The 72,089-nt window shown below is 42.6% G+C and overlaps 5 non-coding genes across 5 annotated transcripts; 2 read left to right on the plus strand and 3 right to left on the minus strand.

The window, feature by feature from the left end:
* Window positions 1–29,269: 29,269 nt before the first annotated feature.
* Window positions 29,270–29,341, minus strand: TRNAE-UUC (transfer RNA glutamic acid (anticodon UUC)). Its single transcript has one exon. It is a non-coding gene; the product is annotated as a tRNA-Glu (tRNA).
* Window positions 29,342–33,901: 4,560 nt separating this feature from the next.
* On the plus strand, window positions 33,902–33,974 carry TRNAV-CAC (transfer RNA valine (anticodon CAC)). The gene has a single exon. It is a non-coding gene; the product is annotated as a tRNA-Val (tRNA).
* Window positions 33,975–35,185: 1,211 nt separating this feature from the next.
* TRNAN-GUU (transfer RNA asparagine (anticodon GUU)) lies at window positions 35,186–35,259 on the minus strand. The gene has a single exon. It is a non-coding gene; the product is annotated as a tRNA-Asn (tRNA).
* A 9,158-nt stretch (window positions 35,260–44,417) lies between these two features.
* TRNAV-CAC (transfer RNA valine (anticodon CAC)) lies at window positions 44,418–44,490 on the minus strand. The gene has a single exon. It is a non-coding gene; the product is annotated as a tRNA-Val (tRNA).
* Window positions 44,491–49,053: 4,563 nt separating this feature from the next.
* Window positions 49,054–49,125, plus strand: TRNAE-UUC (transfer RNA glutamic acid (anticodon UUC)). The gene has a single exon. It is a non-coding gene; the product is annotated as a tRNA-Glu (tRNA).
* Window positions 49,126–72,089: the final 22,964 nt, after the last annotated feature.

Consider the following 72,089-nt stretch of genomic DNA (forward strand, 5'->3'; position numbering starts at 1 on the left):
GGAGCTCCTTTCCAGCTAATCCCCATTCCCCACCCCCATCCCGATTTAATTAATCACTCTTCTGAGGTCTCTCACCACAGATTACTTTTGCCTGTTCTTGAAATGCACATGATTGAATGCACATTTTTTGTATCTGACTCTTGTCTGTTTTTGTCTTTTTTCACTCAACATTATGTTTTCAAGAGGTAGCTATGCTGTTGCATTTATCACTTCTTAAATGTGGTATTGTTGAAGAATGTTATTCCAATGTGTGAATACACCACAGTTAATTCACATTGGGGTTATTTCTAGTTTTGGCTATTGTGAAAAGGCCGCTAGAAGGTTGCTTGTCTGAGTCTTTGTGAGGATGTGTGCATCTATTTCCCTTCAAGTACTGGAGTTGCTGGATCAAGGGATAGGTGCATGTATAACTCCGATAGAAGCTGCCAAACTGTCCCCTACAATGGTTTCTCACCAGCAAAGTCGGTTGGAGTTGTTCCATATTCTTATCAACACTTGGTGTTCTCTGTCTTTTAAATTTACCATTCTGATGGGCTTGTAAGGGTACCTTTTCATGGTTTAAATTTGTGTTTCCCTAATAAGTAATGACGTAGAGCTTGTTTTCTTAAGCTTTTTGGCTGTTTATAAATCCTCCTTTGTGAAGAAAGCTTATTCGATATTTTGTGCACTGTTATTTGGCTCGACTTTTTATTACTGATCTCTGAAAGTTCCGTGTACAAGATTTGAGTCATTTTGCAGATAATCATGTTGTAAATATTTTCCCCCAGTCTGTGGCTTGCCTTTTCACTTTCTTAGGTGGTTTTTCACGAACAAAGGCTTTTAATTTCAATGACATCTAATGTATCTTTAAAAGAAACTTTTAATATATATTTATATATATATTATTGTTTTCTCTAAGAAATCCTTTTACCTCAGGATGGTGACCGCATTTTCCTGAATTTACTTCAAGGAGCTTTACCATTTGTGTTTTACTTTTTCAATCTTTGGCATCTCAGATTCCTCTCCTGATCACAGTAAGCTTGTCAACTACCAATTCGATGGCCTCCCAGAAATCTTCCCCATGTTGCAAAAACATCCACAGTAGTTACCTACTTTGCTCTCTGACAGCTACAGCGGCCATGCATCCCTCCATCTCTCTGACATTCTGTTTCTCCTTTTCTGTAGCTGAGAAACCCAGAAAAAAATGAAAGAGAATGAGGGAGACCTAGTCTAGTCTGTGCTCAAGAACTCAGACTCTGGGTTAGGAATCTGATTCACCCTTGTATGGTCTGAATATGTGTCTTAAACTTCATGTGCCTCACAGTTTCATCCTTTCATTTTAAGTTTAAAGGAACAAACAAAAAGGAAAAACAAACAACAACAACAACAACAAAACACAGGTGGGTAAGAATGTGCCCTTTCCTCTAGCAGTTGTTGTTCTTGGTGCAGTGCTTACACCACATTGCCTTCACAACAGAAGTTCAAGGGCTCCCACTCTAGGAAAGGCCCGGACTGGCCTGCCCACTGGAAACCAGGATGCCTTGCTTGGCCTTGTTCTGCTTTGGTTCAAACTGGAGACCAGGATACAACTGGACTAGATCACCCATCCCCCTCCCCCAGCGACTGAGGGCCCAGTTCCAGAAGGCGCTGACTTCACCTTAGCTTTAGATCAGGAAATTTCATAACACGTTTTTTTCCCCATCCTTCCTTCCTTGATCTGTTTCCTGCCCCCTTCCCCCACTCCCCACCCCCACCCTGAGGAAAGGACTCACAGCTACTCTGTCCCAGTGTCCCTTTGGTGTTCTTTTGGACAGGGCAAAGGGGCCAGTTTTCCTTCCCCTACAGGAGCAGAAAGAGCATAGAAAGAGCAGCGGGCCCCAGGGAACCACAACTCACTGAACAAGTCTTTGTGCATCACACACGTGTACTTGACAGGGTTTGAACAAACTGAATACAGCAGGATCTCAAGTTTCTTTGCAGGTTTAACCAGAAGGGTGTGGCGGTTCCATATCACCAAGACAAGCCCCACAGAAGAGGCTTTTTTTCAGTGACACACACAGACAATAAACAGGTGTGAGGGCAGACCAAACCCAGGGTCCCAATATTAAGGTAACAAACACTAAGGTCTGAGCTAGCTGAGGGTCTGGAGTTATATAGTTCTCCCCTTTATCAGGAGAGTCCTTTGCTCAGTTCAGGGATAGAAATGACAAGGTTGTGTAGACCTCCTTCCAAGCTTCACTGGCAAGAAAACACGAATTCATGACTAACTAGATGTGGAGTCTGAGGAAGAGATTGCTGTCAAGAAAAACTCTAAATTTGTGTTTTGAGAGTTGGAAGGATGGAGTTGCCATCAACTAACACAGAAACACTACCTCTGCAGAAGATTTTAGGGGGACATTCGCAGTTCATTTCAGGCCTGAGGTCTTGGTCTAAAGAGATTTCCAACTAAGGTATTTACCTTCCTACATATATGTCCCTCCCAGCCCCCGCCATTTTTTTCTTTTTCTTTTGAGCTAAAGGAAGGGCAGTGCTAGGCCCTTCTCAACCTAGGCTCCTCTCCTTCCACCTTCCCCTCCCTCCCACCCACAACCTCAACCAGGGCCCTGGATCCTGCAATCACCTCCCCACATGCTGCTGCCTAGCAAAGGCATAGTCCAGAAGAGCCACCTCCCTCCACAACTTTTGGACTTGGCAGGCCTTTTGGAGAAAGCAGAGAGGGAATGACTTTCAGACACAATCCCTGCAGGCTAGGTCCTCGCCTAGAAAGGTGAGAGAACTCAGACATCTCAGAGCTTAATGCAAGGGGCCAGACGATTCAGAGAAAGAATTTAACTTAAGGGTCTCTGGCGGACTACTGGTTAGGATTTGGCATATTCATCCTGAGGTCTGGATTTGATTCCCTCAGGGTCAGGGAAATCTTTAGGCAATGTCTCTCTTCTAACAAGACCCTTCCTCTTTACTCCCGTAGTGCTACAAGGTCCAAGTGTAGAAGAGCCACACACAGAGTGCCAAAACTCTGGTGAAGGAGGAGACATAATGGCTGACTGTTGGTCACTTCTCAAACCCAGGGATAGACACCACGCCACTCAGGCTTCCAGCAGCAGACAGTATTAGGTGAGCTCCCTCTTTTCTTCTTCAGGGCACATGGTTTTTGCCTTTTCTCCTTTTACACAAGGGAGGAGTGTCTTTAGAGAGCTAGTAAATATGTTGCCCAAGGGTATATAGTCGTGCAGAAATTCCATCTGCAGGAGCTTCTCGCCCAATGGCTATCAAAATACCAAACCAAACCCATTGCCCTCGAGCGGAATCTGACTCATAGACACTCTATAGGACAGAGTGGAGCTGCTCCATAGGGCTCCCAAGGCTTTAATCTTTACAGTTTGAAGCGCCCACATAACCACTGTGCAACCAGGGCTTCTGCTCAGCGTGCCAAACCAACATAATAAAGATAATAAAACCAAAACTGATTCTGACTCATAGCGAACCAAAAGAACCGAGTAGAACGGCCCCATGGAGTTTCTGAGGAGCACATGGTGAATTTGGACTGCCTTTTTGGTTAGGGGCCATAGCCCTTAACCACTAAGCCAAGGAGGCTCTTCCCCACCATCCCCTCCCCACCACCCTTGTGCTTTATTTATTTTGCTGGGCTGCTGTAATTTTGAGAGGGAGTTTGGCTTCTGGCAATGGCTGTTTACTCTTTACAGAGCCACTCCACCAGATAACATTTATAAAATGTGGACAAAATATATATTTTTAAATCATCTGAAGTTTCTGGGAGACTGAACAAAAGCAGGCAGGCATGTGGAGGAAAGGATGACAGGGAGTGACTTTTCATACTTCAGATTTTTGTCTGAGGGCAAAGCTTAGTCTGCTGTATTTGAGTCAGCAAAATTCAAAAACCAAGCTGTCTTCCTGACTAAAAGGATCAGAGGACAATGTTGGGGCAACAAAGTTGGAAAATCAAGGGGGAAAACCCCACTGTGGTGCAATTAATTGCTTTTGTGTGTGGTCTTTCTAGCCAAGGTCTTCCAATTCCTACCCTGGTGACTCTGTGATAGGGTAGGTGTGGTCTACCAAGAGGATTGGTCAGTTTTGCCTTAAAAGAGAGCCAGTTCCAAAGCAGAGAGGAGGAGATGCCCACCACCATCACCAAGGAAGGAGGAACCAGCAGGGAGACCCAGCAGCAGAGACTAAGCAGCAGGAGACTGCACAGTGGACTTCCGCTCCCAGTGAGAGAGAAAGTGGAGTGCCTTTGGACAGAGACTGAGGGCCAGGGAGATGTGGTCCCTGTAAGCAAGGCTGGGGAGAGGCTATCCTGATGAAAGAGCTATATCCTGAGTGTTCCTAAGCCTGAATTACAACTATTACTTCCCTTAGAATAAACCTCAGAAACATGAGTTTGGTCTTTGAGGTCTGTGTGTCCATCTCAATGAATTATCAAACCCAGTAGAGAGTGCTGTGGGAGGGACAGCTGGTGTCAGAATTGGTAAAGATGGTGGACAGAAAAGGCTGTGTGGCCTCCACTTCATGGGAGCCAGTCTTATGCTATGGAACTTGATTCTCCTTTCCCCTTGTGAATTGAGAGGAGGTTAGACATCACCCCCATGAGGTTTTTACACCTAGAAAGGGAGAATTTATGGAAGGGAAGCACCAAGCTCTGTGTAAAAACTCTGCCCAAATTTCTGACTGACCCCTGAATTATGCTTGTATGGGCAGCACCCTCCAAGCAGTCCAGCTGTGGCTAAAGGACTGAAATGAGATTTCACCTGCTCTCCATTGCAGAGGAGAGAGTGTTTGCAGTTTGATATAAACCAAAGTAACACACGGCTTTTAAAAACAAACAAAAAAAATTCAGTATACTTTATAATACATAAAAGCCAACAGTCTCTACCTTTATCATTCATAACACCTACAATACAATCCAAAATTACACATATTACTCTACGAAATTATTACATAAGAGAAAGCAGAAAGGTAGCGCATGGTCAAGACAAGACAATCACGGGAGACTGACCATGAGAGGTCAGCTAAATGTTGGAAGTAGGAAGCAAGAAGTTGTAACCTATAATTACAACTATGGTCCAGATCGTAAAGTAGAAGAGGACCATAATAAGTGAAAAGATAGTAAATCTCATCAGGAAATAAAAAGTATAAAGTAAGACATCAGCACCTACAAATGAGGTGTCCCAATGAATGGAGAAGAGCAAAGAGTATAACAATGCCTGTCACCAGCAGCAACACCACTAGAACGCCTAATCCACTCCAAGGCTTGCGTGCATCCCAATATAAACACAACACACTCAGGCATTCCTAATGTCCAGTGAAGCATCAGAACAACTCTTTACTCACGTAGGGAAGAGACAGCATGGCCAACTTCAATAGTAGGTGTCAGCCCTCTGTGGTCAGCAAATCTTACTCAGCAGCCGAGTTGGGGAGATGGCCTGCATGCTCCCCTCTGGTGCAGCAAGAGAGTGATCCATTCCCTCCTCTCCAGGAAGAGAGCTAGAAGTGGGATAATGCACACCCTTAGCTAAGTAGTTTCTAGAACTGTTGACAAGCTCTCATCTTCTCCTCTGCCTTCTCCTATGGCAGAGATTTGAGGTTCTGTGCAGGGGCTCTTCTGCATCTGACCCTTGCAGTGCACCACAACTGGAAAAATAAGGAGGAATATTCCCCTGCGTGACAGTTGCTGTGTGCCCTCAAATCCATGCCAGCTGATAGCGACCTTTTATGACAGAGCTCAATTGCCCCAAGGGGTTTCCTAGGCAGTATCTTTAAGATCTGTAGGATTCCCAGGTATTTCTCTCCTGAAGGGTGACCTTTGGCTAAACTGCCATGTGCTTAATCCTTACAACAGCAGAGCTCCTTTGCCTGATAATAGACATTGCAAAGGAATTTCCTGACCCAAAATAACGAAAGCGCCAACCCCTAACCATTAGACCATCAAGGAGCTACATCTGGCTACTTTTCTTAAACCCTCAGGGAGGAACTAACTCTCCTTGAGCTGAGCTCTGGGAAACCCAGGTCCGTCTATTCTTCCGGTGGCGCGCTGCTCCTCTAGAGATCTTTCCACACAGGTCACTATCCTCCTGCTTTCTTAAAACGCGAGCACTCACCAAATTAGAATGCAAAACGTAAACTTAACATACTATATTATGCCAATTGAGTTGTCCCACAAGACTATATGGTCCTAAGCCTTCAGGCTCCATAAACCAATCCCACAAGGTGTTTAATAAGCATCCGTGTTTGTGCCACCTGTGTGTTCTATTGCATATATGCATATATACGGACCCATACACTTACATGTATATATATGAACACCTGCACATACTAAAACAAAACAACTGTTGCCGTCGAGTCAATTTGGACTCATAGGAACCCTACAGGACAGAGTACAACTGCCCCATAGGGTTTCCAAGGAGTGGCTGGTGAATTCAAACCGCCAACTCTTTGGCTAGCAGCTGAATGCTTAATCACTGCACCACCAGGGCTCCTACACCTGTTTTGCTGCGTATATGCTCAACAACAACAACAAAATAAAATAAAAATCTCACCTAGAATGAAACAAACAAACAAAAAAACACCTCAATGAGATAACATTACACACCCACCAGCACAGGCAACACTGAAAAGACAGAGAACACAAAGCCCTGACAAGATACGAAGTAAGTTGTTGCTGGTTAGGATTCCGTCCTAGAAAACTGTTTAGCACCTTCTGATGAAGTGAAACTTGCACCTACCCCATGACCCAGCCATTCCAGTACTTGGTATATGTGTACTGAATAAAAACGCAACATATCAAAATCCGTGGGGAGCAGGTAAAGCAGTGCTGGGAGGGAAATTTATGGCACTAAATGCTTATATTAGAAAAGAGTCTCAAGTCAAGAGCTTTAAACTATCACCTCAAGAAAGAAGAAGAGTAAGATTGACTCAATACAAACACAGCAGGAAATAAAAATAAGAGCAGAAACCACTGACATTAAAAAGTGAAAAAACAACAGAGAAAACTGAAGGAACAAAAGTCGGTTTTCTTCATGGAAATGCTTGGCTCTGGAAGTTTGGAGGAGGAGACTCTGGAAAAGGCATATCTGGGGGCATGTGGTTTGTCCACACCGTTTTCATCAACTCTTTTCTTCAGCAAAGCTGTGTAGTCCCCGGATATCATATCAGAGCTACCACATTGCTGGTTTCAATGCACCTGATTCTTTCTTGTTTGAGCACGAAGTGATTGACCAGGGCCATTGGAGTGAGATGTAAGCACAGGACTTCAAATGCTTTTCTCCATCTTGTCCTATGTCTGCTACTTCTGCACCTGACCTTTTTCACACAACGGCTCAAAATAGCCCATAGTCTCTTTGTTGTTGTAGTTGTGGCATGCCGTGGAGTCGATCTCGAATCATGGCAAGCCCATGAGACAGAGTAGACCTGCCCATAGGATTTCCTAGGTTATGATCTTTATGGAAGGAGCCCTGCTGGTGCAGTAGGTAAGTGTTTGGCTGTTAACCAAGAAGTCAGCGGTTGGAACCCTCCAGCCCTCCGCGCAAGAAAGATGTGGCCTTGGAAACCCTATGGGGTAGTTCTACCCTGTCCTATAAGGGTTTGATGAGTCGGAAGGAAGTCATCGAGAACGGATTCAGTTTTCCTTCAATCTTTAAGGGAGCAGATCACCAGATCTTTCTCCTGTCGAGCCTCTGGATAGGTTCGAACAGTAAGCTGAGCAGTTAAGCAGCCGAGCGCTTAACTGTTGCACCACCTGGGCTCCTTTGCAGTCTCTGAAAACGTTTACAATTCTTCATACTTCCTGGAAGTAATGTTTCCCTCTTAATCCTATAATTCCTCCAGGACTGACTCTTCTAGAGAGCCAATCAGTATCCCAGACTAGTTCAACATCCTGAATTATCTGAATTTCCCAAACTGCCATAATTATCACATTTACAAAACCATAGCTCATACAACCCATCATCTGGCTCTAGCGCTCTTAATCTCTAAAGAAATATTGTTATGCCTTGATATTCCAGTTTTCCACTCCAGGCCCTGCAGACAGCCTGCAAGGGGAAAAAAACTGCATATGGGTGGATGGGTGCACCACCTGCTAGTCAACAGCAAGGGAGCCCACAAGGCCCTTCACTTGGCTTCCACTCACTTGCTAACCAACTTAATCCACTTCACCAGTCCACACAGTGAAAGGAAACTTTGCAAGCACAAATGCCAGGCAAGCAGCTTTGAGGTTTCTCAGTGGAACTGGCTTCTCCAGTGGGACAGGAAGCTATGGAGGAGCATAGGTGGTCCACACCCAGCAAATGAAACCTCTGCTGTGAACTCCCAGTTCCTCTGCATCCCGTTCCCTACTTCCTCCCTTTTTCTTTCCAATTCTCTTCTCTGCTCTTTCCAGTCTCTCCTCCTTCCCCAGCTATTTTCTGAGGGTTTCTGGGACCTCAGTTCCTGAGGAGGAGACTCGTGGAAGAGGAGACCAGGCCGCGAGGCAGAAAACCCCCCCTGAGCAGGAGGGCAGCTGGGATCTGCAGCAGCTCGCGCTTCTTCCCTCCAGGCCCGAAACCTTTCTAACTGCTAAAACAGGATCAGAGGCAGGACACGGAAAGTGGAGTAACAAGTTCAATTCCCAATTTAAAGAGGCTTTTTTTTTTTTTGGTCCTTCATTTAAAGGAAACACTAAGGTTCCACCGAGACTTGGACTTGGATTGCTGGATTCAGAGTCCAGAGTGCTCACCGTTACACCATGGAACCACCACAACTCCTTGCAGTCCTATGGCGGTAAAAAAAATAAATAAATAAAAAATAAAAAATCAAATCCACAGCCTGGAGTGAGAGGATTCGGACTCATATTTATGATCATTTCAATTAAGAAAAAAAAAAAAAAGGACAAACCTCTTGCGGACTCCTAGGGACAGTGTATGAGTATCTCAGTAAAGGTGTGTAAATACTCATTTAGCATCCATAGTTTCCACGACTAATCTCAAGGCAGTCCTCTATTAGAGGTGACTTGAGGATCCTTGACCTGTGTGAGTGGACTCATCCATCTTGCTTTCTCTCTGCACCTCTCTTTTTATTGGCTTCTATCATTTCATTCACATCTCAGGAAATTGAGGTAAAATCCACTTTGGGTTTAGAGCGATGGCACACTCTTTAAGCCTCTGTCAGAAATCATATTCTCGGCCTCTTTTACTGGAGTTTCCCGCCCCAAGGTGAAATTTCTGCAAACAACACTGTTATTTTCCTTTTCTTTTCCTCCACCCATTTGTCATTGCCCAGGGAGGGCAGATGATTGTAACAGCAGGACTTGGGAGTTCCGGGGTGCCTTGTCCAAACAGCACCTATTACACTCCAAAGCCACCACAGCTTCCTATGTGTAATACAAAAAGTTGTCTCAGCAGTGTTTTATCTGGGGAGTGAGTTCGCCAGGCAGGAGAACTCTCATTTTCTTCTTTATACATTTCTTTTTTGGTAAGTTTTTCTTACAACAAACATATTTGTTAGATATACAACAAAAAACAATTAACCTCGTTTAACATTTATACACTCAGACAAACCAGAAGAACCACATCTGCTGTGACTCAAAATCGAGCACATGCTGTTGAGGGTATAAGACAGGGCTCTGACACTTATACAGCCACAGTCTGTTTTCTGAGAGCTTGGCCAGGTCCATTACATTCCAAAGTCCCAATGTATCATGACCGAGAAACTAAACAGTTTTTTATGTGTTTTTTGCAGAGCAGAAAAGATTTAACTTCATGCAAAGAAAGTACTCTTTGTCCTTGGTTTCTCGAAGATAACTCTAAACCAAAGACAAGCAAGCAAGCAAGCAAGAAGCAAACAAACAAACAAAAAACTAAACACCTTCCTGTCAGGTTGATTCTGACTGCTAGTAACTCTATAGGACAGGGTAGAACAGCCCAGTAGGGCTTCCAAGGATGGAAATCTTTACAGACACCCATTGCTCCATCTTTCTCCCTCGGAGTGGCTGGTGTGTTCAAACCATCAAGCCTTTGGTTAGAAGCCCAGCTCTTCCCACTGTTTCTCCAGTGCACCTTGACATAACTTTAAATGTTTGGAATTTGCTGAGTAATTGAAGTGCTTTTGCTTTCTATAAGCCTCCAAACCACACTTGAGGGTTTATGCTAATACGGTGACTCAAGTGGGGGCTGGCAAGGCTAGAAAGAGGACCTCCTGATATCAGCCAACCTGGGGTGAGGGGTGCAGAGGTTGGGGGAAAATTCACTCAGTCATGCCTAAGTAATGAGGCTCAGAAAAAGGCTGTGGACACAGAAGCTCCATGGGTTTCCTGGTTGGTGAGAGACATCTATGCACATAGAAGGGTAGTGCAGCCCTTTTGGAGACAAGGACTCTCCATGTTCAGAACCTTCCCAGTCCTTCCCTACGTGTCTCCTCATTTGTATCCTTTTTGCTATAAAACTGTAATTGTAAGTATAGGACTTTCTGTGAGTTCTGTGACTCATTCCAGTGAATTATCAAACCCAAGGTGGTAGTGAGAGCCAGTACGTCAGAAGTGAGAGGAATGAGCGCCTCCAAGCTTAGGGCTGGTATCCTGAAGGGGTAGAGGGAACTTCTGAGTATGAAGCCAGCTGGTCAGAAGTGAGTGGGTCACGAGGACTCCCAAGGTTGCAGCTGGTGTCTGTGCCCTATACTTGTGAGGGCTACTCTAGCTCCAGATGGTTAGTTAGGGTCAGAGGAAGATGCTGCATGTGCACCTGGTGTCAGAACAAAAGTGGAAGAGAATTGAATTGATAGTAGGTAGATTTGGGTTGATCAATAAATATTTGGTGTTAGAGAAGTGGGAATTGATTTGGGCTTTTCCTACATGTAAATATATCAAGATATCCAGGGACGCCCATTGCTGTGTCACAGGGTAGGTGTATCCAAGTTGTCTTACAGTATTGTCTCATTATTTCATTTATGAACACAAAACACCACAACACTAAATCTGTGTGTAACAGATGTAAACTTTGTATTTAAATTATACACATAGTTGCAATACCTTACAAAGAGATTATTATCATGCATTCCTTTGGCAGACAAAATTGCCTTTCTTCTTCCTAAGGCTACTTTGTGCCTTCGAAAATTGAGTTGGATCTCTTGGGCTAATGATTCCAAAATGGTTAGACTGCATATAAGACATTAAAGAATGACCTGGTCATGCATACACGTAATGGAGTTCTACGTGGCCAAAACGTGAGGGTCTCTATGGACTGCTGCTGACTTACTGCTAGGATAAATTGTTTATATGAAAAAAAGCAAAGCAAGAAGTGCAAAAATGTATACATTATTCTACCTTTTCTTTAAGAAAGGAGACAATAGAAGTGTTTGTACTTATTATTAATACTTGCCGATTTTTCAGGAAGGATAAGCAAGAAGGTAATAAAAGCGTTTTCATCTAGGGAATGTGGTTTAAGCTATAGAAATGATGGTGAGACTTTGCTAGGTATTATCTTTTTTATATAGTTTTGATTTTTAAACCATGTGATGATTTACATTTTCAAAAAAGAGAAGAAAAAGAAAACACTACAATTGATAAACAAAAGTAGAAAATTTTTAATTTACCTGTTTATCAGAATGATAATACAATCACACTGAAGATAATCAAGTAAATTTTAAATCCAGTTCTCTGACTGTGATTCACAGCCTTGTATGTTCTCATGTCAGAAGCATCTGCAAGGAAATTTTGAACTTTACTTTGTAGATTTATTGTTGGTAGTAGTATTGATGGAATAATTCGGAAACAATTTTGTGTGTATTATAGGGTAGAGCACATGAGTAAGTGTATTAAAACTTGTTTGGAATCAGGGTTATCAACATGAGAGAGAAGAGATAAAAATATGGACTAGGGGAAGTTCAGGAAGAACTTCGTGGTGTTGGATTGGGATTGAAAGTATCAGTATAAACTCATGAATTAAATATGAATATTTTCTTACCATGTCCATTTACAGAGCCTAGAAGCAATGCTACGTAGTGGCTACATCTTTGTTGCGAATGCCATTCTCCACGAAAAGAACCAGATTCCTTGGAGAAATAACTGATTTTGGAAATGGCAATCACAAGTTGAGCTTGAAACTTCTTGTGCCAGAAAGGAAGTACGTGCTTCTTGATTCTTGGAAGCAAGTCAAAACATCACAGGAACCAAACTGAACAGATCCAAAGTGGTCCAAATTAAGACAATTTGAGAATCAAAAACAATAATGGTAATGGATAATAACACATTGAAGTAAAAAAAGAAGCTACGAGTTCATAGAATCTAAGATTGGGGAGGGAAGTGGTATAATAAAAATGCGGAGGGAAGCTCTAAATAAAAAGCCCTGCCTAGAGAAAAATGCACTTCCACTGGTGAAAACTAGTTCCTCATTCTCTCAGATGCTGGCCGTGTATTCAGATATTCTGGTGGTTTGCACTAGCGTGTGGAGAAGAAGAGACAGAGAAGGAAGTAGGAGGAGCAGCAGGGAGGAAAGAAAAGAAAGAGAGAAACCAGGAAAAGTTTAAGAACTGTGCAGTGGGGAGAGAGGCAGCTGGACTCACTCATTTAGCAGTTTATGTCTATGGTTTCATTTACATATGATAACTGAAGTCCCGTTGAAGTCAGTGTTTGAATAGCTAAAGGTATAGGGTTAAAGTGGAGTCCATCTATAACTAAGGTATTAGTTTGCTGATAGACTTATTTCTATGCATTCGATGGGTTTTCTTTTTATTCTTTCAATTTTTTGGTTTTTCTATGACTGTATCTAGGAAAGACTTAGGGAGTGGTAGCTTTATTTTGGATCCCTGGTGGTGCAGATGTTAAGAGTTCAGCTGCAAAACAGGTTGGCACTTCAAGTCCACCAGCTAGCTGCTCCTTGGAAACCCCTCGAGGCAGTTCTATTCTGTCCTGTAGAGTAGTTACGAGTCAAAATTGACTCGACAGAAACACGTTTGGTTTTTTTGATTTTAGATTTATTTCTAGAAGGCGAAAACATGGTGAATTTTCCTCAAACAATTTTACTGAGTGTCTATCCTGCAAATTTCAATAAAAGCTTCTCAATTTAATTAAAAAATAATAATTATTATATTCAGTCACGCATGAATCAATTCCCTAAAGCGCTGTTTTTTCAAACTCTTCTGCTATCTACGTGCATCACAGTCACCAGATAGCTTGGTAAAAAGTAAAGATTCCAGGCACAAGGATTGGTCTTTATTCCCCTGCAGCAACAAAGGAAAAAGGAGAGTTAGGAATAAGAGGACAAAATTCTGTCTTCGGTATCTAGCGCTGCCATAACAGAAATACCACAAGTGGATGGCTTTAACAAAGAGAAGTAAATTCTCTCACAGTCTAGCAGGTTACAAGTCCCAATTCAGGGTGTCAGCTCCAGGAGGTGGCTTTCATCCTCTGTGGGTGCTGGAGGAAGATTCTTTTTCCTCAACATTCCCCTGGACTAGGAGCTTCTCAGGCAAGGTGACACTGTGTCCAAAGGACTCGTTCAATACCCAGTGCTGCTTTGTTGGTGGTATGAAGTCCCCAACTCTCTGCTTGCTTCCCTTTCCTTTCATCTCTTCAAAGATAAAAGGTAGTGGAGACCACACCCCAGGGAAACTCCCTTTAACTTTGGTCAGGGAGGTAACCTGAGTAAGGGTGGTGTTATAATCCCACCCTAATCCTCTCAACATAAAATTACAATCACAAAATAGAGGACAACCACACAATACTGGGAATCATGGCCTAATCAAGTTGATACACACATTTTTGGGAGGACACAATTCAACCCATGACACCATGGTATACCATCATACACCCATCAGAACGGGTAAAACATAAAACACAGAACATGAAGTAGAGAAAATATATTTCCTTTGGTGTTTTAGTATTGGAATAGAGAAAATATATTTTTTAGGGTTTTCGTATAGCTGTATAAACTGCGATTAATTTCCAGCTTTTGAAGCTTAATTACTTCTTCTGAAGTCTGTCATATGATTGTTCCTTTAAAGAAAAATAAGGTAATCAATTTTTAGTTGCTGATTAGGCTATGTTCCTCTCCCAAGGAAAAAAAATACCCAGAACCGAAGTAGGTGAACAAAGCTTACATCATCTTGTGATAGAAACCAGGGCACCATGAAGAAACTTGCAGAGCTCCAGGATGGCATGAAGAAACTTGCAGGACTTCAATAATAGATCATTTTATCATCGTGTCTACCTCAAAGAAAAACCAACATTCCTGAAAACCTCTAAACCCTGGCCTTCCCCCTATAAAAGCCCTACAATTAGTCATCTAGGTTTAGACAGAATTTGAGAGAAATTTAACCCTCTCTTTTTCTCGTATGCGGGTGTTCAATAAAGCTCTCTTGCTGCTTACTTCCGCCGGTCTCAGTTTTGGCTTTGCAGCAGCTGGCTCGAATCCACGATTTACAGTAAAAAAAAAAAAACACCAAGTGCTGACAAGAATGTAGATCAATGTATCTCTTGTTCATGTTGAGGCAGTAAAATAGTACAACCATTCTGGAGAACTCCAAAACCCAGTGATTCCAATAATAGGAACATACCCGAAAGAAATGAATCCACATATCCACAAAAAGACTTGTACAAGAATGTTCATACCAGCTTTAGTCACAGTAGCCAAAACTAGAAATGACCCAATTGTTCATCAACTGTCTCTTGTTCACACATTGAAATTACACTCATCAATTACACCAAAATAACATACACACATGCATGCAGCGATATATCTCAAAGAAATTAGGTTGCATTAAAAAAAAAGACAACCACAAAAAAAGTGTAGTCATTTATGTAAATTTCAAGAGTCGAAACTAGTCTATGGAGATAGAAAACAGAATGGTGATTGCCTAAGAGGGAGTGAGGTAGGGATTGACTGGAAAAGTGTTCAAAGGATCTTTGTGAGTCGATGGAAACCTTCTGTAACTTGATCGAGGTGATGGTTATGTTTGTCAAAATTCATTGAACTGTGTACATAAGATGTGTGCATTTTATGTAGCTCCTACCTATCCATAATAATGCTGAATGTAAAAGGATTAATGCACCAATAAAGAGACAGTGAGTTGCAGAAAGGATTAAAAAATAACATGAGTCTGTATGCTGCCTACAAGAGAAATACCTTAGACTTAGAGACACAAACAAACTAAAATTCAAAGGATGGAAAAAAAATATCAGCCAAACAATAATCAAAAGAGAGCAGGTGTGGCAGTATTAATTCCTGACAAAATAGACTTTAAAGTTAAACCTACCACAAAGAATGAGGACGGACACTATATAATGATTAAAGGACAATATACCTGGAGAATATAACCATATTAAATATTTATGCACTCAATGACACGGCTGCAAGATACATAAAAAAAACTCTAAGAGCGTTGAAAAGTGAGATAGACAGCTCCAGAGCTGTAGTAGGAATCTTCAAAACGCCACTCTCGGTGAAGGACAGAACATCCAGAAAGAAGCTCAATAAAGGCACAGAAGATCGAAATACCACAATCAACCGATTTCACCTCATCGACATATACAGATCACTCCAATGAAGAGCAGCCAAGTATACTTTTCTTTCTAGTGCACATGGAACATTATCTAGAATACGCCACATATTAGGTCATAAAGCAAGCCTTAGCAGAATCCAAAATATCGAAATATTACCAAGCATCTTCTCTGACCATAAGGCCATAAAAGTAGAAATCAATAACAGAAAAAGCAAGGAAAAGAAATCAAACACTTGCAAAGTGAACAACACCCTGCTCATAGACGACTGGCTTATAGAAGATGTTCAGGATGGAATAAAGAAATTCATAGAATCAAATGAGAATGAAAACACTTCCTACCAGAAGTGTTTTCATTCTCATTTGATTCTATGAATTCCTACCTGTGGGACACAGCGAAAGCAGTGCTCAGAGGCCAATTTATATCAATAAAGGCACACATACAAGAAGAAGAAAGGGCCAAAATCAAAGAATTATCCCTACAACTTGAACAAATAGAAAGAAAGAAACAAACAAAAGAAACCCTCAGGCACAAGAAGAAAGCAAATAATAAAAATTACAGCAGAATTACGTGAAATAGACAACAGAAAAACAATTGAAAGAGTTAACAAGACCAAAAGCTGGTTCTTTGAAAAAATTAACAAAACTGATAAACCATTGGCCAAACTAAAAAATAAAAACAGGAGAGGAAGCAAATAACCTGAAGAAGACATGAGATGGGCAATATTACAATAGACCCAACTGAAATTAAAAGAATCATATCAAAGTATTAAAAAAAATTGTACTCTAACAAATTTGAAAACCTAGGAGAGATGGATGAATTACTGGAAACATACTACCTATCTATACTAATACAAACAGAGTTAGAACAACTAAATAAACCCATAACAAAAGAAGAGATTGAAAAGGTAATTAAACAAAACTCCCAAGGAGTAAAAGCCCTGGCCTGAACGGCTTCACTGCAGAGTTTTACCAAACTTTCAGAGAAGACTTAACACCACTACTACTCAAGGTATCTCAGAGCATAAAGAAGGAAGATATACTGCCAAACTCATTCTATGGAGCCAGCATATCCTTGATACCAAAACCAAGCAAACACACACACACACACACAAAAATTACACACCTATATCCCTCATGAGCTTAGATGCAAAAATCCTCAACAAAATTCTAGCCAACAGAATTGAGCAACATATTAGAAAAATAATTCACCATGACCAAGTGAGATTCATACAAGGTGTGCAGGGATGGCTCAACATAAGAGAAAAAATTAATGTAATCCATCATACAAATAAAACAAAAGACAAGAACCACATGGTCTTATCAATTAATGCAGATGCATTTGACAAAGTCCAACACCCATTCATGATACAAACTCTCAGAAAAATAGGAATAAAAGAAAACTTCCTCAACATAATAAAGAACATTTATACAAAGCCAACACCGAACATCACCCTAAATGGAGAGAGTATGTAGCATTCCCCTTGAGACTGGGAACCAGACAAAGATGCCCTTTATCACCAGTCTTATTCAACAGTGTGCTCGAGGTCCTAGCCAGAGCAATTAGGTTAGCTAAAGAAATAAACGGCATCCAGATTGGTAAGGAAGAAGAAAAAGTATCTCTATTTGCAGATGGCATGATCTTATACACAGAGAACCTTAAAGAATCCTCAAGAAAACTGCTGAAGCTAAGAGTTCAGCAGATTGTCAGGATACAAGATAAACATACAAGAATCCATTGGATTCCTCTACACCAACAAAAAGAACATCCAAGAAGAAATCACCAAATCAATACCATTTAAATTAGCCCCCAAGAGGATTAAATGCTCAGGAATAAATCGTACCAGAGACATAAAAGACCTATACCAAGAAAAGTACTAGACGCTACTGCAAGATGAAAAGACATCTACGTAAGTGGAAAAATATACCATGCTCATGGATAGGAAGGCTTAACATTGTACAAATGTCTCTTCTACCAAAAGCAATGTATACACACAATGCAATTCCCATCCAAATTCCAATGAAGTTTTTTAACGAGATGGAGAAGCAAATCACCAGCTTCACATGGAAGGGAAAGAGGCCCCGGATAAGTAAAGCATTACTGAAAAAAAAAAAAAAGAACAAAGTGAGAGGCCTTACTCTACCTGATTTTAGAAACTATTTTACCGCCACAATAGTCAAAACAGCCTGCTACTGGTACAACAACAGATACATAGACCAATGGAACAGAATCGAGATTCCAAACAGAAATTCAAGCACATATGAGAACCTGATATTTGACAACGGCCCAAAATCAGTAAAATGGGGGAAAAGACAGTCTCTTTAACAAATGGTGCTGGCATAACTGGATATCCATCTGCAAAAAAAACTGAAACAAGACCCATCCTTACACCACACAGAAAAACTAACTACAAATGCATCAAAGACATAAATGTAAAATCTACAACGATAAAGATCATGGAAGAATAGAATAGGGACAACACTAGGAGTCCTAATACGCACCATAAACAGTATACAAAACATTACTAACAATGCACAAACACCAAAAGAGAAATTAGATAACTGCAAGCTCCTAAAAATCAAACACCTATGCTCATATAAAGACTTCAACAAAGGTGTAAAAAGATTACCTAAAGATTGGGAAAAAGTTTTTAGCTATGACATTCCCAATCATCATCTGATCTCTAAAATCTACATGATACTGCAAAAATTCAACTACAAAAAGACAAAGAACTCTATTAAGAAATGGCAAATGATATGAACAGGCACATCACTAAAGAAGACACTCAGGTAGCTAACAGATACATGAGGAAATGCTCAGGATCATTACCCGTTAGAGAAATGCAAATCAAATCTGCAATGAGATTTCATCTCACTGTAACAAGGCTGGCATTAATCCAAAAAACACAAAATAATGAATGTTGGAGTGGTTGTGGAGAGACTGGAACACTTATACACTGCTGGTGGGAATGGAAAATGATACAACCACGTAGGAAATCCTTTTGGCGCTCCCCCAAAATGCTAGAAATAGAACTACTGTACGATCCAGCAATCCCACTCCTTGAAATATAGCCTAGAGAAATAAGACCCTTTATATGAACAGATATATGCACACCCATGTTCATCGCAGCACTGTTTACAATAGCAAAAAGATGGAAGCAACCAAGGTGCCCATCAACAGATGAATGGATAAATAAATTATGGTATATTCACAAAATGGAATACTATGCATTTGTAAGAACAACGATGAATCTGTGAAACATTTCATAACATGGAGGAATCTGGAAGGCATTATGCTGAGTGAAAGTATTCAGCTGCAAAGGGAAAAATATTGTATGAGACCACTGTTAAAAGGAACTCAAGAAAAAGTTTAAACAAAGAAGATATTCTTTGATGCTTACGAGAGCGTGGAGGGACAGGGGTATTCGCTAATTAGATAGTAGACAAGAACTATTTTAGGTGAAAGAAAAGACGCTACACAATATAGGAGAGGTCAGCACAGCAGGATTAATCCAAAAGCAAAGAAGTTTCTAAATAAACTGAATGCTTCAAAGGCCAGCGTAGCAGGGGAGGGGGTTTGGGGACCACGGTTTCAGAGGACATCTAGGTGAATTGGCATAATAAAATCTATTAAGAAAACGTTCTGCATCCCACCTTGGAGAGTGGCGTTTGGGGTCTTAAATGCTAAAACAGGGCCATCAAAAATGCATCAATCGGTCTCAACCAACCTATTGCAAAGGAGAATGAAGATCACCAAAGACACAAGGTAATTAAGAGCTCCAGAGACAGAAAGGGCCACATAAACCAGAGACTAAATCAGCCTGACACCAGAAGAACTAGACGGTGCTCGGTTATAAACCATGACTGCCCTGACAGGGAACAGAGCAGAGAACCCCTGAGTGGGCAGGATAGCAGTGACATTTAGACATCAAATTCACATAAAAAGGCCAAACTTAATGGTCTGACTGAGACTAGAAGGACCCCGGGGGTCATGGTCTCCAGACCTTCTTTTAGCCCAAGACAGGAACCATTCCTAAAGCCAACTCTTCAGTAAGGGATTGGATTAGATTATAGAATAGAAGAAGATACTGGTGAGGACTGAGCTTCTTGGATCAAGTAGACACATGAGCCTATGTGGGCAGCTCCTGTCTGGATGGGAGATGAGAGGGCAGAGGGGGTCAGAAGCTGGCCGAATGGACACGAAAATAGAGAGTGGAAAGGAGTGTGCTGTCTCATTAGATGGAGAGCAACTAGGAGGATATAGCAAGAAGTCTATGAATTTTTGTATGAGAGACTGACTTGAATTGGTAAACTTTTACTTAAAACACAATAAAAAATTAAAAAAAAAAAAAAGCACCCTTTTGAAAGAAGCCTCTCCCATTTATCTGATCCTTCCCCCCACTAATCCAGCCCTTGAGCTGGCTTCAGTGGTGGCCGATTTCTCTGGGCCTGAAATAGGTCCTGCTGTGCACCAGGAACCATTCTCCTGGCATTGGTGAAGGAACAAATTAACAAATGAAGGGAAACCAATCTGCCAGATCCCCTAACCTGGGAACTCAGGGCAGAAGCAGCTCCTATTCAGGCACAAGCAGTGTATGGACTTTGAATGCCTTTTCCCCACTGGATGGACCTGTGTGGGCCCATTTCAGCAGCTTAGGCCCTTTTTGGCATAGTGCAACAGTGTATGTGCCTGAGGTCTGACTTCAACTGTTTCAGCTATGGGGCAGAAAGGCTGAATATTGACATTTGACACCAGCCTGCCTATTAAGCAGGGTCCTCACCTACCCATAACAGGGGGCCTAACGATTGGTGGCTCCACCCACAGCACCTAGCCACCCATGACAGGGGCCCAAGAATAAGTGCTGCCTGCTAATCCTTACAGCCAAAAGGAGTGGGTCCCCATTGTCCAGCTGCAGAACCCACCCACCTGTGAGCTCTAGGGCACAGGGACTCCTTTTCCTCACACACACTTGGGGGACAGTTGTCAGCCCCTGCCTTGCTCAGAGTATGTCCCCCTGCTGCAACCAGATAGCTGTACCTACACCAATCGCCCCTGCTCCTCTAAGACTGTAGGTGAGAGCCTGCACCAACTACTTGGACACCTCAGCTGAATCCATACAAGAAAAAAAGTGAATGGACTCCTAGGCTTATATATACCCTGCAACAGCTCTAGCCATCTGGTAACAGGACGTTAGAGCTTCAAAGGCACCAACAATCAAGCTAGCTCACTTGAGCAGCCTATTTGGGCATATGAAAACAAAACAAAGCAAGAAGATAAGACACAGTAAGCTAACATAAAATAAATTAAGACAATAACTTATACATGACTCAGAAAAAATAGTCCAAATCAAATCACATAAAGAAGGAGAACATGTTCGCTTCAACAAGCTCCCAAAACAAAGAATCAATGAATCTTCTGGACAAAGATATATTCCTAGAATTACCAGAGGTAGAATACAAAAGATTAATATACAGAACTCTTCAAGAAATCAGGGAGGAGAGCAGGCAAAATGCAGAAGAAACCAAGGATCCCACAGATAATCTGCTCAGGGAAATTAAGGTTACTGAAGAGCATAATGACATATTTAACAGGCTGCAAGAATCCGTACTGAGACAGCAATCAGAAAGTCAGAATATTAACAATAAAATTCTGGAATTAAACAACTCAATAGAAAATCAGAGGAGTAGAATTGAGGAAATGAAGATCAGAATTAGTGATATCAAAGATAAAACTCTTGGCACCAATACATTCGATGAAAAATCAGATAAAACTGATGGGCGGACTCACAGCCGGGAAAGATATGCTTTCTTGTCAACTAGAATTTGTTTCAGGACCTTCAGGTTGTGAAAACACAGGATTTTTTTTAATCAACATTAAGAAGATCATCAAAAATGGTCAAGAAAAGAGAGAGTGGAAGGAGGGAGCAGGCTGTCTCATGGGAGGGAGAGTAATTCGGAATATGTAGCAAGGCGTATATAAGTTTTCATGTGAGAGACTGACTTGATTTCTAAAGTTTCACTTAAAGCACAATAAAAAATATTAAAAAAAAAAAAAAAAAAAGAGCATCAGCCGAGGAATTCTCTCTCCTTCTAGTGTTAGGGATTAAATTGTGTCTCCAGAAGGGAAAGATCACACTCCTAACCACTGTACCTGTGAATGTGACCTGTTTCGGGGTAATAGAGTTTTTTTTTTTTTTAACTTTTATTGAGCTTCAAGTGAACGTTTACAAATCAAGTCAGACTGTCACATGTAAGTTCATATACATCTTACTCCGTACTCTCACTTGCTCTCCCCCTAATGAGTCAGCCCTTCCAGTCTCTCCTTTCCTGACAATTTTGCCAGCTTCCAACTCTGTCTATCCTCCCATCCTCCCTCCACACAGGAGATGCCAACACAGTCTCAAGTGTCCACCTGATATAATTAGCTCACTCTTCATCAGCATCTCTCTCCTACCCACTGTCCAGTCCCTTTCATGTCTGATGAGTTGTCTTTGGGGATGGCTCCTGTCCTGTGCCAACAGAAGGTTTGGGGACCATGACCGCCGGGATTCCTCTAGTCTCAGTCAGACCATTAAGTATGGTCTTTTTATGAGAATTTGGGGTCTACATCCCACTGATCTCCTGCTCCCTCAGGGGTTCTCTGTTGTGCTCCCTGTCAGGGCAGTCATCGATTGTGGCCAGGCACCAACTAGTTCTTCTGGCCTCAGGATGATGTAGGTCTCTGGTTCATGTGGCCCTTTCTGTCTCTTGGGCTCTTAGTGGTCGTCTGACCTTGGTGTTCTTCATTCTCCTTTACTCCAGGTGGGTGGAGACCAATTGATGCATCTTAGATGGCCGCTTGTTAGCATTTAAGACCCCAGACGCCACATTTCAAAGTGGAATGCAGAATGTTTTCATAATAGCATTATTTTGCCAGTTGACTTAGAAGTCCCCTTAAACCATGGTCCCCAAACCCCCACCCTTGCTCCGCTGACCTTTGAAGCATTCATTTTATCCCAGAAACTTCTTTGCTTTTGGTCCAGTCCAATTGAGCTGACCTTCCATGTATTGAGTGTTATCCTTCCCTTCACCTAAAGCAGTTCTTAGCTACTAAATAATCAGTAAAAAATCCTCTCCCTCCCTCCCCCCGTCGTAACCACAAAAGTATGTGTTCTTCTCAGTTTATACTATTTCTCAAGATCTTATAATAGTGGTCTTATACAATATTTGTCCTTTTGCCTCTGACTAATTTTGCTCAGCATAATGCCTTCCAGGTTCCTCCATGTTATGAAATGTTTTACAGATTTGTCACTGTTCTTTATCGATGCGTAGCATTCCATTGTGTGAATATACCACAATTTATTTACCCATTCATCCGTTGATGGACACCTTGGTTGCTTCCAGCTTTTTGCTATTGTAAACAGAGCTGCAATAAACATGGGTGTGCATATATCTGTTTGTGTGAAGGCTCTTGTTTCTCTAGGGTATATTCCAAGGAGTGGGATTTCTGGGCTGTATGGTAGTTCTATTTCTAACTGTTTAAGATAACACCAGATAGATTTCCAAAGTGGTTGTACCGTTTGATATTCCCACCAGCAGTGTATAAGAGTTCCAATCTCTCCGCAGCCTCTCCAACATTTATTATTTTGTGTTTTTTGGATTAATGCCAGCCTTGCTGGAGTGAGATGGAATCTCATCGTGGTTTTAATTTGCATTTCTCTAATGGCTAATGATCGAGAGCATTTTCTCATGTATCTGTTGGCTGCCTGAATATCTTCTTCAGTGAAGTGTGTGTTCATATCCTTTGCCCACTTCTTGATTGGGTTGTTTGTCTTTTTGTGGTTGAGTTTTGACAGAATCATATAGATTTTAGAGATGAGGCGCTGGTCGGAGATGTCATAGCTGAAAATTCTTTCCCAGTCTGTAGGTGGTCTTTTTAGTCTTTTGGTGAAGTCTTTAGATGAGCATAGGTGTTTAATTTTTAGGAGCTCCCAGTTATCTGGTTTCTCTTCATCATTTTTGGTAATGTTTTATATTCTCTTTATGCCTTGTATTAGGGCTCCTAGGGTTGTCCCTATTTTTTCTTCCATGATCTTTATCGTTTTAGTCTTTATGTTTAGGTCTTTGATCCACTTGGAGTTAGTTTTTGCGCTTGGTGTGAGGTATGGGTCCTGTTTCATTTTTTTGCAAATGGATATCCAGTTATGCCATTACCATTGTTAAAAAGACTATCTTTTCCCCAATTAACTGACACTGGGCTTTTGTCAAATATCAGCTGCTCATATGTGGATGGATTTATATCTGGATTCTCAATTCTGTTCCACTGGTCGGGGTAATAGAGTTTTTTGTTGAAGATAAATCCACTGTGGGTGGATTCAATTTTGACTCACAGTGGCCCTGTAGGATGGAGTAGAGGCCAAATGCCACATCTTTCTCCTGCTCTTTGAAGACAGTATCAGTTAAGAAATACCAGAGAAGGGTGGGTCCTAGTCCTAATACTTTCTGAGTGCTGTTTCATAAAAGAGAAGTGATGTGCAGAGGGGGTCAGGCACCAGAAGTAGACAACATGTGAGACTCCCTCACAGACCAATGAATGTCAACAGATACTGGGGGACTACTGATAAGGATGGTTCTTCCTGCCTCAGCCACACCACTGCCCCACACCACTCAACTCCTAGAAATTTCACTGAGGTGGAAGGAGCCTGAATTTTGTGGGATTTGTTTCCCAACTCCTAACACACAAGTTTTCTACCAATAAGTCCAGAGTCATTGGCACTTCGTCCTTACTATGTCCAATCAGGGTAGGGTCATCAATGCAATGGATCAGTATGATAGCCTGAGGAATGGAAATGCAATCAAAGTCCCTGAGGTCTAAAATAAGACATAGGGCTGGAGAGCTGACATATCACTGAGGTAGGAGAGTGGAGGTGTATAGCTGGCCTTTCCAGCTGAAGAAAAGCTGCTTCTGGTGTTTCTTCAAAACTGAAAATAGGAAAACAACATTGGTCAGACCAATAGCTGGATACCAGGTACCAGGAGATATATTAATTTGCTCAAGCAATGAAACCACAACTGGAACGGCAGCTACAGTTAGATTCACCACTTGGTTGAGTTTATGTAATCCACTGTCATTCGACAAGATCCATCTGTTTTTTGCACAGGCCCAATAGGCAAGTAGAACAGGGATTGGTGGGAATCACTACCCCTGCATTCCTGACGCCCTTGATGCTGGCAGTACTCTCTGCAATTCCTCCAAGAATGCGGTATTGCTTCTGGTTTACTATTTTCCTAGATAGGGGCAGGTCTATTGGCCTCGTCTTGGCTTTTCGTACCCTGAGAGCCCCTATTCCTCTTGTCACATATCCAGTGTGGGGGTTCTGGGAGTTGCTGAGTAAATCTCTTCTGATTATGCATTTTGGAACTGGGGAAATCTCTACAGGATGCGTTTACGGACACACCAGACCCACTGTGAGACGAATCTGAGCTAAGAGTGCAATAAGAATCTTACCTTCATATGCCCCTACTCTGACTGGTGGGCCTCAGTGATGTTTTGGGTCTCCTGGAATTAGCGTGCGTCTAGACCCAGTATCCAGTAATGCCAGAAAAGTCTGATTATTTCCTTTCCCCAGTGAACAGTCACTCTCATAAAATCCTGTAGATCACTTTGGGGAAGGCTGGGAGAAATTTCACAGTATAAAGTTTTGGTAGCGTAGGTGGTCTTTACTCAAGGGGACCTGGCTTCCCCTTCATTCAAGGGGTTGTGGTTCGGTAAACTAGCTCTAGGCTGGGAATTGATTGAGAGGCTGCAGCTCTCTATTCTGGTGATTCAAGATAGATTACTGTTCACTTGACCTTGAATTCTTCCACTTGTAGAGATCAAGTAAACATTTAGGAGATTTCTTGTCTATTTCACGCCTAGGACACTTGACTCATTAGCCAACACCGTAATTTCATACAAGTCAGACTATTCTGATTAATGCTTTGTCTCTGCTGTCCATTGTAGTAAACACTATCAACTCCCACCTTGTCTTTGTCAATTGAGTCCTGTCACTTGGCCCCTAACACCACGGGGTCCAATCAGCCCCACTGGAGTTAGGTGTTTTAATTCAGTTAGGGCAGTCCTCACTGTCCACGCTTACTCACATAAATGGGCAATCACAGCAGTCTTCAAGAATACTGCGACCCCCTTAGCAAATTTGTTTCTCACAGTTGTGGCAAATGGTGTGTCCTCTGGCACTCCATGTGTGGGCTTATGGGTCTAACCTGATAAATACACTCTAACTTGCCAATTTCCCTAAGCCTTTGAATACCTTCTTCTACAGTATACCAGGCAGGTCTTGTACTTCAACTTAATTTACTGTTGGCCACCAAGCAATCCATACTTCACCAACCAACCAAATAATCTATTAGATCTTTTCCTAACCTCTTGAGCAGAAACACTGAATGAAGAATCTGTGCTTAGTGGGCCCATATTAATAAACTCCGACTCATCCATCTTTATGTTCCTTGCACCATTATCCCGCATCCTTAATAGCCATTCTCACACATATTCCCCAGGTTTCTGTTTGTACATATTAGGAAAGTCAAGCAGTTCCTTTGGAGTGTGGCGTGCCTCCTCCTCGGTCACACTTTTCATTTCACCTTTTGGGACTTAAGTCTAGATATAGACCTAGAAGAAAAATGGGTAGTGGGGGTGAGTCTTGGGAATATTCAGAAATGTCTTGAAAGGCATCTGCCTAAGCTGAGGCCTCAGGCAAGGCACCAGGTGCCGCCTCAGGTGATATCTCAAACACTCTTCAGACACATTTGTGTTAATCTTCTCAGATGAGGTGGAAGGTATAACCATTATACTGGAGGGCAGTGGCTTTGCTGAAACCCTGGTGCCATAGTTGTTAAGAGCTGGTGGCTAACCAAAAGACCAGTAGTTCAAATCTACCAGAAGCTTCTTGGAAACCCTATGGGGTAGTTCTATTCTGTTGTATGGGGTCACTAGGAGTCAGAATCTCCCTACTAGCTGGAAATGTTTTTTTTGTTTGTTTGTTTTATTTGTTTTGGTGGCTTAGCAAAAAAAGATGGAGTAATCTCTTCAGATGGGAGAAAGAGTGCTGATTCTCCTGACAGCAGTGATTCAACAGAATTTAGAGCCTCAGTGTCCCCAGCTGCCTGATTATCTGCCCATATGTTCCCATTCCAAGTTTCGGGGTCTCATTTCTCCTCAATCAATGGCCTCGCTTTAACTTCATACACCATTCGAGGTTGGGAAGTCAATTACATTGTTATTCACACACTGTTACAATAAGACTCTGCGTTAGATTTTCACCAATATCAGCTCTGTTACTACAAGAAATAAGGCTTTCTTTCAGGGCACAAGTTGCAACTTTGAGGTATTTTATGAGGCGCTTGTATGTGACTCTGAAGCCCTGAGCTCATCTCTCTCACCACTTTGTCTAATGAAAGTAGGACCAACCAACCAGCTTCCTTATTTCCTCACTAAATTGTGGAAAATTTCCAAACATGTGATCACCCAAAGATTCCCTTCTCACCAATACTTGATCTATTTCTGATGATATTTGGCATGTTAAAATTGCCACATCTTGCCATGGATTAGCAGCACCCTTTTTACACTGGAGGTAGAGTCGTCAGCACTTTTAGGACTAGTCAAACTTGAGAACCATTTGAGAAAACTCATCCTTATGATTCTGTTTCTCTGGAACCACTCTCAGTACCAAGTGTCTTGGGCCAGGTTCTCAAGAGAAGCAAAACTAGTGGAGCGTATGTACGAATGTGTATGTGTGTTCATGTGTGTATGTACGCATGTACATATTCCTATGTATATGTATACATAGAGAGAGAGCTTTATGTCAAGTAAATTGCTCACATGGTTGTAGAGCAAACAAGTCCCAAGTCCATGGGTCAGACATCAGGTTGGAGACTTCTCCCTTCTCACGTACCTGCAGGGGCCGAGGAATCCAAGTTTGGCAGGAAAGGAATCAGGCTGCTGGCTAAAGTTCAAAGAAATAGAGGTCAGATGATAACCAGTTGGACACAGGATGCAAAGCAATCGACTAAGCTTTCCCAAAACTTCTATACATATATTGGATGCAAGCCACACTCCCCAGGAAAATTCCCTTACAACTGATTGGCTGATCATATCAGATCACATCATGCAGGATGACTACATCACTATGTAACTGACAAACCAGTGAGAATCATGGCCCAGCCAAGCTGACACACAACGTTAACCACCACATGTTACAAGCCCAGTGATTACCTTAATAGTTTTCCCAACTGGTAGCTAAAACAGCCTATAAATAATTTCATCTACTCCTCTAAAAAGTGTTAAGTCCTGTTTAAATATACATTTATCTACTCTACTTTTGCTTCCTAGGAAGGTAAATCTCATGACAGTCGAAGTCAAATAGATGTTCATATTCTAAATTTGCCTCATTCTGGTTTCACTGATGATCAACCCTGATGACAAGCCTTCTGAAATATTTTTTATTATGAAAATGAGCTAATAACACACCTAGGTGTTTATAGTACTATGGTGTAAATTCCAAATATTCTAGTGTTAAATGATATTTAATAAGAGGTCATTTTACTCAGGTAACTTTGGTGGGAGAATACCATTTAGCTAAAGGCCTGAGACAATTTCTTTCTGACTGTATAAACAGGTTCTTCCTTGAGGGGATCTACCTCTTTTTTGTTCGAAGAGTCTGTGCTTGTGAATTTGTTGAGGGTCTGAGGGTCTGAGGCTGTCTATTACTGTGATTCAAGTCAGATAATGTTCACCAGACCTAGGGTGTTTCTGCTTATACAAATCAAGTAAGTTGCCCATCTATTGCATTTCTAGAGACACTGACCAAGGAGTTCATGCCAAAGAGGTTTGATGGACAGACCATTCTGATTACTGCTTCAGCTGTGTATTCAATGTAGGAAGTAAGGTCACCTTGTCTTTTAGGCTTAAATATTGTGACATGGCCCTTCCAATGCCGTCTTGCTATCATCCCCCTTCATTTCAATGATCCCAGTTCCATGGTAGCAGTTCCCACTGTCCTTCATAAATTAGCCACCACAGAGTTCTTTGAGAATGTGAAAATAGTTCTGTAGGATCTATTTCTCACAGCCTTGTTGAAGGTAGTGTCTTCTGGACCTTTCCAGGGGATAAAAGTAGGGGCGAAAGACCATGTCTGTGGAGTGTACAATTAATTTTTACTCAAAGGATTTGGACTTTTCCCCTGGTTTCTGAGAGGTAATCTCTAAACACCTGAGATTTTCCCAGTGACTAGAGTCTTTGCAATTTCTGGAGGGGCTCCAGGTCACACCTGAGAGTTTATGCTGAAGCGGCAAGGAGGGCCTCATTGACAGGACAAAGAGGAAAAGTCCCTAAGAGGCTGGTTTAGAGGGATATTGCCAAAGGGTTTTGAGATATCAGCAAGTTACTCTGAAATGGGGTAGCAAATACATATATACGGAGGCATGGACAAAGCAAATGTGGAAAATGTTCATTGGTAAATGGACATGAAGAATACATAAAGACACTACTCTTTCAACTTTTTTATGTTTATAATTGTTTTGAAAAGGAAGATTGGGAGCTCTTGTACCAGGTTTTACTTTGTTCTCTTGAGATGAACATTCTGAAAGATGAGGACCACAGGAGCGGTGATGTTTCCTAGTGGCCCAGAGTAGGATACAGCTGTTGGGGGCTCCAAGCCGCTGAAGAGCTGCTCATCGCCTCTCACCTCTCCAAGCCTGGGCCATGCTGGGGACTCTTCTGCATCAAACAGTGCTAAAGAAGATTCCCGCGGAGGGGAGATGTCGCAAAACAGCTTTCCCTGACCGGGAATCGAACCCGGGCCGCAGCGGTGAAAGCGCCGAATCCTAGCCACTAGACCACCAGGGAACTCCCAGAGACCTCTTATCTCTGGCCTCCAGACCGTACATCTCTTTGCACCCAACTCGGGGAAGCCTGGACGCCTACCGTCCTGGATGCTGCCCTCTCCTTCAGCGATCCTCCCCCAAGGCCCTTTCCGCCTCGCTTTATCCAAAACGCGAGACAGCCTGCCACACGCCGAGCACTGTCAGGTCTTCCCAAGTTTCGGAGCGAGGCGGCTCTGCCCTGCCGCACCTTAGACCTGACCTAGAGATGCGCCTTTGCGCGCGGCAGCGTGTGGAGAGACGGTGGCCGGGTCCAGCGCAAGGGACAAGCCTGCAGGGAGGAAGCGCCCAGGGTGGGAAGGAGGCCGAGCACGAGCCCCCAAGAACTCCAATATCAAAAAGGGCTCAGACGGATGCCGAAACAGAGGCAGCCTGGATGAATAACTCTTGGAACCAGGGCCCCGGGACCCCGAATTGAACTCCGGATTTTCCCCCTAAAGTCCTCTGCCCCTGCCACTTCCCCTTCTTTGTTGATGGCCACTCCATCCTTCCCCGTGCTCAGGCAAAAAACTGCGAGTTCTCCTTGGCGATGGTCTTTTCCTCAGACCCCACATCTAATTACTCAGGGATTTACGTGTTCTCTTTGGTGGTATAACGAAGAGTCGGTAGCTCGAATTCACCAGCCGCTCCGTGGAAACCCTATGGGGCTGTTCCACTGTGCTAGCTGTGAGTCGTAATAGACTCGACTGCAACGGATCTTTTGGCTTTTGTCCGTCAAATGTGGACGTGGGTCTACGCAGTCCCTCCCTTTCCTGAGCTCTGAATTTGCACCGACGACTTTCCTGATAAAGGCGGGAGGTCAATTTAAGGCGTAGCCCTCGGCTCGCTCAGACCTTAGGGTTCGAGACCCTTAATTTCCGGGCGTGGGGTTCTGCTGCATTTGCCCCTTTGCTTTGGCTCTGTCTCTCAAAATCAGCCTGTTTCTGGCCTGTCTTGAAGAGTTGCGGACATGCCTGGGACCCCTCCGCTCCTCTCCTCTCTCCAGGTTAAGAAACCAACCCCCTTCGGGTTCCTCCTGCAGAGAAGCTTCCGAAGGCGCTGTTTTTCCTGTCTTGAAGTGCGCGCGCCCAGGTGTGCAGTTTGTGAGGGCGTAGGCGGTGAGTTTGTGGTTCTCCAGTAGCCTTCTCTTCTCTCCCCTCTGTGTAAGAGATGGACAACCGCCCTCTTTGTCCAATTCAGGACGGATCCCAAAGGGTCGAGACCCGACAGAAAGGCGGTGAACCCTCTCCTCTGGGTGGGCGGGAAGGCGGGAGATTGATCCAGAAGGGAAGGGGAAATGCACGTTATGAAATTTCCTGAACTAAAGCTTCTGGGAAGTCAGCCTCCTCTGGAACAGGGTCGCAGGTCCCTGAAGAGCTTAAGGTAGTCCAGTTGTGTCCCCGTCTCCACTCTGAGCCAAAAAACAAAGTCGAGGACCGAGTCCTGGTTTCCAGTGAGCAAGGAATCTGCGCCCTCCCCAGGGTGGGGGAGCACTTGAACTTCGGGTGTGAAGGCAGAGCGGTAACCTCAGCACCTAGAGCAGCAACTGCAGGAGAAAAGGGCACATTCTTGCCCACCAATTTTTTTTTTTTTAACTTGATTTCTAAAGGGAACCCTATGGAGAATAACATTAAAGCCTGTGAGCTACAGAAACTCTTTGCCCATTGGCGGTTGCCCTGAGGCGAAGGTGAAAAACCTGCGCAAACCACCTCCGTTAACTTTCGCACTCCATGATCTGTTGAGCAGAAAAATAAAGAAGGCAAACGAAGATGAGTTTCCAGTATTGAAATAAAACTTCCCTTGAAAAAGAATCTCCAAGAGTGAGGAGGAAGAAATCAAGCGATTGTGAATTCTGCATGAGCTTCCCCTGGGTCCTGCGGTTTATACTCGGCTTCTTGGTCCGGTGTCCAAAGGAATCCAGTGCAGGCCTTCAAGGCTGGCTTGGTATGTGTTGGTTGTTCGATATTTTCAAAGAGCCAAATGTCCTAAGACACATGTTTTAGCCTTTGCTAAAAAATAAGGCACGGCTAAAACATGAAGGCGTGATGTAAAGTAGTGGACTGAAATCCAGCCGCGCAGTGGAGAGGTGCTGAGGCAAAAGGGCTTGAGAGGAGAGAGCGCAGGTCAGGCCCCAGGGAGAGTACGCGGCAGGGCCTGCAGGGAGGATTCTACTGTTCCTGGGTGGACGGGAAGTCTGGATCATTTTGAGTGTGTGTGATAAAATAGGAAACAAAACACGTGCCATTTCAACCGCTTTATGTGCACAATTTAATGACAGTGCTTAGGTTCACCATGTTGTGGAACCATCACCACTATCCGTTCCCGAAGTTTTTCATCACCCTTAACAGAAATCCAGCGCCCCTTAAGCAGTCATTCCTGCCTTTTCCCTCCCACCTGCCCCTGGTAACCATTAGTAAACTTTGGCCTCTATGCATTTGCTGTTCTAGAGATTCCAAGTAGGTGGGATCATATAATATTTGTCCTTTTTCGTCTGGCTTATTTCATTCAGCATAATTTTTCTAGGTTCATCCATGTCTTAACATATATCAGGATCTCCTTTCTCTTTATGGCTGAATAATATTCCACTGTATGGATATACCACATTCTGTTTATCCACTCCTCTGTTGATGGACACTTGGGTTGTTTACACCTTTTGGCTCTTGTGGATAATGCTGCAATGAGCATTGGTGTACAAGGATCTGTTTGCCTTTCTGCTTTCAATTCTTTGGGGGTATATACCTAGTAATGGAGGTGTTGGGTCATTTGGGAATTCTATGGTTAACTGTTTTGAGGAACCATCAAACGAATTTCCACAGAGGCTGAACCATTTTACAATCCCACCAGCAATGGGTGAGGGTTCCAATTTTCCACATCCTCAGCAATGCTTGTTTTCTGGTTTATGCCAAAAGGTTGAGCACTCGACTACTAACTGAAAGGTTTGTGGTTGGAACCCACGCAGAGGCGCCTCGGAAGGCAAGTCTGGCGATCTGCTCCTGAAAGATCCAAAACTCCAAGCCATTGCCATCTAGTCAATTCTGACTCATAGCGACCCTACAGGACAGAGTAGAGCTGCCCCATAGGCTTTCCGAGGCTGTGATCTTTACAGAAGCAGGCCGCCACATCTCTCTCCCACAGAGGGGCTGGTGGTCCAAACTGCTGACCTTTCAGTTAGCAGCCGAGCGCTTTAGCCAGTGCACCACCAAGTCACAGCCTTCAGAACCCTATGGAGCAGTTAGCTCTGCACTGCACTCATGAGATGGTCATGAGTCCTAATCAACTCCATGGCAACTAACACCAAGTGGGGGGATGAATAAGGAGTAATGACATTGAACATCTTTTCATGGAAACACGGATCATTTGTCTGGAACATCAGCGCCCTTAAAGGGGCCACCGAGGCGCTGGTCCGAAGCCCCAGGGTGAGAGCCTTCACAGCTCCTGGGCTGTGGGGAGCTAGAGAGCCCGAGAGGAGCTTAGTTCTGGAAATGGGAGCTCTAGCGAACTTTGGGCTCCTGAACCTCGGTGGAGCACCCCACCCCACTCCCCCTCCCGAAGTCCTAGCTTCCGGGATAAAAAAAAAAAAAAATTCCGGGATAGGTGCAGAAAACTAAGGTCTAAGGGAAGCCACAGGCTCCTTTGCCTGAAGGGATTGTTGGTGTTTTCCCCGAGGGCTTTTTCCAGCTGCTGGCAGTGGAATTTCAAATGTAGTTGAATTTCGGATGTTGCAAGCCAAAGTACTTGGAGACTGCAGGGCTTACGATTTTCCTGGACAAATTCTTAGGCTAGCTCAGTCACGTGGTTTCCGTAGGGTAGTGGTTATCACGTTCGGCTCAGGCGGGAAGGGTCCCTGTTTAGAAGGCGGGCTAAAACAGGTTTCTTTTCCTGAAGGGTTAAGCGTTTGCCAATAGCCTTTAAGGAGAAAAAAAAAACAAAAAAATGACAGGAAGACTTCATTACTGAGTACCTAAGCCAGACCTCATTTCTCTGCGTTAAGTCAGATGGGAGACCAGGACACAATTCTCATCTGGTTCTTGGGAGGCGGGGCACCAAACTAGACATGCTTTATGTGAGTTTTAGTTCCAGAGAGTTGTAAAGGTTCTCTTGGTTCTCTTCTATCACCTGAACTTTCTCCACAGGCTGACACTGAAGAAGTAAACGGCCTCAGGAAGCACCGAGGGAACCCTTCAGGCAAAGGAGACTGAGACTCCCGATATGCCCTGGCTTAGGGTCCCTCGCCTACCCTGGAAACAAGGACCATGGGGCCCCACACGCTGGATTTGACATCTCACATCAAAAGCAAACTGAAGTGGCAGGAACAAGAGAAAGAGATAAGAAAGGCGTTAAAGCTAAGTCTTGAGAGAAATGACCAGTCAAGGCAAATGCAGTGAGCCTTGGTTCGCTTGGTGCTTACTGAGGCCCTTTCCAGGACTTTGCTGCTGCCAGTCCAATTTCGAAATGGGACTGAATTTGGTACATTGAAAGTCACAAAAGGTCAAGAAGGCCACCATAGAGTTTTCACGGATGTTCCTTAGATCATGTGAACCTCAGTGTTTCCGTAGTGTAGTGGTTATCACGTTCGCCTCACACGCGAAAGGTCCCCGGTTCAAAACCGGGCGGAAACAGTTGCTTGTTTTACTCCTCAGAGCCCATTGCTACTTTTCCCCATTGCTTTAGATCTTTTTTTTTTTTTAGATCTAGAATCAAACACGAGTCCCGGAAAGTCCCAGAGGGAAATGCACAAACTGTGATGACCCATAGGAAGGTGCAATACCACCAGAAGTACTGCAAGATTTCTGCCACTTTACATGAACCTAAATCCTAGGGTTCGTCTATGGAAATGGATCCTAAGGGAGTAGAAGTAGGGCGGAAGGAATGTAGTGATGGATACGGCCAGGTTTACTGATTGATACAGGTGCACTAGGTAGAAATTCTGGAGCCACTGCATTAGTTTGAGCAGCTGTCGGCAATTCTACATTGTTCACTTGAACCAGTTCACTGAATACTTGCACCCAAAGGAGGCCTACAGTAAATGAACTTGAAATGGCACAACGTCTTAGATACATTTCTTGTAGTGGAAAATATCTAAAGCCTCAGGGGGATTAGAAAGCTACAGTAAATTTACCATGTAAGACATGTTCATTCACCCACATCTATAGCCCCAGGTATTATCAGGAAGGCATAACCTTCAACAAGTCTGTGAGAAATAGACTTATGGGAACTGTCCTTGCATCCTCCAAGCATTCTGTGGTGGCGATTTTATGAAGGACTGTGGGAACCGCTGCCATTTCCTGGGATTTCTGAAATTAATGGGAGTGTAAGTCAGGGTTGCTAACGACACAGAACGAGCGAGTATAGGTAGCTAGATAGCTAAAGGTGAGTACAACTTTTTTTGTATTCATAAATCCATAGACCCAACTTGATTTCCAAATTATATATTTAAAAAAAAGGGTTAAATAAATAATACCAAAACCAAACCTATTGCTGTCGAGTCGATTCCAACTCATAGCGACCCTATAGGACACAGTAGAACTGCCACACAGGGTTTCCAAGGAGCGCCTGGTGGATTCAAACTGCCGACCTTTTGGTTATCAGCCGTAGCACTTAACCACTACAACACCAGGGTTTCAATAAATAATAGTAGAAGTAAACAAAGTGGAAAAAAAAAACTTGTCAAAAGCAACTCCGATGATTCCTCTCTTTCAATCATTACTGAGTTCTCAGTTTCCAAGCAAAGAGGATAGAAGGCTAACTGATGTTGCTCTCTGCCTGTATATAGTAAGATATAAGCAGCAGAAGCTCTGGGGACATCCTAACACATATAAAACCTAAGGAACGTCCCTGGGTGGGCTCGAACCACCAACCTTTCGGTTAACAGCCGAACGCGCTAACCGATTGCGCCACAGAGACCACAGGTAACCTCTTCCTTTTCAACAACGAGTGAACTCCTGTGAAGCGCTAGGTGGCGCCAGAAGCTTTCTGCCGAGCCATTTGCGCAAAGCCTCGGAAAACCCGACAAGTTGGGGCGACAAATCCTGTTGTTCGTCGCGTTGAAAGCAGTGCGTTTGGGTGAGTCTGCAGCTAGGAGGGTAGCCAAAACGGCCTTCGCCCCTCCTTGCTCCTTGTCCGCCTCAGATGCCAGCGACCCCCGGAGACCCCCGGGTCTGCAACCCCAGTCTGAGCCCAGTGGGGTCCACGACAGGGTTGCTCTGCCTTCGCCCGACCGCCCGCCCGCGCCGTGGACGTCCCCCGCTCGCCTCGGTTACGGTCGGTGTGGCGGGAGCGCGGAAAATAAACGGGGAAAGGGGATTGGTGAAGAGGAGCGAAGGAAAGCTGGGAGGCGTGGAGGAGAACCAGACCTCCAGGAGGCCTGTGCAGAGACTCAGGCGAGGTCCTGGGAAGGAGAGAATGCATTTCAAGGTGTAGCACAACCGGGAAGGAGGAGCTGAGAGAGGGCAGGAAATGGGAGAAAAGCGGCGCACCTGTGGCTGTTCAAGAACAAAACGACAAAACAGTGTGAATGTTTTTCTGTCAATACAGTGTAAGAAGACCAGAGAGTGCTGATAGGTTTGTGGCGCGCTGTGGTCGTATAGTGGTGAGTACTCTGCGTTGTGACCGCAGCAACCGTGGTTCGAATCCGAGTCACGGCAGTGTAGCAACCGTGGTTCGAATCCGAGTCACGGCAGTGTCCGACGTAGCGGCGCGCTTCTTTTGGTTTGGTTTGCATTTCATTCCCGCATCTGCATCGCTCCCTACCTGCGGCAAGAAGGCAGCAAGCCTTCCAGCTAGGGATCAGAAGGACAGGAACTCTGACAGTGAGCATGCCTGGAGCCTGGTCTAAGGGAAACCTTGCGTGCGCCCCACATCTGGCCCAAAGGTGAAATGCCTCTCACTCGGCCTTAGAAGCACTTTCCACTGTTGAGATGAAGTGGTCATAACCGTTTTCTTGGTAAAGGTATTTCAAATAGCAACTGGGCTTTTTTACACGACACCAGAATAAACTTTCGATGCGTTTACAGTAAAATCCAAACTCCCTGCCATAATCCGTGTGCGAGCCATGTCCCTCAGTTTTTTTGCTAACAGCACTTTACTGAAGTGTACTTCGCACTGAGTATAATGCAGAAATCTTTAGTGAACAATTATCGAATTTTGACAAATGTAATCAAGTTATAGAAAGTTTCCACCATCCCAGCAAGGTCCACGGAGCTCCTTTCCAGGTAATCCCCGTCCCCCATCCCTTCCCCGGTTTAGTTAATCACTCTTCTGAGGTCTGTCACCAGAGATTAGTTTTGCCTATTCTTGAAATGCACATGAATGAATGCACATTTTTTTGGATCTGACTCTTGTTCGTTTTTTTCTTTTGTCACGCAACATTGTTTTCAAGGTATAGCCATGTTGTTGCGTTTATCACTTCTTCATTGTGGTATTGTTGATAAGTGAGTTATTCCAATGTGTGAATACACCACAGTTGATGGACAATTGGGTTATTTCCAGTTTTGACTTTTGTGAAAAGGCTGCTATGAGCCTGCTTATCTGAGTCTTTGTGTGGACATGTGCATTCATTCATGTGCATTCATTCATGTGCATTTCAAGAATAGGCAAATCTAATCTCTGGTGAGAGTCCTCAGAAGAGTGATTTTTTGCCAGCTTCCAACTCTCTCTATCCTCCCATCCCCCCTCCAGACAGAAGATGCCAACACAGTCTCAAGTGTCCACCTGATATAATTAGCTCACTCTTCATCAGCATCTCTCTCCCACCCACTGTCCAGTCCCTTCCATGTCTGATGAGTTGTCTTCGGGGATGGTTCCTGTCCTGTGCCAACAGAAGGTTTGGGGACCATGACCGCCGGGATTCCTCTAGTCTCAGTCAGACCATTAAGTATGGTCTTTTTATGAGAATTTGTGGTCTGCATCCCACTGATCTCCTGCTCCTTCAGGGGTTCTCTGTTGTGCTCCCTGTCACGGCAGTCATCGATTGTGGCCGGGCACCAACTAGTTCTTCTGGTCTCAGGATGAGGTAGGTCTCTGGTTCATGTGGCCCTTTCTGTCTCTTGGGCTCTTAGTTGTCGTGTGACCTTGGTGTTCTTCATTCTCCTTCGCTTCAGGTGGGTTGAGACCAATTGATGCATCTTAGATGGCCGCTTGTTAGCATTTAAGACCCCAGACGCCACATTTCAAAGTGGAATGCAGAATGTTTTCATAATAGAATTATTTTGCCAATTGACTTAGAAGTCCCCTTAAACCATGGTCCCCAAACCCCCACCCTTGCTCCGCTGACCTTTGAAGCATTCATTTTATCCCAGAAACTTCTTTGCTTTTGGTCCAGTCCAACTGAGCTGACCTTCCATGTATTGAGTGTTGTCCTTCCCTTCACCTAAAGCAGTTCTTAGCTACTAATTAATCAGTAAAAAACCCTGTCCCTCCCTCCCTCCCTCCCTCCCTCCCCCCCGTAACCACAAAAGTATGTGTTCTTCTCAGTTTTTACTATTTCTCAAGATCTTATAATAGTGGTTTTATACAATATTTGTCCTTTTGCCTCTGACTAATTTCGCTCAGCATAATGTCTTCCAGGTTCCTCCATGTTATGAAATGTTTCACAGATTCGTCACTGTTCTTTATCGATGCGTAGTATTCCATTGTGTGAATATACCACAATTTATTTACCCCATTCATCCGCTGATGGACACCTTGGTTGCTTCCAGCTTTTTGCTATTGTAAACAGAGCTGCAATAAACATGGGTGTGCATATATCTGTTTGTGTGAAGGCTCTTGTATCTCTAGGGTATATTCCGAGGAGTGGGATTTCTGGGTTGTATGGTAGTCCTATTTCTAACTGTTTAAGATAACGTCAGATAGATTTCCAAAGTGGTTGTACCATTTTACATTCCCACCAGCAGTGTATAAGAGTTCCAATCTCCCCGCAGCCTCTCCAACATTTATTATTTTGTAATTTTTGGATTAATGCCAGCCTTATTGGAGTGAGATGGAATCTCATTGTAGTTTTAATTTGCATTTCTGTAATGGCTAATGATCGAGAGCATTTTCTCATGTATCTGTTAGCTGCCTGAATATCTTCTTTAGTGAAGTGTGTGTTCATATCCTTTGCCCACTTCTTGATTGGGTTGTTTGTCTTTTTGTGGTTGAGTTTTGACAGAATCATATAGATTTTAGAGATGAGGCGCTGGTCGGAGATGTCATAGCTGAAAATTCTTTCCCAGTCTGTAGGTGGTCTTTTTAGTCTTTTGGTGAAGTCTTTAGATGAGCATAGGTGTTTGATTTTTAGGAGCCTCCAGTTATCTGGTTTCTCTTCGTCATTTTTGGTAATGTTTTGTATTCTGTTTATGCCTTGCGTTAGGGCTCCTAGGGTTGTCCTTATTTTTTCTTCCGTGATCTTTATCGTTTTAGTCTTTATGTTTAGGTCTTTGATCCACTTGGAGTTAGTTTTTGTGCATGGTGTGAGGTATGGGTCCTGTTTCATTTTTTTGCAAATGGATATCCAGTTATGCCAGCACCATTTGTTAAAAAGGCTATCTTTTCCTCAATTAACTGACACTGGGCCTTTGTCAAATATCAGCTGCTCATACGTGGATGTTTTTATATCTGGGTTCTCAATTCTGTTCCATTGGTCTATGTGCCTGTTGTTGTACCAGTACCAGGCTGTTTTGACTACTGTGGCTGTATAATAGCTTCTGAAATCAGGTAGAGTGAGGCCTCCCACTTTCTTCTTCTTTTTCAGTAATGCTTTGCTTTTTTTGCTTATCCGAGGCTTCTTTCCCTTCCATAGGAAATTGGTGATTTGTTTCTCTATCACCTTAAAAAATGACATTGGAATTTGGATCGGAAGTGCGTTATATGTATAGATGGCTTTTGGTAGAATAGACATGTTTACTATGTTAAGTCTTCCTATCCATGAGCAAGGTATGTTTTTCCACTTAAGTATGTGCTTTTGAATTTCTTATAGTAGAGCTTTGTAGTTTTCTTTGTATAGGTCTTTTACATCCTTGGTAAGATTTATTCCTAAGTATTTTATCTTCTTGGGGGCTACTGTGAATGGTATTGATTTGGTTATTTCCTCTTCGGTGTTCTTTTTGTTGATGTAGAGGAATCCAAGTGATTTTTGTATGTTTATTTTATAACCTGAGACTCTGCCAAACTCTTCTATTAGTTTCAGTAGTTTTCTAGAGGATTCCTTAGGGTTTTCTGTGTATAAGATCATGGCATCTGCAAATAGAGATAATTTTACTTCCTCCTTGCCTATCCGGATGCCTTTTATTTCTTTGTCTAGCCTAATTGCCCTGGCTAGGACTTCTAGCACGATGTTGAATAAGAGCGGTGATGAAGGGCATCCTTGTCTGGTTCCTGTTTTCAAGGGAGATGCTTTCAGGTTCTCTCCATTTAGAGTGATATTGGCTGTTGGCTTTGCATAAATGCCCTTTATTATGTTGAGGAATTTTCCCTCAATTCCTATTTTGGTGAGAGTTTTTATCATAAATGGGTGTTGGACTTTGTCAAATGCCTTTTCTGCATCAATTGATAAGATCATGTGGTTTTTGTCTTTTGTTTTATTTATGTGATGGATTACATTAATGGTTTTTCTGATATTAAACCAGCCTTGCATACCTGGTATAAATCCCACTTGATCGTGGTGAATTATTTTTTTGATATGTCGTTGAATTCTATTGGCTAGAATTTTGTTGAGGATTTTTGCACCTATGTTCATAAGGGATATAGGTCTGTAATTTTCTTTTTTTGTAATGTCTTTACCTGGTTTTGGTATCAGGGAGATGGTGGCTTCATAGAATGAGTTGGGTAGTATTCCGTCATTTTCTATGCTTTGAAATACCTTTAGTAGTAGTGGTGTTAACTCTTCTCTGAAAGTTTGGTAGAACTCTGCAGTATAGCCATCCGGGCCAGGGCTTTTTTTTTGTTGGGAGTTTTTTGATTACCGTTTCAATCTCTTTTTTTGTTACTGGTCTATTTAGTTGTTCTAGTTCTGAATGTGTTAGTTTAGGTAGGTAGTGTTTTTCCAGGAATTCATCCATTTCTTCTAGGTTTGCAAATTTGTTAGAGTACAATTTTTCGTAAAAATCTGATATGATTCTTTTAATTTCAGTTGGTTCTGTTGTGATGTGGTCCTTCTCGTTTCTTATGCGGGTTATTTGTTTCCTTTCCTGTATTTCTTTAGTCAGTCTAGCCAATGGTTTATTAATTTTGTTAATTTTTTCAAAGAACCAGCTTTTGGCTTTGTTAATACTTTCAATTGTTTTTCTGTTCTCTAATTCATTTAGTTCAGCTCTAATTTTTATTATTTGTTTTCTTCTGGTGCCTGATGGATTCTTTTGTTGCTCACTTTCTATTTGTTCAAGTTGTCGGGACAGTTCTCTGATTTTGGCTCTTTCTTCTTTTTGTATGTGTGCATTTATCGATATAAATTGGCCTCTGAACACTGCTTTTGCTGTGCCCCAGAGGTTTTGATAGGAAGTATTTTCATTCTCGTTGCATTCTATGAATTTCCTTATTCCCTCCTTGATGTCTTCTATAACCCAGTCTTTTTTCAGGAGGGTATTGTTCATTTTCCAAGTATTTGATTTCTTTTCCCTAGTTTTTCTGTTATTGATTTCTAGTTTTATTGCCTTGTGGTCTGAGAAGATGCTTTGTAATATTTCGATGTTTTGGACTCTGCAAAGGTTTGTTTTATGACCTAATATGTGGTCTATTCTAGAGAATGTTCCATGTGCGCTAGGAAAAAAAAGTATACTTTGCAGCAGTTGGGTGGAGAGTTCTGTATAAGTCAATGAGGTCCAGTTGGTTGATTGTTGTAATTAGGTCTTCCGTGTCTCTATTGAGCTTCTTACTGGATGTCCTGTCCTTCTCCGAAAGTGGTGTGTTGAAGTCTCCTACTATAATTGTGGAGGTGTCTATCTCACTTTTCAATTCTGTTAAAATTTGATTTATGTATCTTGCAGCCCTGTCATTGGGTGCGTAAATATTTAATATGGTTATGTCTTCCTGATCAATTGTCCCTTTTATCATTGTGTAGTGTCCTTCTTTATCCTTTGTGGTGGATTTAAGTCTAAAGTCTATTTTGTCAGAAATTAATATTGCTACTCCTCTTCTTTTTTGCTTATTGTTTGCTTGATATATTTTTTTCCATCCTTTGAGTTTTAGTTTGTTTGTGTCTCTAAGTCTAAGGTGTGTCTCTTGTAGGCAGCATATAGACGGATCGTGTTTCTTTATCCAGTCCGAGACTTTCTGTCTCTTTATTGGTGCGTTTAGTCCATTTACATTCAGCGTAATTATAGATAAATACGTATTTAGTGTTGTCATTTTGATGCCTTTTTATGTGTGTTGTTGACAATTTCATTTTTCCACATACTTTTTTGTGTTGAGACGTTTTTCTTAGTAAATTGTGAGATCCTCATTTTCGTAGTGTTTGACTTTATGTTTGTTGAGTCGTTACGTTTTTCTTGGCTTTTATCTTGAGTTATGGAGTTCTTATACCTCTTTGTGGTTACCTTATTATTTACCCCTATTTTTTTAAGTAAAAACCTAACTTGTATTGTTCTATATCGCCTGGTATCACTCTCCATATGGCAGTTCTATGCCTCCTGTATTTAGTCCCTCTTTTTGATTATTGTGATCTTTTACACATTGACTTCCCTGATTCCCTGTTATGAGTTTTTTTTTTTAATTAATCTTAATTTGTTTTTGTGATTTCCCTATTTGAGTTGATACCAGGATGTTCTGTTTTGTGACCTTGTGTTGTGCTGATATCTGATATTATTGGTTTTCTGACCAAACAATATCCTTTAGTATTTCTTGTAGCTTTGGTTTGGTTTTTGCAAATTCTCTAAACTTGTGTTTATCTGTAAATATCTTAATTTCGCCTTCGTATTTCAGAGGGAGTTTTGCTGGATATATGATCCTTTGCTGGCAGTTTTTCTCCTTCACTGCTCTGTATATGTCGTCCCATTCCCTTCTTGCCTGCATGGTTTCTGCTGAGTAGTCTGAACTTATTCTTATTGATTCTCCCTTGAAGGAAACCTTTCTTTTCTCCCTGGCTGCTTTTAAAATTTTCTCTTTATCTTTGGTTTTGGCGAGTTTGATGATAATATGTCTTGGTGTTTTTCTTTTTGGATCAATCTTAAATGGGGTTCGATGAGCATCTTGGATAGATATCCTTTCGTCTTTCATGATGTCAGGGAAGTTTTGTGTCAGGAGTTCTTCAACTATTTTCTCTGTGTTTTCTGTCCTCCCTCCCTGTTCTGGGACTCCAATTACCCGCAAGTTATCCTTCTTGATAGAGTCCCACATGATTCTTAGGGTTTCTTCATTTTTTTTTAATTCTTTTATCTGATTTTTTTTCAGCTATGTTGGTGTTCATTCCCTGGTCCTCCAGATGTCCCACTCTGCATTCTAATTGCTCGAGTCTGCTCCTCTCACTTCCTATTGCGTTGTCTAATTCTGTAATCTTATTGTTAATCTTTTGGATTTCTACATGCTGTCTCTCTATGGATTCTTGCAACTTATTAATTTTTCCACTATGTTCTTGAATAATCTTTTTGAGTTCTTCAACAGTTTTATCAGTGTGTTCCTTGGCTTTTTCTGCAGTTTGCCTTATTTCATTTGTGATGTCTTGAAGCATTCTGTAAATTAGTTTTTTATATTCTGTATCTGATAATTCCAGGATTGTATCTTCATTTGGGAAAGATTTTGATTCTTTTCTTTGGGGGGTTGTAGAAGCTGTCATGGTCTGCTTCTTTATGTGGTTTAATATGGACCGCTGTCTCCGAGCCATCACTGGGAAACTAGTTTTTCCAGAAAATCCGCTGACTGGGACGCTGGCTCCAGGCTCTGAAAACAATCGCTGCTTCCCCGTATTTGTTCGTTTTCCGTCTCTAAATCTGTGTTTGTTGTTCAGGGTTCGTAGATTGTTATGTACGTGATCGATTCACTTGTTTTTCCGGGTTTCTCTTGCAAGAGGGATCCGAGGTAGCGTCTACCTAGTCCGCCATCTTGGCCCCGCCTCCCGGAGTTGCTTTTGCCAAGTGTTTTTCTTTTTTCCACTTTGTTTACTTCTACTATTATTTATTGAAACCCTGGTGGTGTAGTGGTTAAGTGCTACGGCTGATAACCAAAAGGTCGGCAGTTTGAACCCACCAGGCGCTCCTTGGAAACCCTGCGTGGCAGTTCTACTGTGTCCTATAGGGTCGCTATGAGTCGGAATCGACTCAACATCAACAGGTTTGGTTTTGGTATTACTTATTTAACCCTTTCCATATACTTTGGAAATTAAGTTGAGTATATGGTTTTATGGACAAAAAGAAAGTTGTAATCACCATTAGCTATCTGTTTACAATCCCTCGTTCTGTGTCTTTAGCAACCCTGACTTACACTCCCATTAATTTCAGAAATCCCAGGAAATGGCAGCGGTTCCCACCGTCCTTCATAAAATCGCCACCACAGAATGCTTGGAGGATGCAAGGACAGTTCCCATAAGTCTATTTCTCACAGACTTGTTGAAGGTTATGTCTTCCTGATAATACCTGGGGCTATAGATGTGGGTGAATGAACATGTCTTACATGGTAAATTTACTGTAGCTTTCTAATCCCCCTGAGGCTTTAGATATTTTCCACTACAAGAAATGTATCAAAGACGTTGTGCCATTTCAAGTTCATTTACTGTAGGCCTCCTTTGGGTGCAAGTTTACAGTGAACTGGTTCAAGTGAACAATGTAGAATTGCTGACAACTGCTCAAACTAATACAGTGGCTCCAGAATTTCTACCTAGTGCACCTGTATCAATCAGTAAACCTAGCCGTATCCATCACTATATTCCTTCCGCCCTGCTTCTACTCCCTTAGGATCCATTTCCATAGACGAACCCTAGGATTTAGGTTCATATAAAGTGACAAAAACCTTGCAGTACTTCTGGCGGTATTGCACCTTCCTACGGGTCATCACAGTTTGTGCATTTCCCTCTGGGACTTTCCGGGACTCGTGTCTGATTCTAGATCTAAAGCAATGGGGAAAAGTAGCAATGGGCTCTGAGGAGTAAAACAAGCAACTGTTTCCGCCCGGTTTCGAACCGGGGACCTTTGGCGTGTGAGGCGAACGTGATAACCACTACACTACGGAAACCCTGAGGTTCACATAATCTAAGGAACATCCATGAAAACTCTATGGTGGCCTTCTTGACCTTTTGTGACTTTCAATGTACCAAATTCAATCCCATTTCGAAATTGGACTGGCAGCAGCAAAGTCCTGGAAAGGGCCTCAGTAAGCACCAAGCGAACCAAGGCTCACTGCATTTGCCTTGACTGGTCATTTCTCTCAAGACTTAGCTTTAACGCCTTTCTTATCTCTTTCTCTTGTTCCTGCCACTTCAGTTTGCTTTTGATGTGAGATGTCAAATCCAGCGTGTGGGGCCCCATGGTCCTTGTTTCCAGGGTAGGCGAGGGACCCTAAGCCAGGGCATATCGGGAGTCTCAGTCTCCTTTGCCTGAAGGGTTCCCTCGGTGCTTCCTGAGGCCGTTTACTTCTTCAGTGTCAGCCTGTGGAGAAGGTTCAGGTGATAGAAGAGAACAAAGAGAACCTTTACAACTCTCTGGAACTAAAACTCACATAAAGCATGTCTAGTTTGGTGCCCCGCCTCCCAAGAACCAGACGAGAATTGTGTCCTGGTCTCCCATCTGACTTAACGCAGAGAAATGAGGTCTGGCTTAGGTACTCAGTAATGAAGTCTTCCTGTCATTTTTTTGTTTTTTTTCTCCTTAAAGGCTGTTGGCAAACGCTTAACCCTTCAGGAAAAGAAACCTGTTTTAGCCCGCCTTCTAAACAGGGACCCTTCCCGCCTGAGCCGAACGTGATAACCACTACCCTACGGAAACCACGTGACTGAGCTAGCCTAAGAATTTGTCCAGGAAAATCGTAAGCCCTGCAGTCTCCAAGTACTTTGGCTTGCAACATCCGAAATTCAACTACATTTGAAATTCCACTGCCAGCAGCTGGAAAAAGCCCTCGGGGAAAACACCAACAATCCCTTCAGGCAAAGGAACCTGTGGCTTCCCTTAGACCTTAAAGTAGTTTTCTGCACCTATCCCGGAATTTTTTTTTTTTTTTTATCCCGGAAGCTAGGACTTCGGGAGGGGGAGTGGGGTGGGGTGCTCCACCGAGGTTCAGGAGCCCAAATTTCGCTAGAGCTCCCATTTCCAGAACTAAGCTCCTCTCGGGCTCTCCAGCTCCCCACAGCCCAGGAGCTGTGAAGGCTCTCACCCTGGGGCTTCGGACCAGCGCCTCGGTGGCCCCTTTAAGGGCACTGATGTTCCAGACAAATGATCCGTGTTTCCATGAAAAGATGTTCAATGTCATTACTCCTTATTCATCCCCCCACTTGGTGTTAGTTGCCATGGAGTTGATTAGGACTCATGACCATCTCATGAGTGCAGTGCAGAGCTAACTGCTCCATAGGGTTCTGAAGGCTGTGACTTGGTGGTGCACTGGCTAAAGCGCTCGGCTGCTAACTGAAAGGTCAGCAGTTTGGACCACCAGCCCCTCTGTGGGAGAGAGATGTGGCGGCCTGCTTCTGTAAAGATCACAGCCTCGGAAAGCCTATGGGGCAGCTCTACTCTGTCCTGTAGGGTCGCTATGAGTCAGAATTGACTAGATGGCAATGGCTTGGAGTTTTGGATCTTTCAGGAGCAGATCGCCAGACTTGCCTTCCGAGGCGCCTCTGCGTGGGTTCCAACCACAAACCTTTCAGTTAGTAGTCGAGTGCTCAACCTTTTGGCATAAACCAGAAAACAAGCATTGCTGAGGATGTGGAAAATTGGAACCCTCACCCATTGCTGGTGGGATTGTAAAATGGTTCAGCCTCTGTGGAAATTCGTTTGATGGTTCCTCAAAACAGTTAACCATAGAATTCCCAAATGACCCAACACCTCCATTACTAGGTATATACCCCCAAAGAATTGAAAGCAGAAAGGCAAACAGATCCTTGTACACCAATGCTCATTGCAGCATTATCCACAAGAGCCAAAAGGTGTAAACAACCCAAGTGTCCATCAACAGAGGAGTGGATAAACAGAATGTGGTATATCCATACAGTGGAATATTATTCAGCCATAAAGAGAAAGGAGATCCTGATATATGTTAAGACATGGATGAACCTAGAAAAATTATGCTGAATGAAATAAGCCAGACGAAAAAGGACAAATATTATATGATCCCACCTACTTGGAATCTCTAGAACAGCAAATGCATAGAGGCCAAAGTTTACTAATGGTTACCAGGGGCAGGTGGGAGGGAAAAGGCAGGAATGACTGCTTAAGGGGCGCTGGATTTCTGTTAAGGGTGATGAAAAACTTCGGGAACGGATAGTGGTGATGGTTCCACAACATGGTGAACCTAAGCACTGTCATTAAATTGTGCACATAAAGCGGTTGAAATGGCACGTGTTTTGTTTCCTATTTTATCACACACACTCAAAATGATCCAGACTTCCCGTCCACCCAGGAACAGTAGAACCCTCCCTGCAGGCCCTGCCGCGTACTCTCCCTGGGGCCTGACCTGCGCTCTCTCCTCTCAAGCCCTTTTGCCTCAGCACCTCTCCACTGCGCGGCTGGATTTCAGTCCACTACTTTACATCACGCCTTCATGTTTTAGCCGTGCCTTATTTTTTAGCAAAGGCTAAAACATGTGTCTTAGGACATTTGGCTCTTTGAAAATATCGAACAACCAACACATACCAAGCCAGCCTTGAAGGCCTGCACTGGATTCCTTTGGACACCGGACCAAGAAGCCGAGTATAAACCGCAGGACCCAGGGGAAGCTCATGCAGAATTCACAATCGCTTGATTTCTTCCTCCTCACTCTTGGAGATTCTTTTTCAAGGGAAGTTTTATTTCAATACTGGAAACTCATCTTCGTTTGCCTTCTTTATTTTTCTGCTCAACAGATCATGGAGTGCGAAAGTTAACGGAGGTGGTTTGCGCAGGTTTTTCACCTTCGCCTCAGGGCAACCGCCAATGGGCAAAGAGTTTCTGTAGCTCACAGGCTTTAATGTTATTCTCCATAGGGTTCCCTTTAGAAATCAAGTTAAAAAAAAAAAATTGGTGGGCAAGAATGTGCCCTTTTCTCCTGCAGTTGCTGCTCTAGGTGCTGAGGTTACCGCTCTGCCTTCACACCCGAAGTTCAAGTGCTCCCCCACCCTGGGGAGGGCGCAGATTCCTTGCTCACTGGAAACCAGGACTCGGTCCTCGACTTTGTTTTTTGGCTCAGAGTGGAGACGGGGACACAACTGGACTACCTTAAGCTCTTCAGGGACCTGCGACCCTGTTCCAGAGGAGGCTGACTTCCCAGAAGCTTTAGTTCAGGAAATTTCATAACGTGCATTTCCCCTTCCCTTCTGGATCAATCTCCCGCCTTCCCGCCCACCCAGAGGAGAGGGTTCACCGCCTTTCTGTCGGGTCTCGACCCTTTGGGATCCGTCCTGAATTGGACAAAGAGGGCGGTTGTCCATCTCTTACACAGAGGGGAGAGAAGAGAAGGCTACTGGAGAACCACAAACTCACCGCCTACGCCCTCACAAACTGCACACCTGGGCGCGCGCACTTCAAGACAGGAAAAACAGCGCCTTCGGAAGCTTCTCTGCAGGAGGAACCCGAAGGGGGTTGGTTTCTTAACCTGGAGAGAGGAGAGGAGCGGAGGGGTCCCAGGCATGTCCGCAACTCTTCAAGACAGGCCAGAAACAGGCTGATTTTGAGAGACAGAGCCAAAGCAAAGGGGCAAATGCAGCAGAACCCCACGCCCGGAAATTAAGGGTCTCGAACCCTAAGGTCTGAGCGAGCCGAGGGCTACGCCTTAAATTGACCTCCCGCCTTTATCAGGAAAGTCGTCGGTGCAAATTCAGAGCTCAGGAAAGGGAGGGACTGCGTAGACCCACGTCCACATTTGACGGACAAAAGCCAAAAGATCCGTTGCAGTCGAGTCTATTACGACTCACAGCTAGCACAGTGGAACAGCCCCATAGGGTTTCCACGGAGCGGCTGGTGAATTCGAGCTACCGACTCTTCGTTATACCACCAAAGAGAACACGTAAATCCCTGAGTAATTAGATGTGGGGTCTGAGGAAAAGACCATCGCCAAGGAGAACTCGCAGTTTTTTGCCTGAGCACGGGGAAGGATGGAGTGGCCATCAACAAAGAAGGGGAAGTGGCAGGGGCAGAGGACTTTAGGGGGAAAATCCGGAGTTCAATTCGGGGTCCCGGGGCCCTGGTTCCAAGAGTTATTCATCCAGGCTGCCTCTGTTTCGGCATCCGTCTGAGCCCTTTTTGATATTGGAGTTCTTGGGGGCTCGTGCTCGGCCTCCTTCCCACCCTGGGCGCTTCCTCCCTGCAGGCTTGTCCCTTGCGCTGGACCCGGCCACCGTCTCTCCACACGCTGCCGCGCGCAAAGGCGCATCTCTAGGTCAGGTCTAAGGTGCGGCAGGGCAGAGCCGCCTCGCTCCGAAACTTGGGAAGACCTGACAGTGCTCGGCGTGTGGCAGGCTGTCTTGCGTTTTGGATAAAGCGAGGCGGAAAGGGCCTTGGGGGAGGATCGCTGAAGGAGAGGGCAGCATCCAGGACGGTAGGCGTCCAGGCTTCCCCGAGTTGGGTGCAAAGAGATGTACGGTCTGGAGGCCAGAGATAAGAGGTCTCTGGGAGTTCCCTGGTGGTCTAGTGGCTAGGATTCGGCGCTTTCACCGCTGCGGCCCGGGTTCGATTCCCGGTCAGGGAAAGCTGTTTTGCGACATCTCCCCTCCGCGGGAATCTTCTTTAGCACTGTTTGATGCAGAAGAGTCCCCAGCATGGCCCAGGCTTGGAGAGGTGAGAGGCGATGAGCAGCTCTTCAGCGGCTTGGAGCCCCCAACAGCTGTATCCTACTCTGGGCCACTAGGAAACATCACCGCTCCTGTGGTCCTCATCTTTCAGAATGTTCATCTCAAGAGAACAAAGTAAAACCTGGTACAAGAGCTCCCAATCTTCCTTTTCAAAACAATTATAAACATAAAAAAGTTGAAAGAGTAGTGTCTTTATGTATTCTTCATGTCCATTTACCAATGAACATTTTCCACATTTGCTTTGTCCATGCCTCCGTATATATGTATTTGCTACCCCATTTCAGAGTAACTTGCTGATATCTCAAAACCCTTTGGCAATATCCCTCTAAACCAGCCTCTTAGGGACTTTTCCTCTTTGTCCTGTCAATGAGGCCCTCCTTGCCGCTTCAGCATAAACTCTCAGGTGTGACCTGGAGCCCCTCCAGAAATTGCAAAGACTCTAGTCACTGGGAAAATCTCAGGTGTTTAGAGATTACCTCTCAGAAACCAGGGGAAAAGTCCAAATCCTTTGAGTAAAAATTAATTGTATACTCCACAGACATGGTCTTTCGCCCCTACTTTTATCCCCTGGAAAGGTCCAGAAGACACTACCTTCAACAAGGCTGTGAGAAATAGATCCTACAGAACTATTTTCACATTCTCAAAGAACTCTGTGGTGGCTAATTTATGAAGGACAGTGGGAACTGCTACCATGGAACTGGGATCATTGAAATGAAGGGGGATGATAGCAAGACGGCATTGGAAGGGCCATGTCACAATATTTAAGCCTAAAAGACAAGGTGACCTTACTTCCTACATTGAATACACAGCTGAAGCAGTAATCAGAATGGTCTGTCCATCAAACCTCTTTGGCATGAACTCCTTGGTCAGTGTCTCTAGAAATGCAATAGATGGGCAACTTACTTGATTTGTATAAGCAGAAACACCCTAGGTCTGGTGAACATTATCTGACTTGAATCACAGTAATAGACAGCCTCAGACCCTCAGACCCTCAACAAATTCACAAGCACAGACTCTTCGAACAAAAAAGAGGTAGATCCCCTCAAGGAAGAACCTGTTTATACAGTCAGAAAGAAATTGTCTCAGGCCTTTAGCTAAATGGTATTCTCCCACCAAAGTTACCTGAGTAAAATGACCTCTTATTAAATATCATTTAACACTAGAATATTTGGAATTTACACCATAGTACTATAAACACCTAGGTGTGTTATTAGCTCATTTTCATAATAAAAAATATTTCAGAAGGCTTGTCATCAGGGTTGATCATCAGTGAAACCAGAATGAGGCAAATTTAGAATATGAACATCTATTTGACTTCGACTGTCATGAGATTTACCTTCCTAGGAAGCAAAAGTAGAGTAGATAAATGTATATTTAAACAGGACTTAACACTTTTTAGAGGAGTAGATGAAATTATTTATAGGCTGTTTTAGCTACCAGTTGGGAAAACTATTAAGGTAATCACTGGGCTTGTAACATGTGGTGGTTAACGTTGTGTGTCAGCTTGGCTGGGCCATGATTCTCACTGGTTTGTCAGTTACATAGTGATGTAGTCATCCTGCATGATGTGATCTGATATGATCAGCCAATCAGTTGTAAGGGAATTTTCCTGGGGAGTGTGGCTTGCATCCAATATATGTATAGAAGTTTTGGGAAAGCTTAGTCGATTGCTTTGCATCCTGTGTCCAACTGGTTATCATCTGACCTCTATTTCTTTGAACTTTAGCCAGCAGCCTGATTCCTTTCCTGCCAAACTTGGATTCCTCGGCCCCTGCAGGTACGTGAGAAGGGAGAAGTCTCCAACCTGATGTCTGACCCATGGACTTGGGACTTGTTTGCTCTACAACCATGTGAGCAATTTACTTGACATAAAGCTCTCTCTCTATGTATACATATACATAGGAATATGTACATGCGTACATACACACATGAACACACATACACATTCGTACATACGCTCCACTAGTTTTGCTTCTCTTGAGAACCTGGCCCAAGACACTTGGTACTGAGAGTGGTTCCAGAGAAACAGAATCATAAGGATGAGTTTTCTCAAATGGTTCTCAAGTTTGACTAGTCCTAAAAGTGCTGACGACTCTACCTCCAGTGTAAAAAGGGTGCTGCTAATCCATGGCAAGATGTGGCAATTTTAACATGCCAAATATCATCAGAAATAGATCAAGTATTGGTGAGAAGGGAATCTTTGGGTGATCACATGTTTGGAAATTTTCCACAATTTAGTGAGGAAATAAGGAAGCTGGTTGGTTGGTCCTACTTTCATTAGACAAAGTGGTGAGAGAGATGAGCTCAGGGCTTCAGAGTCACATACAAGCGCCTCATAAAATACCTCAAAGTTGCAACTTGTGCCCTGAAAGAAAGCCTTATTTCTTGTAGTAACAGAGCTGATATTGGTGAAAATCTAACGCAGAGTCTTATTGTAACAGTGTGTGAATAACAATGTAATTGACTTCCCAACCTCGAATGGTGTATGAAGTTAAAGCGAGGCCATTGATTGAGGAGAAATGAGACCCCGAAACTTGGAATGGGAACATATGGGCAGATAATCAGGCAGCTGGGGACACTGAGGCTCTAAATTCTGTTGAATCACTGCTGTCAGGAGAATCAGCACTCTTTCTCCCATCTGAAGAGATTACTCCATCTTTTTTTGCTAAGCCACCAAAACAAATAAAACAAACAAACAAAAAAAACATTTCCAGCTAGTAGGGAGATTCTGACTCCTAGTGACCCCATACAACAGAATAGAACTACCCCATAGGGTTTCCAAGAAGCTTCTGGTAGATTTGAACTACTGGTCTTTTGGTTAGCCACCAGCTCTTAACAACTATGGCACCAGGGTTTCAGCAAAGCCACTGCCCTCCAGTATAATGGTTATACCTTCCACCTCATCTGAGAAGATTAACACAAATGTGTCTGAAGAGTGTTTGAGATATCACCTGAGGCGGCACCTGGTGCCTTGCCTGAGGCCTCAGCTTAGGCAGATGCCTTTCAAGACATTTCTGAATATTCCCAAGACTCACCCCCACTACCCATTTTTCTTCTAGGTCTATATCTAGACTTAAGTCCCAAAAGGTGAAATGAAAAGTGTGACCGAGGAGGAGGCACGCCACACTCCAAAGGAACTGCTTGACTTTCCTAATATGTACAAACAGAAACCTGGGGAATATGTGTGAGAATGGCTATTAAGGATGCGGGATAATGGTGCAAGGAACATAAAGATGGATGAGTCGGAGTTTATTAATATGGGCCCACTAAGCACAGATTCTTCATTCAGTGTTTCTGCTCAAGAGGTTAGGAAAAGATCTAATAGATTATTTGGTTGGTTGGTGAAGTATGGATTGCTTGGTGGCCAACAGTAAATTAAGTTGAAGTACAAGACCTGCCTGGTATACTGTAGAAGAAGGTATTCAAAGGCTTAGGGAAATTGGCAAGTTAGAGTGTATTTATCAGGTTAGACCCATAAGCCCACACATGGAGTGCCAGAGGACACACCATTTGCCACAACTGTGAGAAACAAATTTGCTAAGGGGGTCGCAGTATTCTTGAAGACTGCTGTGATTGCCCATTTATGTGAGTAAGCGTGGACAGTGAGGACTGCCCTAACTGAATTAAAACACCTAACTCCAGTGGGGCTGATTGGACCCCGTGGTGTTAGGGGCCAAGTGACAGGACTCAATTGACAAAGACAAGGTGGGAGTTGATAGTGTTTACTACAATGGACAGCAGAGACAAAGCATTAATCAGAATAGTCTGACTTGTATGAAATTACGGTGTTGGCTAATGAGTCAAGTGTCCTAGGCGTGAAATAGACAAGAAATCTCCTAAATGTTTACTTGATCTCTACAAGTGGAAGAATTCAAGGTCAAGTGAACAGTAATCTATCTTGAATCACCAGAATAGAGAGCTGCAGCCTCTCAATCAATTCCCAGCCTAGAGCTAGTTTACCGAACCACAACCCCTTGAATGAAGGGGAAGCCAGGTCCCCTTGAGTAAAGACCACCTACGCTACCAAAACTTTATACTGTGAAATTTCTCCCAGCCTTCCCCAAAGTGATCTACAGGATTTTATGAGAGTGACTGTTCACTGGGGAAAGGAAATAATCAGACTTTTCTGGCATTACTGGATACTGGGTCTAGACGCACGCTAATTCCAGGAGACCCAAAACATCACTGAGGCCCACCAGTCAGAGTAGGGGCATATGAAGGTAAGATTCTTATTGCACTCTTAGCTCAGATTCGTCTCACAGTGGGTCTGGTGTGTCCGTAAACGCATCCTGTAGAGATTTCCCCAGTTCCAAAATGCATAATCAGAAGAGATTTACTCAGCAACTCCCAGAACCCCCACACTGGATATGTGACAAGAGGAATAGGGGCTCTCAGGGTACGAAAAGCCAAGACGAGGCCAATAGACCTGCCCCTATCTAGGAAAATAGTAAACCAGAAGCAATACCGCATTCTTGGAGGAATTGCAGAGAGTACTGCCAGCATCAAGGGCGTCAGGAATGCAGGGGTAGTGATTCCCACCAATCCCTGTTCTACTTGCCTATTGGGCCTGTGCAAAAAACAGATGGATCTTGTCGAATGACAGTGGATTACATAAACTCAACCAAGTGGTGAATCTAACTGTAGCTGCCGTTCCAGTTGTGGTTTCATTGCTTGAGCAAATTAATATATCTCCTGGTACCTGGTATCCAGCTATTGGTCTGACCAATGTTGTTTTCCTATTTTCAGTTTTGAAGAAACACCAGAAGCAGCTTTTCTTCAGCTGGAAAGGCCAGCTATACACCTCCACTCTCCTACCTCAGTGATATGTCAGCTCTCCAGCCCTATGTCTTATTTTAGACCTCAGGGACTTTGATTGCATTTCCATTCCTCAGGCTATCATACTGATCCATTGCATTGATGACCCTACCCTGATTGGACATAGTAAGGACGAAGTGCCAATGACTCTGGACTTATTGGTAGAAAACTTGTGTGTTAGGAGTTGGGAAACAAATCCCACAAAATTCAGGCTCCTTCCACCTCAGTGAAATTTCTAGGAGTTGAGTGGTGTGGGGCAGTGGTGTGGCTGAGGCAGGAAGAACCATCCTTATCAGTAGTCCCCCAGTATCTGTTGACATTCATTGGTCTGTGAGGGAGTCTCACATGTTGTCTACTTCTGGTGCCTGACCCCCTCTGCACATCACTTCTCTTTTATGAAACAGCACTCAGAAAGTATTAGGACTAGGACCCACCCTTCTCTGGTATTTCTTAACTGATACTGTCTTCAAAGAGCAGGAGAAAGATGTGGCATTTGGCCTCTACTCCATCCTACAGGGCCACTGTGAGTCAAAATTGAATCCACCCACAGTGGATTTATCTTCAACAAAAAACTCTATTACCCCGACCAGTGGAACAGAATTGAGAATCCAGATATAAATCCATCCACATATGAGCAGCTGATATTTGACAAAAGCCCAGTGTCAGTTAATTGGGGAAAAGATAGTCTTTTTAACAATGGTGCTGGCATAACTGGATATCCATTTGCAAAAAAATGAAACAGGACCCATACCTCACACCAAGCGCAAAAACTAACTCCAAGTGGATCAAAGACCTAAACATAAAGACTAAAACGATAAAGATCATGGAAGAAAAAATAGGGACAACCCTAGGAGCCCTAATACAAGGCATAAAGAGAATATAAAACATTACCAAAAATGATGAAGAGAAACCAGATAACTGGGAGCTCCTAAAAATTAAACACCTATGCTCATCTAAAGACTTCACCAAAAGACTAAAAAGACCACCTACAGACTGGGAAAGAATTTTCAGCTATGACATCTCCGACCAGCGCCTCATCTCTAAAATCTACATGATTCTGTCAAAACTCAACCACAAAAAGACAAACAACCCAATCAAGAAGTGGGCAAAGGATATGAACACACACTTCACTGAAGAAGATATTCAGGCAGCCAACAGATACATGAGAAAATGCTCTCGATCATTAGCCATTAGAGAAATGCAAATTAAAACCACGATGAGATTCCATCTCACTCCAGCAAGGCTGGCATTAATCCAAAAAACACAAAATAATAAATGTTGGAGAGGCTGCGGAGAGATTGGAACTCTTATACACTGCTGGTGGGAATATCAAACGGTACAACCACTTTGGAAATCTATCTGGTGTTATCTTAAACAGTTAGAAATAGAACTACCATACAGCCCAGAAATCCCACTCCTTGGAATATACCCTAGAGAAACAAGAGCCTTCACACAAACAGATATATGCACACCCATGTTTATTGCAGCTCTGTTTACAATAGCAAAAAGCTGGAAGCAACCAAGGTGTCCATCAACGGATGAATGGGTAAATAAATTGTGGTATATTCACACAATGGAATGCTACGCATCGATAAAGAACAGTGACAAATCTGTAAAACATTTCATAACATGGAGGAACCTGGAAGGCATTATGCTGAGCAAAATTAGTCAGAGGCAAAAGGACAAATATTGTATAAGACCACTATTATAAGATCTTGAGAAATAGTATAAACTGAGAAGAACACATACTTTTGTGGTTACGACGGGGGGAGGGAGGGAGAGGATTTTTTACTGATTATTTAGTAGCTAAGAACTGCTTTAGGTGAAGGGAAGGATAACACTCAATACATGGAAGGTCAGCTCAATTGGACTGGACCAAAAGCAAAGAAGTTTCTGGGATAAAATGAATGCTTCAAAGGTCAGCGGAGCAAGGGTGGGGGTTTGGGGACCATGGTTTAAGGGGACTTCTAAGTCAACTGGCAAAATAATGCTATTATGAAAACATTCTGCATTCCACTTTGAAATGTGGCGTCTGGGGTCTTAAATGCTAACAAGCGGCCATCTAAGATGCATCAATTGGTCTCCACCCACCTGGAGTAAAGGAGAATGAAGAACACCAAGGTCAGACGACCACTAAGAGCCCAAGAGACAGAAAGGGCCACATGAACCAGAGACCTACATCATCCTGAGGCCAGAAGAACTAGTTGGTGCCTGGCCACAATCGATGACTGCCCTGACAGGGAGCACAACAGAGAACCCCTGAGGGAGCAGGAGATCAGTGGGATGCAGACCCCAAATTCTCATAAAAAGACCATACTTAATGGTCTGACTGAGACTAGAGGAATCCCGGCGGTCATGGTCCCCAAACCTTCTGTTGGCACAGGACAGGAGCCATCCCCAAAGACAACTCATCAGACATGAAAGGGACTGGACAGTGGGTAGGAGAGAGATGCTGATGAAGAGTGAGCTAATTATATCAGGTGGACACTTGAGACTGTGTTGGCATCTCCTGTGTGGAGGGAGGATGGGAGGATAGACAGAGTTGGAAGCTGGCAAAATTGTCAGGAAAGGAGAGACTGGAAGGGCTGACTCATTAGGGGGAGAGCAAGTGAGAGTACGGAGTAAGATGTATATGAACTTACATGTGACAGTCTGACTTGATTTGTAAACGTTCACTTGAAGCTCAATAAAAGTTAAAAAAAAAAAAAACTCTATTACCCCGAAACAGGTCACATTCACAGGTACAGTGGTTAGGAGTGTGATCTTTCCCTTCTGGAGACACAATTTAATCCCTAACACTAGAAGGAGAGAGAACTCCTCGGCTGATGCTCTTTTTTTTTTTTTTTTTTTTTAATATTTTTTATTGTGCTTTAAGTGAAACTTTAGAAATCAAGTCAGTCTCTCACATGAAAACTTATATACGCCTTGCTACATATTCCGAATTACTCTCCCTCCCATGAGACAGCCTGCTCCCTCCTTCCACTCTCTCTTTTCTTGACCATTTTTGATGATCTTCTTAATGTTGATTAAAAAAAATCCTGTGTTTTCACAACCTGAAGGTCCTGAAACAAATTCTAGTTGACAAGAAAGCATATCTTTCCCGGCTGTGAGTCCGCCCATCAGTTTTATCTGATTTTTCATCGAATGTATTGGTGCCAAGAGTTTTATCTTTGATATCACTAATTCTGATCTTCATTTCCTCAATTCTACTCCTCTGATTTTCTATTGAGTTGTTTAATTCCAGAATTTTATTGTTAATGTTCTGACTTTCTGATTGCTGTCTCAGTACGGATTCTTGCAGCCTGTTAAATATGTCATTATGCTCTTCAGTAACCTTAATTTCCCTGAGCAGATTATCTGTGGGATCCTTGGTTTCTTCTGCATTTTGCCTGCTCTCCTCCCTGATTTCTTGAAGAGTTCTGTATATTAATCTTTTGTATTCTACCTCTGGTAATTCTAGGAATATATCTTTGTCCAGAAGATTCATTGATTCTTTGTTTTGGGAGCTTGTTGAAGCGAACATGTTCTCCTTCTTTATGTGATTTGATTTGGACTATTTTTTCTGAGTCATGTATAAGTTATTGTCTTAATTTATTTTATGTTAGCTTACTGTGTCTTATCTTCTTGCTTTGTTTTGTTTTCATATGCCCAAATAGGCTGCTCAAGTGAGCTAGCTTGATTGTTGGTGCCTTTGAAGCTCTAACGTCCTGTTACCAGATGGCTAGAGCTGTTGCAGGGTATATATAAGCCTAGGAGTCCATTCACTTTTTTTCTTGTATGGATTCAGCTGAGGTGTCCAAGTAGTTGGTGCAGGCTCTCACCTACAGTCTTAGAGGAGCAGGGGCGATTGGTGTAGGTACAGCTATCTGGTTGCAGCAGGGGGACATACTCTGAGCAAGGCAGGGGCTGACAACTGTCCCCCAAGTGTGTGTGAGGAAAAGGAGTCCCTGTGCCCTAGAGCTCACAGGTGGGTGGGTTCTGCAGCTGGACAATGGGGACCCACTCCTTTTGGCTGTAAGGATTAGCAGGCAGCACTTATTCTTGGGCCCCTGTCATGGGTGGCTAGGTGCTGTGGGTGGAGCCACCAATCGTTAGGCCCCCTGTTATGGGTAGGTGAGGACCCTGCTTAATAGGCAGGCTGGTGTCAAATGTCAATATTCAGCCTTTCTGCCCCATAGCTGAAACAGTTGAAGTCAGACCTCAGGCACATACACTGTTGCACTATGCCAAAAAGGGCCTAAGCTGCTGAAATGGGCCCACACAGGTCCATCCAGTGGGGAAAAGGCATTCAAAGTCCATACACTGCTTGTGCCTGAATAGGAGCTGCTTCTGCCCTGAGTTCCCAGGTTAGGGGATCTGGCAGATTGGTTTCCCTTCATTTGTTAATTTGTTCCTTCACCAATGCCAGGAGAATGGTTCCTGGTGCACAGCAGGACCTATTTCAGGCCCAGAGAAATCGGCCACCACTGAAGCCAGCTCAAGGGCTGGATTAGTGGGGGGAAGGATCAGATAAATGGGAGAGGCTTCTTTCAAAAGGGTGCTTTTTTTTTTTTTTAAATTTTTTATTGTGTTTTAAGTAAAAGTTTACCAATTCAAGTCAGTCTCTCATACAAAAATTCATAGACTTCTTGCTATATCCTCCTAGTTGCTCTCCATCTAATGAGACAGCACACTCCTTTCCACTCTCTATTTTCGTGTCCATTCGGCCAGCTTCTGACCCCCTCTGCCCTCTCATCTCCCATCCAGACAGGAGCTGCCCACATAGGCTCATGTGTCTACTTGATCCAAGAAGCTCAGTCCTCACCAGTATCTTCTTCTATTCTATAATCTAATCCAATCCCTTACTGAAGAGTTGGCTTTAGGAATGGTTCCTGTCTTGGGCTAAAAGAAGGTCTGGAGACCATGACCCCCGGGGTCCTTCTAGTCTCAGTCAGACCATTAAGTTTGGCCTTTTTATGTGAATTTGATGTCTAAATGTCACTGCTATCCTGCCCACTCAGGGGTTCTCTGCTCTGTTCCCTGTCAGGGCAGTCATGGTTTATAACCGAGCACCGTCTAGTTCTTCTGGTGTCAGGCTGATTTAGTCTCTGGTTTATGTGGCCCTTTCTGTCTCTGGAGCTCTTAATTACCTTGTGTCTTTGGTGATCTTCATTCTCCTTTGCAATAGGTTGGTTGAGACCGATTGATGCATTTTTGATGGCCCTGTTTTAGCATTTAAGACCCCAAACGCCACTCTCCAAGGTGGGATGCAGAACGTTTTCTTAATAGATTTTATTATGCCAATTCACCTAGATGTCCTCTGAAACCGTGGTCCCCAAACCCCCTCCCCTGCTACGCTGGCCTTTGAAGCATTCAGTTTATTTAGAAACTTCTTTGCTTTTGGATTAATCCTGCTGTGCTGACCTCTCCTATATTGTGTAGCGTCTTTTCTTTCACCTAAAATAGTTCTTGTCTACTATCTAATTAGCGAATACCCCTGTCCCTCCACGCTCTCGTAAGCATCAAAGAATATCTTCTTTGTTTAAACTTTTTCTTGAGTTCCTTTTAACAGTGGTCTCATACAATATTTTTCCCTTTGCAACTGAATACTTTCACTCAGCATAATGCCTTCCAGATTCCTCCATGTTATGAAATGTTTCACAGATTCATCGTTGTTCTTACAAATGCATAGTATTCCATTTTGTGAATATACCATAATTTATTTATCCATTCATCTGTTGATGGGCACCTTGGTTGCTTCCATCTTTTTGCTATTGTAAACAGTGCTGCGATGAACATGGGTGTGCATATATCTGTTCATATAAAGGGTCTTATTTCTCTAGGCTATATTTCAAGGAGTGGGATTGCTGGATCGTACAGTAGTTCTATTTCTAGCATTTTGGGGGAGCGCCAAAAGGATTTCCTACGTGGTTGTATCATTTTCCATTCCCACCAGCAGTGTATAAGTGTTCCAGTCTCTCCACAACCACTCCAACATTCATTATTTTGTGTTTTTTGGATTAATGCCAGCCTTGTTACAGTGAGATGAAATCTCATTGCAGATTTGATTTGCATTTCTCTAACGGGTAATGATCCTGAGCATTTCCTCATGTATCTGTTAGCTACCTGAGTGTCTTCTTTAGTGATGTGCCTGTTCATATCATTTGCCATTTCTTAATAGAGTTCTTTGTCTTTTTGTAGTTGAATTTTTGCAGTATCATGTAGATTTTAGAGATCAGATGATGATTGGGAATGTCATAGCTAAAAACTTTTTCCCAATCTTTAGGTAATCTTTTTACACCTTTGTTGAAGTCTTTATATGAGCATAGGTGTTTGATTTTTAGGAGCTTGCAGTTATCTAATTTCTCTTTTGGTGTTTGTGCATTGTTAGTAATGTTTTGTATACTGTTTATGGTGCGTATTAGGACTCCTAGTGTTGTCCCTATTCTATTCTTCCATGATCTTTATCGTTGTAGATTTTACATTTATGTCTTTGATGCATTTGTAGTTAGTTTTTCTGTGTGGTGTAAGGATGGGTCTTGTTTCAGTTTTTTTTGCAGATGGATATCCAGTTATGCCAGCACCATTTGTTAAAGAGACTGTCTTTTCCCCCATTTTACTGATTTTGGGCCGTTGTCAAATATCAGGTTCTCATATGTGCTTGAATTTCTGTTTGGAATCTCGATTCTGTTCCATTGGTCTATGTATCTGTTGTTGTACCAGTAGCAGGCTGTTTTGACTATTGTGGCGGTAAAATAGTTTCTAAAATCAGGTAGAGTAAGGCCTCTCACTTTGTTCTTTTTTTTTTTTTTCAGTAATGCTTTACTTATCCGGGGCCTCTTTCCCTTCCATGTGAAGCTGGTGATTTGCTTCTCCATCTCGTTAAAAAACTTCATTGGAATTTGGATGGGAATTGCATTGTGTGTATACATTGCTTTTGGTAGAAGAGACATTTGTACAATGTTAAGCCTTCCTATCCATGAGCATGGTATATTTTTCCACTTACGTAGATGTCTTTTCATCTTGCAGTAGCGTCTAGTACTTTTCTTGGTATAGGTCTTTTATGTCTCTGGTACGATTTATTCCTGAGCATTTAATCCTCTTGGGGGCTAATTTAAATGGTATTGATTTGGTGATTTCTTCTTGGATGTTCTTTTTGTTGGTGTAGAGGAATCCAATGGATTCTTGTATGTTTATCTTGTATCCTGACAATCTGCTGAACTCTTAGCTTCAGCAGTTTTCTTGAGGATTCTTTAAGGTACTCTGTGTATAAGATCATGCCATCTGCAAATAGAGATACTTTTTCTTCTTCCTTACCAATCTGGATGCCGTTTATTTCTTTAGCTAACCTAATTGCTCTGGCTAGGACCTCGAGCACACTGTTGAATAAGACTGGTGATAAAGGGCATCTTTGTCTGGTTCCCAGTCTCAAGGGGAATGCTACATACTCTCTCCATTTAGGGTGATGTTCGGTGTTGGCTTTGTATAAATGTTCTTTATTATGTTGAGGAAGTTTTCTTTTATTCCTATTTTTCTGAGAGTTTGTATCATGAATGGGTGTTGGACTTTGTCAAATGCATCTGCATTAATTGATAAGACCATGTGGTTCTTGTCTTTTGTTTTATTTGTATGATGGATTACATTAATTTTTTCTCTTATGTTGAGCCATCCCTGCACACCTTGTATGAATCTCACTTGGTCATGGTGAATTATTTTTCTAATATGTTGCTCAATTCTGTTGGCTAGAATTTTGTTGAGGATTTTTGCATCTAAGCTCATGAGGGATATAGGTGTGTAATTTTTGTGTGTGTGTGTGTGTGTTTGCTTGGTTTTGGTATCAAGGATATGCTGGCTCCATAGAATGAGTTTGGCAGTATATCTTCCTTCTTTATGCTCTGAGATACCTTGAGTAGTAGTGGTGTTAAGTCTTCTCTGAAAGTTTGGTAAAACTCTGCAGTGAAGCCGTTCAGGCCAGGGCTTTTACTCCTTGGGAGTTTTGTTTAATTACCTTTTCAATCTCTTCTTTTGTTATGGGTTTATTTAGTTGTTCTAACTCTGTTTGTATTAGTATAGATAGGTAGTATGTTTCCAGTAATTCATCCATCTCTCCTAGGTTTTGAAATTTGTTAGAGTACAATTTTTTTTAATACTTTGATATGATTCTTTTAATTTCAGTTGGGTCTATTGTAATATTGCCCATCTCATGTCTTCTTCAGGTTATTTGCTTCCTCTCCTGTTTTTATTTTTTAGTTTGGCCAATGGTTTATCAGTTTTGTTAATTTTTTCAAAGAACCAGCTTTTGGTCTTGTTAACTCTTTCAATTGTTTTTCTGTTGTCTATTTCACGTAATTCTGCTGTAATTTTTATTATTTGCTTTCTTCTTGTGCCTGAGGGTTTCTTTTGTTTGTTTCTTTCTTTCTATTTGTTCAAGTTGTAGGGATAATTCTTTGATTTTGGCCCTTTCTTCTTCTTGTATGTGTGCCTTTATTGATATAAATTGGCCTCTGAGCACTGCTTTCGCTGTGTCCCACAGGTAGGAATTCATAGAATCAAATGAGAATGAAAACACTTCTGGTAGGAAGTGTTTTCATTCTCATTTGATTCTATGAATTTCTTTATTCCATCCTGAACATCTTCTATAAGCCAGTCGTCTATGAGCAGGGTGTTGTTCACTTTGCAAGTGTTTGATTTCTTTTCCTTGCTTTTTCTGTTATTGATTTCTACTTTTATGGCCTTATGGTCAGAGAAGATGCTTGGTAATATTTCGATATTTTGGATTCTGCTAAGGCTTGCTTTATGACCTAATATGTGGCGTATTCTAGATAATGTTCCATGTGCACTAGAAAGAAAAGTATACTTGGCTGCTCTTCATTGGAGTGATCTGTATATGTCGATGAGGTGAAATCGGTTGATTGTGGTATTTCGATCTTCTGTGCCTTTATTGAGCTTCTTTCTGGATGTTCTGTCCTTCACCGAGAGTGGCGTTTTGAAGATTCCTACTACAGCTCTGGAGCTGTCTATCTCACTTTTCAACGCTCTTAGAGTTTTTTTTATGTATCTTGCAGCCGTGTCATTGAGTGCATAAATATTTAATATGGTTATATTCTCCAGGTATATTGTCCTTTAATCATTATATAGTGTCCGTCCTCATTCTTTGTGGTAGGTTTAACTTTAAAGTCTATTTTGTCAGGAATTAATACTGCCACACCTGCTCTCTTTTGATTATTGTTTGGCTGATATTTTTTTTCCATCCTTTGAATTTTAGTTTGTTTGTGTCTCTAAGTCTAAGGTATTTCTCTTGTAGGCAGCATACAGACTCATGTTATTTTTTAATCCTTTCTGCAACTCACTGTCTCTTTATTGGTGCATTAATCCTTTTACATTCAGCATTATTATGGATAGGTAGGAGCTACATAAAATGCACACATCTTATGTACACAGTTCAATGAATTTTGACAAACATAACCATCACCTCGATCAAGTTACAGAAGGTTTCCATCGACTCACAAAGATCCTTTGAACACTTTTCCAGTCAATCCCTACCTCACTCCCTCTTAGGCAATCACCATTCTGTTTTCTATCTCCATAGACTAGTTTCGACTCTTGAAATTTACATAAATGACTACACTTTTTTTGTGGTTGTCTTTTTTTTTAATGCAACCTAATTTCTTTGAGATATATCGCTGCATGCATGTGTGTATGTTATTTTGGTGTAATTGATGAGTGTAATTTCAATGTGTGAACAAGAGACAGTTGATGAACAATTGGGTCATTTCTAGTTTTGGCTACTGTGACTAAAGCTGGTATGAAAATTCTTCTACAAGTCTTTTTGTGGATATGTGGATTCATTTCTTTCGGGTATGTTCCTATTATTGGAATCACTGGGTTTTGGAGTTCTCCAGAATGGTTGTCCTATTTTACTGCCTCAACATGAACAAGAGATACATTGATCTACATTCTTGTCAGCACTTAGTGTTTTTTTTTTTTTTTTTTACTGTAAATCTTGGATTTGAGCCAGCTGCTGCAAAGCCAAAACTGAGACCAGGGGAAGTAAGCAGCAAGAGAGCTTTATTGAACACCCACATATGAGAGAAAGAGAGGGTTAAATTTCTCTCAAATTCTGTCTAAACCTAGACGACTAATTGTAGGGTTTTTATAGGGGGAAGGCCAGGGTTTAGAGGTTTTCAGGAATGTTGGTTTTTCTTTGAGGTAGACACGATGATAAAGTGATCTATTATTGAAGTCCTGCAAGTTTCTTCATGCCATCCTGGAGCCCTGCAAGTCTCTTCATGGCTCCCTGGTTTCTATCACAAGATGATGTAAGCTTTGTTCACCTACCTCGGTTCTGGGTATTTTTTTCCTTGGGAGAGGAACATAGCCTAATCAGCAACTAAAAATTGATTACCTTATTTTTCTTTAAAGGAACAATCATGAGACAAACTTCAGAAGAAGTAATTAAGTTTCAAAAACTAGAAATTAATCACAGATTATACAGCTATGCTAAAACCCTAAAAAATATATTTTCTCTATTCCAATACTAAAACACCAAAGGAAATATATTTTCTCTACTTCATTTTCTGTGTTTTACGTTTTACCCGTTCTGATGGGTGTATGATGGTATACCATGGTGCCATGGGTTGAATTGTGTCCCCCCAAAAATGTGTGTATCAACTTGATTAGGGCATGATTCCCAGTATTGTGTGGTTGTCCTCTATTTTGTGATTGTAATTTTATGTTGAGAGGATTAGGGTGGGATTATAACACCACCCTTATTCAGGTCACCTCCCTGACCAAAGGTAAAGGGAGTTACCCTGGGGTGTGGTCTCCACCACCTTTTATCTTTCAAGAGATATAAGGAAAGGGAAGCAAGCAGAGAGTTGGGGACTTCATACCACCAACAAAGCAGCACTGGGTATAGAAAGGACTTCATACCACCAACAAAGCAGCACTGGGTATAGAACGTGTCCTTTGGACACATTGTCATCTTGTCTGAGAAGCTCCTAGTCCAGGGGAATGTTGAGGACAAGGAATCTTCCTCCCGCTATGACAGAGAATGAAAGCCACCTCCTGGAGCTGACACCCTGAATTGGGACTTGTAACCTGCTAGACTGTGAGAGAATTTACTTCTCTTTGCTAAAGCCATCCACTTGTGGTATTTCTGTTATGGCAGCACTAGATACCTAAGACAGAATTTTGTCCTCTTATTCCTAACTCTCCTTTTTCCTTTGTTGCTGCAGGGAAATAAAGACCAATCCTTGTGCCTGGAATCTTTACTTTTTACCAAGCTATCTGGTGATTGTGATGCATGTAGATAGCAGAGGAGTTTGAAAAAACAGCGCTTTAGGGAATTGATTCATGCATGACGGAATATAATAATTATTTTTAAATTAAATTGAGAAGCTTTTATTGAAATTTGCATGATAGACACTCAGTAAAATTGTTTGAGGAAAATTCACCATGTTTTTGCCTTCTAGAAATAAATCTAAAATAAAAAAAAAAAAAACATGTTTCTGTCGAGTCAATTCTGACTCATAACTACCCTATAGGATGGAATAGAACTGCCTCGAGGGGTTTCCAAGGAGCAGCTGGTGGACTTCAAGTGCCAACCTGTTTCGCAGCTGAACTCTTAACATCTGCACCACCAGGGATCCAAAATAAAGCTACCACTCCCTAAGTCTTTCCTAGATACAGTCATAGAACAACCAAAAAATTGAAAGAAGAAGAAGAAAACCCATCAAATACATAGAAATAAGTCTATCAGCAAACTAATACCTTAGTTATAGTTGGACTCCCCTTTAACCCTATACCTTCAGCTATTCAAACACTGATTTCAATGGGACTTCAGTCATCATATGTAAATGGAACCATAGACATAAACTGCTACGTAAGTGAGTCCAGCTGCCTCTCTCCCCACTGCACAGTTCTTAAACTTTTCCTGGTTTCTCTCTTTCTTTTCTTTCCTCCCTGCTGCTCCTCCTACTTCCTTCTCTGGCTCTTCTTCCCCACACACTAGTGCAAGCCACCAGAATATCTGAATACACTGCCAGGATCTGAGAGGATGAGGAACTAGTTTTCACCAGTGAAAGTGCGTTTTTCTCTAGGCAGGGCTTTTTATTTAGAACTTCCCTCTGCGTTTTTATTATAGCACTTCCCTCGCCAATCTTAGATTCTATGAACTCGTAGCTTCCTTTTTTGCTTCAATGTGTTATTATCCATTACCATTATTGTTTTTGATTCTCAAATTGTCTTAATTTGGACCACTTTGGATCTGTTCAATTTGGCTCCTGTGATCTTTTGACTTGCTTCCAAGAATCAAGGAGCACATTCTTCCTTTCTGGCACAAGAAGTTCCAAGCTCAACCTGTGATTGCCATTTCCAAAATCAGTTATTTCTCCAAGGAATCTGGTTCTTTTGGTGGAGAATGGCATTCGCAACAAAGATGTAGCCACTAGGTAGCATTGCTTCTAGGCTCTGTAAATGGACATGGTAAGAAAATATTCATATTTAATTCATGAGCTTATACTGATACCTTCAATCCCAATCCAACACCACGAGGTTCTTTCTGAACTTCCTCTAGTCCATATTTTTATCTCTTCTCTCTCATGTTGATAACCCTGATTCCAAACAAGTTTTAATACTCTTACTCATGTGCTCTACCCTATAATACACACAAAATTGTTTCCAAATTATTCCATCAATACTACTACCAACGATAAATCTACAAAGTAAAGTTCAAAATTTCCTTGCAGATGCTTCTGACATGAGAACATACAAGGCTGTGGATCACAGTCAGAGAACTGGATTTAAAATTTATTTGATTATTTTCAGTGTGATTGTATTATCATTCTGATAAACAGGTAAATTAAAAATTTTCTACTTTTGTTTATCAATTGTAGTGTTTCCTTTTTCTTCTCTTTTTTGAAAATGGAAAACATCACATGGTTTAAAAGTCAAAACTATATAAATAAGATAATACCTAGCAAAGTCTCACCATCATTTCTATAGCTTAAACCACATTCCCTAGATGAAAACGCTTTTATTACCTTCTTGCTTATCCTTCCTGAAAAATCAGCAAGTATTAATAATGAGTACAAACACTTCTATCCTCTCCTTTCTTAAAGAAAAGGTAGAATAATGTATACATTTTTGCACTTCTTGCTTTGCTTTTTTTCACATAAACAATTTATCCTAGCAATAAGTCAGCAGCAGTCCATAGAGACCCTCACGTTTTGGCCACGTAGAACTCCATTATGTGTATGCATGACCAGGTCATTCTTTAATGTCTTATATGCAGTCTAACAATTTTGGAATCATTAGCCCAAGAGATCCAACTCAATTTTCGAAGGCACAAAGTAGCATTAGGAAGAAGAAAGGCAATTTTGCCTGCCAAAGGAATGCATGATAATAATCTCTTTGTAAGGTATTGAAACTTTGTGTATAATTTCAATACAAAGTTTACATCTATTACACACAGATTTAGTGTTGTGGTGTTTTGTGTTCATAAATGAAATAATGAGACAATACTGTAAGGCAACTTGGATACACCTACTCTGTGACACAGCAATGGGCGTCCCTGCATATCTTGATATATTTACATGTAGGAAAAGCCCAGATCAATTCCCACTTCTCTAACACCAAATATTTATTGATCAACCCAAATCTGCCTACTATCAATTGAATTCCCTTCCACTTTTGTTCTGACACCAGGTGCACATGCAGCATCTTCCTCTGACCCTAACTAACCACCTGGAGCTAGAGCAGACCTCACAAGTAAAGAGCACAGACACCAGCTGCAACCTTGGGAGTCCTCGTGACTCACTCACTTCTGACCTGCTGGCTTCATACTCAGAAGTTCCCTCTACCCCTTCAGGATACCAGCCCTAAGCTTGGAGGTGCTCATTCCCCTCACTTCTGACCTACTGGCTCTCACTACCACCTTGGGTTTGATAATTCACTGGAATGAGTCACAGAACTCACAGCAAGTCCTATACTTACAATTACAGTTTTATAGCAAAAGGGATACAAATGAGGAGGCATGTAGGGAAGGACTGGGAAGGTTCTGAACATGGAGAGTCCTTGTCTCCAAAAGGGCTGCACTACCCTTCCATGTGCATAGATGTCTCTCACCAACCAGGAAGCCCATGGAGCTTCTGTGTCCACAGCCTTTTTCCGAGCCTCATTACTTAGCCATGACTGAGTGAATTTTCCCCCAGCCTCTGCACCCCTCACCCCAGGTTGGCTGATATCAGGAGGTCCTCTTTCTAGCCTTGCCAGCCCCCACTTGAGTCAACTTATTAGCATAAACCCTCAAGTGTGGTCTGGAGGCCTATAGAAAACTAAAGCACCTCAATTACTCAGGAAATTCCAAACACTTAAAAGTTATGTCAAGGTGCACTGGAGAAACAGTGCGTAAGTGCTGGGTTTCTAACCAAAGGCTTGATGGTTTGAACCCACCATCCACTGCGAGGGAGAAAGATGGAGCAATGGGTGTCTGTAAAGATTTCCATCCTTGGAAGCCCTACTGGGCTGTTCTACCCTGTCCTATAGAGTTACTAGGAGTCAGAATCAACCTGACAGGAAGGTGTTTAGTTTTTTGTTTGTTTGTTTGCTTGCTTGTCTTTGGTTTAGAGTTATCTTCGAGAAACCAAGCACAAAGAGTACTTTCTTTGCATGAAGTTAAATCTTTTCTGCACTTCAAAAAACAAATAAAAAACTGTGATGTTTCTCGGTCATGATACATTGGGAATTTGGAATGTAATGGACCTGGCCAAGCTCTCAGAAAACAGACTGTGGCTGTATAAGTGTCAGAGCCCTGTCTTGTAGCCTCAACAGCATGTGGTCGATTTTGAATCACAGCAGATGTGGTTCTTCTGGTTTGTCTGAGTGTATAGATGTTAAACAAGGTTAATTGTTTTTTGTTGTATATCTGAGAAACATGTTTGTTGTAAGAAAACCTTACCAAAAAAGAAATGTATAAAGAAGAAAATGAGAGTTCTCCTGCTTGGTGAACTCACTCCCCAGATAAAACACTGCTGAGACACCTTTCTGTATTACACGTAGGACGCTGTGGTGGCTTTGGAGCGTAACAGGTGCTGTTTGGACAAGGCACCCCGGAACTCCCAAGTCCTACTGTGACAATCATCTGCCCTCCCTGGGCAATGACAAATGGGTGGAGGGAAAGAAAAGGAAAATAACAGTGTTGTTTGCAGAAATTTCACCTTGGGTCAGGAAATTCTGGTAAATGAGGCCGAGAATATGATTTCTGACAGAGGCTTAAAGAGTGTGCCATCGCTCTAAACCCAAAGTGGATTTTACCTCAATTTCCTGAGATGCGAATGAAATGATAGAAGTCAATAAAAAGAGAGATGCAGAGAGAAAGCAAGATGGATGAGTCCACTCACACAGGTCAAGGATCCTCAAGTCGCCTCTGATAGAGGACTGCCTTGAGATTAGTCGTGGAAACTCTGGATGCTAAAAGAGTATTTAAACACATTTACTGAGATACTCATGCTCTGTCCCTAAGAGTCCGCAACAGGTTTGCCCTTTTTTTTTTTTTTTCTTAATTGAAATGATCATAAATATGAGTCCGAATCCTCTCACTCCAGGCTGTGGATTTGAGGACTCCCACTACCATAGGACTGCAAGGAGTTGTGGTGGTTCCATGGTGTAATCGTGAGCACTCTGGACTCTGAATCCAGCGATCCGAGTCCAAGTCTTGGTGGAACCTTAGTGTTTCCTTTAAATGAAGGACTGAAAAAAAAAAAAACCTCTTTAAATTGGGAATTGAACTTGTTACTCCATTTTCCGTGTCCTGCCTCTGATCCTCTTTTAGCAGTTAGAAAGGTTTCAGGCCTGGAGGGAAGAAGCGCGAGCTGCTGCAGATCCCAGCTGCCCTCCTGCTGGGGGGGGGGGGGGGGGGTTCTGCCTCGCGGCCCGGTCTCCTCTTCCACTAGTCTCCTCGTCAGGAACTGAGGTCCCAGAAACCCTCAGAAAATAGCTGAGGAAGGAGGAGAGACTGGAAAGAACAGAGAAGAGAATTGGAAAGAAAAAGGGAGGAAGTAGGGAATGGGATGCAGAGGAACTGGGAGTTCACAGCAGGGGTTTCAGTTGCTGGGTGTGGACCACCTATGCTCCTCCATAGCTTCCTGTCCCACCGGAGAAGCCAGTTGCACTGAGAAACCTCAAAGCTGCTTGCCTGGCATTTGTGCTTGCAAAGTTTCCTTTCACTGTGTGGACTGGTGAAGTGGATTAATTGGTTAGCAAGTGAGTGGAAGCCAAGTGAAGGGCCTTGTGGGCTCCCTTGCTGTTGATTAGCAGGTGGTGCACCCATCCACCTATATGCACAGTTTTTTTCCCCTTGCAGGCTGTCTGCAGGGCCTGGAGTGGAAAAGGGGAATATCAAGGCATAACAATATTTCTTTAGAGATTAAGAGTGGTAGAGCCAGATGATGTTATATGACTTATGGTTTTGTAAATGTGATAATTATGGCAGTTTGGGAAATTCAGATAATTCAGGATGTTGAACTAGTCTGGGATACTGATTGGCTCTCTAGAAGAGTCAGTCCTGGAGGAATTATAGGATTAAGAGGGAAACATTACTTCCAGGAAGTATGAAGAATTGTAAACCTTTTGAGAGACTGCAATGGAGCCCATGGGGTGCAACAGTTAAGCGCTCGGCTGCTTAACTGCTCAGCTTACTGTTCGAACCTATCCAGAGGCTTGACAGGAGAAAGATCTGGTGATCTGCTCCCTTAAAGATTGAAGGAAAACTGAATCCGTTCTCGATGACTTCCTTCCGACTCATCAAACCCTTATAGGACAGGGTAGAACTACCCCATAGGGTTTCCAAGACCACATCTTACTTGCGCGGAGGGCTGGAGGGTTCCAACCGCTGACTTCTTGGTTAACAGCCAAACACTTATCTACTGCACCAGCAGGGCTCCTTCCATAAAGATCATAACCTAGGAAACCCTATGGGCAGGTCTACTCTGTCTCATGGGCTTGCCATGATTCGAGATCGACTCCACGGCATGCCACAACTACAACAACAAAGAGACTATGGGCTATTTTGAGCCGTTGTGTGAAAAAGGTCAGGTGCAGAAGTAGCAGACATAAGACAAGATGGAGAAAAGCATTTGAAGTCCTGTGCTTACATCTCACTCCAATGGCCCTGGTCAATCACTTCGTGCTCAAACAAGAAAGAATCAGGTGCATTGAAACCAGCAATGTGGTAGCTCTGATATGATATCCGGGGACTACACAGCTTTGCTGAAGAAAAGAGTTGATGAAAACGGTGTGGACAAACCACATGCCCCCAGATATGCCTTTTCCAGAGTCTCCTCCTCCAAACTTCCAGAGCCAAGCATTTCCATGAAGAAAACCGACTTTTGTTCCTTCAGTTTTCTCTGTTGTTTTTTCACTTTTTAATGTCAGTGGTTTCTGCTCTTATTTTTATTTCCTGCTGTGTTTGTATTGAGTCAATCTTACTCTTCTTCTTTCTTGAGGTGATAGTTTAAAGCTCTTGACTTGAGACTCTTTTCTAATATAAGCATTTAGTGCCATAAATTTCCCTCCCAGCACTGCTTTACCTGCTCCCCACGGATTTTGATATGTTGCGTTTTTATTCAGTACACATATACCAAGTACTGGAATGGCTGGGTCATGGGGTAGGTGCAAGTTTCACTTCATCAGAAGGTGCTAAACAGTTTTCTAGGACGGAATCCTAACCAGCAACAACTTACTTCGTATCTTGTCAGGGCTTTGTGTTCTCTGTCTTTTCAGTGTTGCCTGTGCTGGTGGGTGTGTAATGTTATCTCATTGAGGTGTTTTTTTGTTTGTTTGTTTCATTCTAGGTGAGATTTTTATTTTATTTTGTTGTTGTTGTTGAGCATATACGCAGCAAAACAGGTGTAGGAGCCCTGGTGGTGCAGTGATTAAGCATTCAGCTGCTAGCCAAAGAGTTGGCGGTTTGAATTCACCAGCCACTCCTTGGAAACCCTATGGGGCAGTTGTACTCTGTCCTGTAGGGTTCCTATGAGTCCAAATTGACTCGACGGCAACAGTTGTT

Source organism: Elephas maximus, chromosome 3 (assembly GCF_024166365.1).
Source record: "Elephas maximus indicus isolate mEleMax1 chromosome 3, mEleMax1 primary haplotype, whole genome shotgun sequence".
Taxonomy (NCBI): domain Eukaryota; kingdom Metazoa; phylum Chordata; class Mammalia; order Proboscidea; family Elephantidae; genus Elephas; species Elephas maximus.